General features: G+C 42.2%; 1 protein-coding gene and 1 long non-coding RNA gene across 2 annotated transcripts; both read right to left on the bottom strand.

Annotated features, from left to right (window-relative positions):
• Window positions 1-29,812: 29,812 nt before the first annotated feature.
• On the bottom strand, window positions 29,813-41,555 carry LOC115775593 (gastrula zinc finger protein XlCGF8.2DB-like). The gene is made up of 3 exons (XM_030723065.1): window positions 41,522-41,555; window positions 39,296-40,135; window positions 29,813-29,968 (listed from the first exon to the last, which is right to left on the bottom strand). Exons 1-3 carry the CDS (start codon window positions 41,537-41,539, stop codon window positions 29,813-29,815), a joined length of 1,014 nt encoding a protein of 337 aa, XP_030578925.1. The 5' UTR covers window positions 41,540-41,555.
• Window positions 41,551-50,883, bottom strand: LOC115775592 (uncharacterized). The gene is made up of 3 exons (XR_004019367.1): window positions 50,781-50,883; window positions 44,869-44,910; window positions 41,551-41,608 (listed from the first exon to the last, which is right to left on the bottom strand). It is a non-coding gene; the product is annotated as an uncharacterized LOC115775592 (long non-coding RNA).
• Window positions 50,884-72,089: the final 21,206 nt, after the last annotated feature.

The following is a 72,089-nucleotide window of genomic DNA, read 5'->3' as shown; positions in this document are numbered from 1 at the left end:
CTCTTTCACTCACAAACACGTTTTCACATTCATGGATTCAATCAGTTGATGTTTGAAACTGTTCTCAATGATTCCTTGTAAACTTCTTTGTCATGATCTGCTGCGGCTGGCAGGAGTGAGGACCTCAAAGCAGACACCAAAACACGGGAATAAACTCAAAAACAGCTTTAATGCTGGAGACAGGGTAGCAGACATACAAGGGAGCAAACGCAAACTAACTGACTGACTGACTGACTGACTGCAGGACAAGCACAGAAGACAAACACTGATGACAATGACGCGACAGGGACTGACTGGAACACAGACAATATAAACACACTAGGTAACGAGAGGATAAGGAACACCTGGGAGAGAGACACAGGAAGGAAAGCTAAACACACAACACTAGAACTCGGACAGTACCAAAATAAGACAGGAACTACATGAATGAACAAAGCCCAATACAAACTGGAAAACATAACAAGGACTCAATGAAAACAGAAGCCAAAATAACTAAACACAAAATACTGGGCACACGGCCCAGAATCATGACAGTCTTCCTCTTCAGTCCTTTAAAGATGGAAGCTGTGATTATTCCAGGATCCACATGTTGTTGTTCTGTCTTTTTCCACTTTTGCTCTTTTCCCTGCAGTTCGTTCCCACAATGACTCAATGATGGAAATCTCTAATAAACTCATCAAATGAACAGCATGTCTCCCAGTGTTTGTGTGTCCTTTGTGCTCTTCTCCTTGTATCCAGTCTCTGCTGCTGTGTGCTGTGGTGCACTCACTCACAGATCAGAGTACATGTACAGTTATCCCAGCGACACCAGGAGGAGACAAATGTTTGGCTTCATTTACAAACAACAATCTCAGCTATGGATTCAAACAGCAGCAAATATGCAAATGAATCCTATTCAGGCTCCACCTTTGACCTTTTCTTTTCCTTCCAAAGGTCAGAGCACTGGGAAGCGTCATGTTGGCTTTCTTCCAAATCAGAAGCTTGAAGCTGTCAGGGGGAGTCTCAGGGTCAGGGTGCTGTCTCACTGCAGAGTCTTCAGGCTCAATCCTCCTGAGCTCACACACACAATTATTTCTAGATTAGATTTAGCTGATATTTCACAAACAAAGCTCCATTGGAGTGAACAGAGATGAGGCCACTCTGACTGTTTGAGCTCTCTGCAGTTGTTCCAACTTCCAGCTTCAGGTACTTGTAAATGTGTGTCCAAATACAAATATTAAGGAATTACAAATACAGAATAAAAGTACACACAAATCTGATAATTAGGAATTCAAAAAGGTTCCTACGCATACAAACCATTAAATACATGAATCAGCTGATGTACACGGACAAAACGATGCACAAATCAGGTTACGAGTGCACAAAGTTTTTTGAGACACATTTCACGCTTCTGGAGAGCTCCCAGATTCGTGCGCTCGTGGTGCGTTTAAATGCTGGTGGAAAGCTGGGTCATCTGACTTTTGTTCAGAGTTCAGTGTTTTTTTCCGCTGAACTTATTTCACTCTATACTTGTGCCGAAGTGGCAAATGGGATACCTCAGCACCCCTTAGTTATAACACATACACCTACATCTACTTTTTAATATTCTAAGATTGTTTACATATATGCACTTGTGAGCTGTACGAATGCAATTACCTGGTTAACAGAAACGATCACTATGTGGTGCAATGCTTCTGGGAAAACAGGAAGTCAAACTGAGAGGCATGAAGGAAGCGTAGGATACAGTAGGATACATTTGTTCCCCCGCTGCACCACAGAGCCGCTCTTTACTGATAACAACAAAAACCGCTGCAACAACTAAGCACACATTTAGCTTGTGTGATGTTTGCAGAGTAAGAATGGAGAAATGGAAGAGATGGAGCTCAACATTGAACTATTTCATAGCTTTCAGACTGTTTGCTCAGGTGTCCCACAGCACTTGCAGGCTGCTAATATCTGAATATTTGTGCAGGACTTTGTGTAACATACAGGTGTGAGACTGGAGCTGCAGACACAGGATGAAAGACAGCAGCCAGAAGCAGCACCTGTCACTGTTGTCTAATCAGTGTGTGAGTCTTTAAGTCCTCCTCCAGCTTAAAGCTAACATCCAGGTGAGGTGGATCAGTGGATACACCTGTCAGCGCTTTCACAGGAGATCCTGTCAGAGAGACTGTGGCAGCTGTTTCAGCCTTAAGTTAGAGCACTTTGAAACACAAGAACATCTGGAACTAATCGCTGCTGTGTGTTTGCGAGCTTTTCCTCACATGGGCAGGATCTCAGCATCAGACTGTCCAAACAGGCAGCAGCTTCAAGCAAAGGCTGAGACAGGCCACAGGAGAGCACAGCAGCATGCAGCGCCCTCCACAGGTGAGCGTGTTCCTGCACCAATCAGCATCTGATCCCTGCTGCTCTGTGTGCTTCTGCTTTAATAAGTATAGTACTGATCAGTAAAGTGACCTCACCATAGTAACCACACAGCAGTCCCTCTGAACACCTGCATCCACTTTCTACCTGCCTGAGGCGTATTAGGTTACTGACACCAAACAACTTCTGACTTTGATCTAAAACAAAGCCACAGCAAACAGGAAACATGCTCACTGTATTTAAACACATCAAACTGGAGATTTGAACTCAGGGCTGTGTGGATTTTCATATATGACCTTTGACATGCATAGCAGAGCATTTCTACCTGCAGAGCTTCATGTGTGGAAACATTCACAATATTTAATAACAACATGAGCAGCTAAACAGGAAACTACGGAACCCTGCAAGGGACATGGGGGGGTGGGGTGGGGTGGGGGTGGGGGGGGGGTGGGGGGGTTAAGCAACGCACAGTTTTGTAAAGCTCTGATTGTGAGTCTCACACAGGCAAAAGTTACAAGAACCCTAACCCTAACCCTGGGAGTGATTTTTGTTACATTGTTATATGGATAGTCAACTGTTGTGGCTATCTGATGGGAAATGATGGTTTGGATGAAGCTCTCATAATTGTGAACATGTGTGATATTTGTCCAAAGCTCAAAGTTCTTTAATGATCACAGCTTTTTGTCCTTCAGCTGCTCCTGTAACTTTGATCTTTGATCCATGTTGATTGAATGTGGTTTTGTCTCCTTAGTATTGGTGCTTGTGGTGTTGGGTCTGCATGTTTCTCTGTCAGAGGCTCATTTCTGTCTGCATTGGTTCCTTTCAGCTTCTTTCTTTGTCTTGGAAGCTCCTTTTTTGCTTCCTGACATCTTTGAGCTGCTTCACTTTGTCACACAGCTTGTGTTTAAGGGCCTTCCTGATTGAGCAGCTCTGCAGTGATCAGGTCTGAGTGTGGCAGTGAGACTGAACTCAGCTCTCCAACAATCTGCGTCATCACAGTTCATTGATCACTGAACACGAGGGCAAATGAGTTTTTCCCACAGGGCAGGTAGGTTTGGATCACTTTTCAATTCAATTCAATTCAATTTTATTTCTATAGCGCCAAATCACAACAAACTGTTGCCTCAAGGCGCTTTGTATTGTGGGTAAAGACCCTACAATAATACAGAGAAAACCCAACAGTCAAAACGACCCCCTATGAGCAAGCACTTGGCGACAGTGGAAAGGAAAAACTCCCTTTTAACAGGAAGAAACCTCCAGCAGAACCAGGCTCAGGGAGGGGCAGTCATCTGCCGTGACCGGTTGGGCTGAGGGGAGAGAAAAGACATGCTGTGGAAGAGAGCCAGAGATTAATATCAATTAATGATTAAATGCAGAGTGGAGTATAAACAAAGTAAATAAGGTGAATGAGAAACAGTGCATTATGTGAACCCCCCAGCAGCCTAGGCCTATAGCAGCATAACTAAGGGATGGTTCAGGGTCACCTGATCCAGCCCTAACTATAAGCTTTATCATAAAGGAAAGTTTTAAGCCTAATCTTAAAAATAGAGAGGGTGTCTGTCTCCCGAATCCAAGCTGGAAGCTGGTTCCACAGAAGAGGCGCCTGAAAGCTGAAGGCTCTGCCTCCCATTCTACTCTTAAGTATCCTAGGAACCACAAGTAAGCCAGCAGTCTGAGAGCGAAGTGCTCTATTGGGGTGATATGGTACTATGAGGTCTTTGAGATAAGATGGTGCCTGATTATTCAAGACCTTGTAGGTGAGGAGAAGAATTTTAAATTCTATTCTAGATTTAACAGGGAGCCAATGAAGAGAAGCCAATATGGGAGAAATCTGCTCTCTCTTTCTAGTCCCTGTCAGTACTCTAGCTGCAGCATTTGGATCAGCTGAAGGCTTTTCAGAAAGCTTTTAGGACAGCCTGATAATAATGAATTACAATAATCCAGCCTAGAAGTAATAAATGCATGAATTAGCTTTTCAGCATCACTCTGAGAAAGGATGTTTCTAATTTTAGAAATATTGCGCAAATGCAAAAAAGCGGTCCTACATATTTGTTTAATATGTGCATTGAAGGACATATCCTGGTCAAAAATGACTCCAAGATTTCTCACAGTGTTACTGGAGGCCAAAGTAATGCCATCCAGAGTAAGTATCTGGTTAGACACCATGTTTCTAAGATTTGTGGTGCCGAGAACAAGAACTTCAGTTTGATCTGAATTTAGAAGCAGGAAATTAGAGGTCATCCAGGCCTTAATATCTTTAAGACATTCCTGCAGTTTAACTAATTGATGTGTGTCATCTGGCTTCATTGATAGATAAAGCTGAGTATCATCTGCATAACAATGAAAATTGATGCAGTGCTTTCTAATAATACTGCCTAAGGGAAGCATGTATAATGTAAATAAAATTGGTCCTAGCACAGAACCCTGTGGAACTCCATAATTAACCTTAGTGTGTGAAGAAGACTCCCCATTTACATGAACAAATTGGAGTCTATGAGATAGATATGATTCAAACCACTGCAGTGCAGTACCTTTAATACCTATAGCAAGCTCTAATCTCTGTAATAAAATGTTATGGTCAACAGTATCAAAAGCTGCACTGAGGTCCAACAGGACAAGTACAGAGATGAGTCCACTGTCAGAGGCTCTAAGAAGATCATTTGTAACCTTCACTAATGCTGTTTCTGTACTGTGATGAATTCTGAAACCTGACTGAAACTCTTCAAATAAACCGTTCCTCTGCAGATGATCAGTTAGCTGTTTTACAACTACTCTTTCAAGAACCTTTGAGAGAAAAGGAAGGTTGGAGATTGGCCTATAATTAGCTAAGACAGCTGGGTCAAGTGATGGCTTTTTAAGTAGAGGTTTCATTACAGCCACCTTGAAGGTCTGTGGTACATAGCCAACTAATAAAGACAGATTGATCATTTTTAAGATTGAAGCATCAATAATTGGAAAGACTTCTTTGAACAGTCTAGTAGGAATGGGATCTAATAAACATGTTGCTGGTTGGAGGAAGTAACTATTGAAGTTAACTCTGAAAGATCAACTGGAGCAAAAGAGTCTAGACAAATACCAGCAGTGCTGAAAGCAGCCGAACATGAAGAATAATCTTTGAGATGGTTATGAATAATTTTTTCTCTAATGTCTAAAATTTTATTTGTAAAGAAATCCATGAAGTCACTACTAGTTAACGTGAAAGGAATACTCGGCTCTACAGAGCTCTGACTCTTTGTCAGCCTGGCTACAGTGCTGAAAAGAAACCTGGGGTTGTTCTTATTTTCTTCAATTAATGATGAATAGTAAGATGTCCTAGCTTTACAGAGGGCTTTTTTATAGAGCAACAAACTCTTTTTCCAGGCTAAATGAGCATCTTCTATTTTAGTGAGACACCATTCCCTCTCCAGCTTTCGGGTTATTTGCTTTAAGCTGTGCGTTTGTGAATTATACCACGGAGTCAGACACTTCTGATTTGAAGCTTTCCTTTTCGGAGGAGCCACAGTATCCAAAGTCATACGCAGTGAGGATGTAAAACTATTGACGAGATAATCGACCTCACTGGGAGCAGAGTTTAGGTAGCTGCTCTGCACTGTGTTGGCACTGAAGAGCATAACAATGAAGGAATTAATTAGAAATGGGTGTGCTTGCCGGTGTGCGTGTGGTTGTATGTTTGGCTGGACCTGGGTCTGGGCCGGTGGCTTGCCTCCTGACCACTCCTTGCTGGTTGCCTCTCCCCCCCTGCCCCCCTGGGGTGTGGGTACCTCCTGGTTCCTGGGTGGGGCCGGATGTTCTGATGTGGGTGGTGCCCTGCTCCCCGGGGGGCGGCGGCGCGGGGCTGCGTTGGCTTCTTCGGCGTGGGGGGGGGCCCTGTGGGGGCTCGGGCGGCCCTTGGGTGCCGGGGGCCCTGGGGCCCTGCTGCCGGCCGTGCGGGGGCTGGCCGCTGGGGGGGGCTGGCTTCTCATTGCCTCGAATGCTCTGGTGCCCTTGCTCCTTGGCTGCTGGGACTCCATCTGAGACCTCCGTCCTCCGTCTGCTGGGAGGGGTGTACGGTTGTCTTTGGAATGAGTGGCCGCGGGTCTTCGTAGGTCTTGATGGGCTGCTGGTGGCCTGGGCTTCCTGGGATTCTCTTTGCCTGCCTCTGGGTTCTGATGGGTGGGGCTGCGGCTTTCTGCCTTCATTGGTAAGTACATTTCATGACACAAACACATATACCCACATAATGACACAAATTGGTTGGTTTGTATAACTATTCTTCTTTTATTTTTATTTATTTATTTATTTATTTATTTTTTCCCCACACAATCTTTAATTTTGCAGATATTGTCAATATCTTAAGTTTAACAAGTGGCTAACTATTTGGTTTACTTACTTGCACTCTTTCCTGTTTCTTTTTTCTATTTTCTCTCCCTTTTTTTCCCTTTCTTCTTCTTCCTCTTTTCCTTTCTATTTCTTAAGCCTGTCATTTCTGGCACAATTTGATAAATAGCATGTTAAAAATAATTCAAATAAAATAAAGGATTACACAGTAACAAGAGGAGCCTATAGAGAACCTATAGAGCTCATCTTGAAATAGCAAATATGTTTGGCACAACAATGCATTCAGATCACAGTTCTGTTTGCAAGATCTGCCAGACATGACAGGCAAAAAAAAAAAAAAAAAAAAAACAATGAAGGAATTAGATCCTTAAACTTAGTTACAGCACTTTCAGAAAGACTTCTACTGTAATAAAACTTATTCCCCACTGCTGTGTAATCCATTAAAGTAAATGTAAATGTTACTAAGAAATGATCAGACAGGAGGGGGCTTTCAGGGAATACTGTTAGGTCTTCAGTTTCTATGCCATATGTTAGGACAAGATCCAGAGTATGATTAAAGTGGTGGGTGGGCTCCTTTACATTTTGAGAGAAGCCAATTGAATCTAACAATAGATTAAATGCAGTGTTGAGGCTGTCATTCTCAGCATCTACATGGATGTTAAAATCACCCACTATAATTATTTTATCTGAACTGAGCACTAAATCAGATAAAAAGTCTGAGAAATCAGACAGAAACTCTGAGTAAGGACCAGGTGGACGATAGATATTAACAAATAAAACAGGTTTTTGATTTCCCAATTAGGATGGACAAGACTAAGAGTCAGGCTTTCAAAGAATGAAAACTTTGTCTGGGTCTTTGATTAATTAATAAGCTGGAATTGAAGATTGCAGCTAATCCTCCTCCTCGACCTGTGCTTCGAGCATTCTGACAGTTACTGTGACTCGGGGGTGTTGATTCATTTAAACTAACATATTCATCCTGCTGTAACCAGGTTTCTGTAAGGCAGAATAAATCAATACGTTGATCAATTATTAAATCATTTACTAATAGGGACTTGGAAGAGAGAGACCTAATGTTTAATAATCCACATTTAATTGTTTTATTTTTTGTTGTAGTTGATGAAGCTGTATTATTTATTGTTTTTGAATTTTTATGCTTAAATAGCTTTTTGCTGATTTTAGCTTTGTTTTTTGGTGGTCTGGGAGCAGGCACCGACTCTATGGGGATGGGGTTTTGGGGGGATGGCAGGAGGAGAGAAGCTGCAGAGAGGCGTGTAAGACTGCAACTCTGCTTCCTGGTCTCAACCCTGGGTAGTCAGGTTTGTTCCCTTAATGCATGAAATCATTGAAAAACTGCAGTTTGCATTCATTTAGGTTATTGATGATTAATATGAACTGATTTTGATTTCCCTCCTCTTTGTTTCTTTGTTGCCCTTTTTCATGTCTTCTTAAGTTGCTGCTGTTGCAGCCCACGTGGTTTCTGAGCGCAGCGGAGTCACGTGACCGCGCAGCAACAAACCACAGCAGAGCAGGAAGGAGGGGGCGGAGCAAACTGCGGTTGCGTGGTCGGAGAGCAGAGAGAGCTGCTTTTTCATGGAGGAAAAGAAGTGAACTTAGAGGAGAAACAAACTAAAGCATCGATCCAACATCACTACCAACTATTGATACTTGGATCGATCCGCGCACCCTGATCTCCTGGATCTGATCTGAGAACAGCGTTAATCTCTGTCTGTGGGCTCAGCTAAAGGTAAGCATCGAGCTAACTTTAGTAGCTTAGTAGAAAACTGCTGAGGATGAACACATGAGAGGAAGTGAACTCCTAAAAAGTCTCCTTTGAATGAGTCGCTGCTATAAACTAACGCAGAGGAAGATGTTAACAAACACTGATGAAAGTAAACAGAGTTCATATCTGAAATCACTGAGGATAAAAACATATTGTGGTGCTTCATGTGCAGCTCTTGGTGATTTGGGACAAGAAGAATGTTTTAATCACGTTGTGGATTAAATGTTGGATTTTATTTTGTCTACAGAAGCCAGAAGTTTGTCCACTTGTGATCAATCAGATTGATTTTTCTTGTGTATTGTTGGGTTCACTTGAACATTTGAAGGTTTAAAGCTGCATTTCCCCAAAAGAATAAACTATAATCATGAAGAGTGAAGAAGAATTTAAAAATGTCTTCCAGTGTCAAACACAGCTGCAGCAGTCAAAGCCAGGAAGGAAAGCTGGTAAAAAGTGTTGACTGTGTGAGTTCAAAGGCCCATCATTAAAGCTCAGGTAGATCTGACTATGATTACAATTGTTCCTTCTATCAAATGAATGTTAGCACAGAGTGAATTCAGATGTTCTCCTGTTTCTATATTTGCTTTCTACTGGGATCCACTGTGTGGTAGATGATGGAGACACTGAGTCTGGTCCAGCTGCTTTGTGGGGGTTCTGTCTCTGAAAGAGTATCTACATCTCTCTCAACTATGGAGAGAGGCGTCATGGGGGGTGGAGAGACTTGTGAGGTGGTGAGCAGGTCCCTGTTGTAGTATGAATGGTGGAGGTGGTGGGACTGGGGTGGGGGAGTAACAGGTCTGTCCCATTGTTGAAGCTACAGGAGAAGCTGTTCAGGCTGTTGGTGAGGTGTGAACTGCTGGTGCAGTGGGGGGCTTTAGGCTTGTGGTTGGGTCACTGAGAACTTTCCAGACAGAAGCAGAGTCGCTGACTGAAAACTGGTTTTGGAGTTTCTTTCAGTTCACCTGTTTAGCCTCTCACTGCTTTACTAAACCTGAACTTTGAAACTGCCTCTGTCTCCACTCTGAAACACTTCCTCCTTTTCCAGCCTCACTGTTGAAGTGTCTAAATCCAAATCAGCCTTAAAGGGCTCATCCCCCCAAACAGTGCAGTGTGGTAGCTTCTAATAAAGATCTGTTCTCCTGCAGCTGATCATCAGGAGGAGGAGAGTCTGACGGAGCAGCAGAGGAACATTTTCAGTCTCTACAGAGGAAACAATGAGTTCAACACAACAGGTGAGAAAAATCTCAGTGTTACACTATTATTGAAACTGTGTGACTTCATCAGCTGCTGTTGGTTTGGTTTATTATGGTCCCAGTTAGCACTGAAGTTACAACCAGACCAAATAAAAAGGTCACATTTTAACAGGACACTGAAACAAAGACATTAATAATCAAGATTCAGATCAAACCCACAGTTTATCACACAATACATCATTTTCATTGAGCAGTATTTGATCTATAATGTCATTTTCATTACAGTTATAATTACACATTTCATATTTTCCACTCTCTCCTCATTAGATCTCATTGTTTTCCAACCAGTTTGATTCCAGTCTTACTGGTTTGGAAATGCTGTCCCAGTAGCTGTTGATGTTGCTGTTGTGGTGATCCCCAGAGTCTCTCATCCCGTGGTTCAACCCACTCCAACTCCACTGGTTGGACTGCAGCTGGTGGCAGTAGTCCTTGTTCTGCTCTGAAGATCTGCTTCAAGCTTTAGGGTCACTCTGAGCAGAAGCTGCAGAAGGTGGAGAGCTGCTTCATGTGCTGCTACACCAAACTCACAGAGGCTGCAGAGCAGAACAACAACTACATCACAAACTGCAGCTCAACACTGTGGAGTTTGTCTGTCAGTGTGATCAGAAACTCAGTGAGAGAGAGCTCATATTTGCTTTGTTATTTGTTAGAAAATATATGCATACAGTACTTGAAAAAGTGTGTGTTTGCTGTCCTTTTATGGCCTTCATGTGGCCTGCAGTAGTCCTGTGAGGAATCTTGGATTCATCTTTGACCAGGATGTGTCTGTTAGCTCACAGATAAAAGAAGTTTCCAGGATGGCTTTCATCCATTTGCAGTGTTGTCCCATCCTTTGGCATTTTGACATGTTATGATTCTTTATAACCAGGATGTCCAATTAATGCTTTGAAATCATTTTACATAAATTTATGTTTCCTCTTCTTTTCCCTTGTACATGGCTGCATGTAATGTGCTACTTTCACCAGTAGGTGGAGGTAATAGACCTAGTAGATCTTTGGAGGCTCCAAAAAAACTCTAATATTAATGGAGTTTGAAGTTTGTTCCACGACTGCATTTCACTCACTGCCTCTGTTTGTATCTCTGTCACTGCAGGACCAACATGGAGCGAGAAGTCAGGAGGCTGACAAACCTCACAGAAGGAAGGGAGGAAAACAATACACCTGTGATCAGTGTGGGAAGGATTTTACCCAGAAGACTCACCTAAAAAGACATCAAGTGATCCACAGTGGAGAGAAGCCGTTCAGCTGTGACTTGTGTGGAAAGTCTTTTAGCCTGGCTGGACACTTAAAACACACCAACTCATCCACAGTGGAGAGAAACCGTACAGCTGTGATCAGTGTGGAAAGTCTTTAGCCAGGCTGGAAACTTAAAAACACACCAACTCATCCACACTGGAGAGAAGCCGTTCAGCTGTGACTTGTGTGGAAAGTCTTTTAGACTGGCTGGAAACTTAAAAAAACACCAACTCATCCACAGTGGAGAGAAACCGTACAGCTGTGATCAGTGTGGCAGAGCTTTCACTGACAGTAGCCACTTAAAGAAGCATCAAGTTACCCACTCTGAATTAAGGCATACAGCTGTGACTATTGTGGAAAAACTTTCAGTCATCTAGGGAGCAGAAACACACACCTACGCATTCACACTGGACATGATGTGTACTGCTGTGATCGGTGTGGCAAAAAGTTTGGAACAGATCAAGAGTTACAATCCCACATGTTTACCCACACCGAGGAGAGACCTCATAAATGTGACCTGTGTGATAAGACTTTTAAAGCTCCACATCACCTGAGAGCACACCAACAGATCCACAGCAGAGAGAAACTCTACAAGTGCAGTTACTGTGAGGTATGTGTTTTTATTTTGATCTTGTAACTTTAGCCTGACTGTTAGGAACAACTGTTCAGTTATGATTTTGCTTCTATGATCATAAGAAACTAAATTATTACTTTTGTAGTGACAAACATTTATATCACTGTATTATTTATGATACACCAGTTTCCTGGTATATCATGGTATTATTATTTCTGCATATATGGGTCTTTATGTTGGTTTACAGTGGCTCCTTCTTCAGTCAGGTGTATACAGAATAAAAATAATTTTATTATCATAAAAAATAAATTATAAAATCCAACCATAGAACAAATTATCAAAGCATTTCTGTTTAATTCTTTGCTTTGAAGCCCAAATTCTTCTGTCTGCAGGTACAAACACCTGTAAGCTTTGTTAGCACAGAGTAAACAGAGCCAAACTACAAACAGTTTAAATATTTGTCACAGGGAGTCGGTCCTTAACAGGCTGCCTGCTCTGCTGTTTGCTTGTGATGCCACTTTTTGTCGTATATTTGGCTCGTTTACGTTAATGTTTCCACAGCAGAGCTGGAAGTGGGCCTTTAAAACCATTTACATTGTTTGTCTTTGACTCACCTGGTTTCCTGTTGCTGTGTGTGGGCGGAGCTTCCTGGGTGGTGTAACCTCTTCCTACCATATATAGGTCCATGTTACATTTGCCATTATGGCTGCTGGAGTTCTGGCTGCAAGTGTCCCTAAAGAACACAATAAGCTTAAATTCAAACTGATGACTCCTTCTAGAAGTTTGTCCTGTTACTTTGCAGCCATATTGAAACACACTGGAGCACTTAGTTATTTTGAAGCATTATCTAAATTAACTTTCATTTCAAAGATCATCGGGACATAAAAACTTCATGCACAGAATATTCAGTCAGATCTGATAAAATCAGCTAAAAGTTTTCTGACTTTGTACACAAATCAGATTTTAACAACTTCTCTCCTGGTAGTTATACTTCCTCCATCTTTCTCTCTAATATTTAGTCAGAAATTTCAGTTCAGAGTTGAGCTCCATGTCTCTCTCTCATAATGTCTCTGCTGCTACCAGGACCTAACCTAGCAGTGACCAAGGATCCCACAGTCTGCCCTGCAGCAGTCCAACAGAGTTCATCACTGTAAACTGAACCACAACACTGCAAACTATCCAGTTTAGCTGCACTTACTGTCCACTATAAACTTTGAATAACATGAATTATCATTTCATTTGCTTTCAGAAAACTTTCTAGAAGATGAAACATCATGTACAGATCCAATATCTGACTAAAACTCTAAAATGAATGATAATGTTACCTGTAAGCTTTAAATTAGTAGTTTATCAAAGGACACTTGCTGAGCAGTCTTTACCTTAGAAAGAATCTCATCTACATTACAACACTCAGCTTACTGGGATACAATAACTACAATACTACCACCATAATACTACAATAATACTCATTTAATACTATAATAACCTTAGTGTCGTAGTGCTACAATAACAATGATAAACTACTAATACGAATGTTAGAATTGTGCACACATCTTTTTGACAGTTATTTTACTCCATAAATAAGCAACCTGAACTCTCACACTCACCCACTGTAACTGTGCAATATTATATTATTCATACTGACCAATATCTATCAGTGCTGTGTAATATCCAATATTCATTCACCAAGTGCGATACTCACCATCTTCATTATTTGTATATATTTTATTTTATTTTTCACAATGTATATATTTTTATACATTCTCTTATTTTTCTGTATTTTTAATGCATTTTATTTTCTGTAAATTTTTTATACATTTTATTTACTGTATATTTATACATACTGTTTTATTTCTGTATATGTTTTAGATTATATTAGATTATTATGTTTTTTTTTTAGAGAGTTTGGCTTTCTATTGCATGGCACTGAACAGGAGTGGCCCTCCAATCTCATTGTACATCCTCTATAATGACAATAAGGTAATATTCTATATTAATATAGTGTGACATTATTATTGTAGCAGTATGTTGGTAGCAGTTTAGTAGGACAGTGATATTGCAGTATTATGGTGGTATTATTGCAGTGTTACAGTGGTAGTATTTTAGTATGACATTTAAGTTATTCTAGTATTAAATGAGTATTATTGTAGTATTCTGGTGGTAGTATTGTAGTTATTGTATCCAGTAAGCTGAGTGTTGTAATGTAAACAGTAAAATGTAATTGGACGTTGGCAGAGATGCTCTTTATTCCAGGCGACGTCCAGGATAAAAATGTTGAAGGATTCCTGGACTTACACTGTCTTTGTGTCTTTGTGTAGAAGCAGAGCCACACAGATGGATCCAGTTCTCAGCCCTGTCATCGCTGTGGTGGTGGGAAAGCGTTTCTCTGTGACCTTTGTGGGAAAACTTTCAGTCAGCAACAGAGCCTAAAAACACATCAGCGTAGACACACTGGACACAAACTGAAGGACTGCAAAGAATGTGGGAGAAGCTTCCCCACAACAAGTGAATTAAAACTCCATGAACTCTTCCACAGTGGGATTAAAAAGCACCTCTGTGACCAGTGTGGGTCATCCTTCACCACTGTAGGTGAGCTTAAAGTGCATAAACGAGTCCACACAGGAGAGAAACCATACAAGTGCAGACACTGTGACAAAAGCTTCTCACAATCAGGTAATCGTAACCTTCATGAAAGTTCACACACTGAACACACTGAAGGGAACTACAGCTGTGACCAGTGTGACAAGAGCTTCAGGAATCTCACTTCATACTCCCGACACAAACGATCCCACGCTGCAAAGAAACTGTTTCACTGTTACCAATGTGCAAAAACATTCTCTTCATTATCTGCTCTGTGCAAACATCAGCGTGATCATGCAGGCCTGAAATCATTCCCATCATTGGATCACAATGAATCTGCAGACACACAAAGATCCTCTTCTGGTCAAACTTCAAAACCTTGAGATCCGGCTCCACAGAATTCCGATGGAATCTCCTGTAAAGATCTAATGAGGGAGCTGTGAAAGAAAATGTTAACATAGTTACATTTTTTCTAGCAATTAGTAGCATGCAGTTATTTGTATTTAGTTTTAGTATTTGAATTATAAAGTTGCAGAAATGTGTGTTTTGTTCAGGTGAGATTGCAGCAGTATTATAAGTTTATTAGTAGTAGTAATCATTATATTTCAGGAACAAAAGAGGTTTTGATATACCTGTATCTGTGTTTTTTTTCTATGAAGTATATGTGCATAACCCATTGTTTTAAACCATGTAGAGCTGTTCAGGAGCAGAACAGGGACAGAGAAGAGGGGGAGACATAAGTGTGCAGCTTCGGTGTGTGCGTCTGAACCACAAAATGCAGAAAGTTGCTGAGCAGACTCATACTGTGCTGATGGTATTGGTGGTATTTATTGTTTTTATTTTTCTCTTTTGCTATCATTGTAATCATTCTTTGATCTATATGTAATAAGGGAAAAAAAGAACTTCTTTTAATGACATTTTTATATACATATATCCAATGTAATCCCTTTACATATGTGCTGACGCAAAGGAGGAAGACACCTCCCTATAGAAGGGGTAGAAGTGGGTGTGTGAGTGAGTTGGAGAGTGTTGGTTGAGACAGCCAGAGAGGAGTGTATTAGTTAGAACAGAATTTCCTTTGGAGTTTTTCTTTTCCTTTTTTGGAATATTAGTGATTGTCAAGTCTTCTTCATAGTAAGTGCATTTTCATTGTAAGCTTATCTTTCTCTATTAATAAATAAGAGAGGAATTAGCTCTCTAAAAGGCCTCCTTTGGTGTGTTGAGTTTTTCCCGCTGGTTTCTTGTGGTTCTGTGATACTTGAGAGCTTGAAAGGGGTAACTTCAGTTCCAGCTCTGGAAGGAGAAGAGCTGCTCTCTCTGCTCCACTTTAGGAATGAAGGGGATAGAGGCTCTGCCCACAGCTTTAATAATCTATTTCAGTGAGCAGAGTCACAGTTTCTGGTGAGCAGGTCGCTACACTTTGCTGGCTCAGGGGGGGACATCAGGGGGCTTAATCGCCTGAGAACCCAATAGGGCGCAGGGTCTTGATCAGTGAGCAGGTTGGGGCGCCCTCTGATAGCATTTTGCTGTACCCTTCCATGTTTCAATCTGCTCCAATTTAAGATAAAAATTACCCTGCGCCCTACATAGAATGTGAGGCAGTTGTAGAAAGAAAGAACAACAGTCCCTAGCATATGCTTAGAAGGGTTGTAGCTTAAAGCTTTTGCTCAGAAGAATAAATCGTTGCTTTGGCCACTCAGTGGCCCGGGTATCCCACAACCCAACTTAGAAATAAAAATACTGAGATTTATGGAAAGTCTCTAAGGCTACGTTCACACTGCAGCCCGAAGTGACCTAATTCCGATTTTTTGTGAAATCCGATTTTTTTTTGCGTGGTCGTTCACATTTCCGAATGTATGCGACTTGGATGTGATCTGTGTGTGAACAGCAGACGAACCTGAAAGTGTCCCGCATGTGCAGTAGAGGACGCGATAACATCACATGTAGCGAGCGCGCTCAATGTTTGCCGAAGTCACACGTTTTCCTTCCCGCGTCCGCGTAACGGGACGCAGAATAGTGATGTTTGTCGAGTATCAATGACGTGCAGGTCGGATAAATGCGACCTGGCCGTACGCACTCAGGTTGCATTTGAAAAGATCGGATACGTATCGGATTTAGGACAACATATCCAAGTGGCCTGGGTCGCATTTGAAAAAATCCGATCTGTGTTGTTCAGACTGGCATGAAACGATCGGATACAGGTCGCATGAGGGCGAAAAAATCTGAATTGGGTCACTCCAGGCTGCAGTGTGAACGTAGCCTTAGATAGTTCAGAAGAACCGACCATATACACGTGAAGCCATTTCTCTGTTCCACGGATTTTGAGAAAGCTATCCATGCTTTCATTTCATCTCGACTCGATTACTGTAACAGTCTCTATTCAGGTGTCAGTCTGTCGCTACTTCGTCGTCTGCAACTGATTCAAAATGCAGCAGCACGATTACTAACCGGCACTCATAAACGAGACCATATATCCCCCATACTTGCATCCTTACACTGGTTACCAGTCAGTTTTAGAATTGATTTTAAGGTTTTATTATTTGTTTTTAAGGCGTTGCATGGGTTAGCACCTACCTACCTCTCTGATCTTATAAGCCTGCACACTCCCATCAGATCACTGAGGTCTGCTGAGCAAATGCTCTTAACTGTACCGAGGTCAAGATTAAAACATAGAGGTGATCGGGCTTTTGCAGTCGTTGCCTCCGAAATTATGGAACAAGCTGCCCCTTCACATCAGGACCTCCCCTACAGTTGACATCTTTAAATCTCGTTTGAAAACCCATTTTTATTCTTTGGCTTTAAATCAAAATGAGTACTGGATACATTACTGATGTTGTTTTCTTTATTTTTATTTTTGTTTTTATAATTTTATGCTTCCTGTTTTAACTATCTCTTTTACATTGTGTTTTAAGTTATTTTATTTATCTTAAATGTACAGCACTTTGGTCAACTGCTGTTGTTTTTAAACGTGCTTTATAAATAAACTTGACTTGACTTGACGTTACCAACCTTTCCTAGAGTCTAGTGGTAGAGGGTAGCTTCCACGTGAGAGTGATGAACACTGCAGCCTGACATGTCAAAAGAATGTCAGGCTGCCGTGTTCATCACGTGTTCACCGCAGAAAGAGTGTTGTCTTTTGGGGGTTGAAGCTCGCAGCGAAGTTACCGGCCAGACTCAACGAGATAGTCGTAGCACCAGATAAGAAGAAAAATGTTGGGAAAAGGGAAACTAGGTGTGAATATGTGTGAGGCAATGATGGAGTCTCATTCAGTCTATGATGGAGAGTTCAGGGCTGAGATCTTAGTGGGAGATTTACGCACTGTAGAATTGCCAGAGTCATGCTGCATCTTAGACCCCGCCAATCCCAGGCTGACTGCCGGTGATGAAGTGTCCAGAGCCTTAGTAGAGAGATACCCAGGAGAGGTACTCCAAAATCTAGCTTGGGACTTAAACCTGGGAGAAATCTCCCAAATAGGAGAATCAACTGTAGAAATAGTTCATTTAGCAGGCTGGCCCTTAAATCGCCCAGAAAACAGAGCTTTGGTGAATAATCCCCAACAAATGTATCTTAAAGATTTGCATCGCAACGGTGTGGTGGCTGCAACCTCTCCCACTATTGTGACCCCTCTCTTTGGATGTGAAATATTTGGATTTGCTGAACGAGCTAGTATCAGAGCCCTCAGGAAGATTATAATAGAAGATCCAAGCTTGGATTTCGTTGTGTGTACTTGATAATGCTACAGCTGATCGTGTTGTTGCTGAATTTAATCAAGGTCACCCCCCCATTCAATGCTTTCACGTGAGGGGAGAAGAGTCTTGGGCTCCTCAGGTTTACAGGATCCCTTCAACTTGTGAACCTCTTCATGCTTTCCAGGAGGGAAATGCAAGTGCCTCCTCCAGCCCTTATGGACCACTAAGGGAAAGAGTAGCACAGATAGTGAATGCCTTAGAGGAAATCAACATAAGCCCAGAGCCCCAATACCTAGATAACCCAGACTTTTATCCTCCTGGTCAGTATTACAACCCAGAGGAGGAAAATTCAGAAGGTGATGAATCTCAAAACGAGCTCAGGAGCTTACATGCAGGCCAAGGAGTCCCTTATAGGGCCCCCAGGTTAACTTTGCTTTAGGAACAAGTCAACAAGATCCAGAATCAGCAAATAGTGAAATAAGAAATAGGCCAGTAACACCCGGCCTGCGGAGCAATCCTCCAGAAGGGCCTCCTCCTGTCCCACCAAGGAGGGCAAGTCAAAGAAACAGTCAGAAAGAATGAATACGAATACGAATACCTTTATTAGTCCCACAATGGGGAAATTACAGTTAATTCAATTCAATTCAATTCAATTTTATTTATATAGCGCCAAATCACAACAAACTGTCGCCTCAAGGTGCTTTGTATTGTGGGTAAAGACCCGACAATAATACAGAGAAAACCCAACAGTCAAAACGACCCCCTATGAGCAAGCACTTGGCGACAGTGGGAAGGAAAAACTCCCTTTTAACAGGAAGAAACCTCCAGCAGAACCAGGCTCAGGGAGGGGCAGTCATCTGCCGCGACCGGTTGGGCTGAGGAGAGAGAAAAGACATGCTGTGGAAGAGAGCCAGAGATTAATATCAATTAACGATTAAATGCAGAGTGGAGTATAAACAAAGTAACTAAGGTGAATGAGAAGAAACAGTGCATTATGTGAACCCCCCAGCAGACTAGGCCTATAGCAGCATAACTAAGGGGTGGTTCAGGGTCACCTGATCCAGCCCTAACTATAAGCTTGATCATAAAGGAAAGTTTTAAGCCTAATCTTAAAAATAGAGAGGGTGTCTGTTCTCCCGAATCCAAGCTGGAAGCTGGTTCCACAGAAGAGGCGCCTGAAAGCTGAAGGCTCTGCCTCCCATTCTACTCTTAAGTATCCGAGGAACCACAAGTAAGCCAGCAGTCTGAGAGCGAAGTGCTCTGTTGGGGTGATATGGGACTATGAGGTCTTTGAGATAAGATGGGGCCTGATTATTCAGGACCTTGTATGTGAGGAGAAGAATTTTAAATTCTATTCTAGATTTAACAGGGAGCCAATGAAGAGAAACCAGTATGGGAGAAATATGCTCTCTTTCTAGTCCCTGTCAGTATTCTAGCTGCAGTATTTTGGATCAGCTGAAGGCTTTTCAGGGAGCTTTTAGGACAGCCTGATAATAATGAATTACAGTAGTCCACCCTAGAAGTAATAAATGCATGAATGAGCTTTTCAGCATCACTCTGAGAAAGGATGTTTCTAATTTTAGAAATATTGCGCAAATGCAAAAAAGCGGTCCTACATATTTGTTTAATATGTGCATTGAAGGACATATCCTGGTCAAAGATGACTCCAAGATTTCTCACAGTGTTACTGGAGGCCAAGTATGCCATCCAGAGTAAGTATCTGGTTAGAAACCATGTTTCTAAGATTTGTGGTGCCGAGAACAAGAATTTCAGTTTGATCTGAATTTAGAAGCAGGAAATTAGAGGTCATCCAGGCCTTAATGTCTTTAAGACATTCCTGCAGTTTAATTAATTGATGTGTGTCATCTGGCTTCATTGATAGGTAAAGCTGAGTATCATCTGCATAACAATGAAAATTGATGCAGTGTTTTCTAATAATACTGCCTAAGGGAAGCATGTATAATGTAAATAGAATTGGTCCTAGCACAGAACCCTGTGGAACTCCATAATTAACCTTACTGTCTGAAGAAGACTCCCCATTTACATGAACAAATTGGAGTCTATGAGATAGATATGATTCAAACCACTGCAGTGCAGTACCTTTAATACCTATAGTATGCTCTAATCTCTGTAATAAAATGTTATGGTCAACAGTATCAAAAGCTGCACTGAGGTCCAACAGGACAAGAACAGAGATGAGTCCACTGTCAGAGGCTGTAAGAAGATCATTTGTAACCTTCACTAATGCTGTTTCTGTACTGTGATGAATTCTGAAACCTGACTGAAACTCTTCAAATAAACCGTTCCTCTGCAGATGATCAGTTAGCTGTTTTACAACTACTCTTTCAAGAATCTTTGAGAGAAAAGGAAGGTTGGAGATTGGCCTATAATTAGCTAGGACAGCTGGGTCAAGTGATGGCTTTTTAAGTAGAGGTTTAATTACAGCCACCTTGAAGGTCTGTGGTACATAGCCAACTAATAAAGACAGATTGATCATTTTAAGATTGAAGCATCAATAATTGGAAAGACTTCTTTGAACAGTCTAGTAGGAATGGGATCTAATAAACATGTTGCTGGTTTGGAGGAAGTACTATTGAAGTTAACTCTGAAAGATCAACTGGAGCGAAAGAGTCTAAACAAATACCAGCAGTGCTGAAAGCAGCCGAACATGAAGAATAATCTTTGAGATGGTTATGAATATTTTTTCTCTAATGTCTAAAATTTTATTTGTAAAGAAATCCATGAAGTCACTACTAGTTAACGTGAAAGGAATACTCGGCTCTACAGAGCTCTGACTCTTGTCAGCCTGGCTACAGTGCTGAAAAGAAACCTGGGGTTGTTCTTATTTTCTTCAATTAATGATGAGTAGTAAGATGTCCTAGCTTTACGGAGGGCTTTTTTATAGAGCAACAAACTCTTTTTCCAGGCTAAATGAGCATCTTCTATTTAGTGAGACACCATTCCCTCTCCAGCTTTCGGGTTATCTGCTTTAAGCTGTGCGTTTGTGAATTATACCACGGAGTCAGGCACTTCTGATTTGAAGCTTTCCTTTTCAGAGGAGCCACAGTATCCAAAGTCATACGCAGTGAGGATGTAAAACTATTGACGAGATAATCGACCTCACTGGGAGCAGAGTTTAGGTAGCTGCACTGTACTGTGTTGGCACATGGCACTGAAGAGCATAACAATGGAGGAATTAGATCCTTAAACTTAGTTACAGCACTTTCAGAAAGATTTCTACTGTAATAAAACTTATTCCCCACTGCTGTGTAATCCATTAATGTAAATGTAAATGTTACTAAGAAATGATCAGACAGGAGGGGGCTTTCGGGGAATACTGTTAAGTCTTCAGTTTCTATGCCATATGTCAGGACAAGATCCAGAGTATGATTAAAGTGGTGGGTGGGCTCCTTTACATTTTGAGAGAAGCCAATTGAATCTAACAATAGATTAAATGCAGTGTTGAGGCTGTCATTCTCAGCATCTACATGGATGTTAAAATCACCCACTATAATTATTTTATCTGAAAAGCACTAAATCAGATAAAAAGTCTGAGAAATCAGACAGAAACTCAGAGTAAGGACCAGGTGGACGATAGATAATAACAAATAAAACAGGTTTTTGATTTTCCCAATTAGGATGGACAAGACTAAGAGTCAGGCTTTCAAAAGAATGAAAACTTTGTCTGGGTCTTTGATTAATTAATAGGCTGGAATTGAAGATTGCAGCTAATCCTCCTCCTCGACCTGTGCTTCGAGCATTCTGACAGTTACTGTGACTCGGGGGTGTTGATTCATTTAAACTAACTTATTCATCCTGCTGTAACCAGGTTTCTGTAAGACAGAATAAATCAATATGTTGATCTATTATTAAATCATATACTAATAGGGACTTGGAAGAGAGAGACCTAATGTTTAATAATCCACATTTAATTGTTTTATTTTTTGGTGCAGTTGATGAAGCTGTATTATTTATTGTTTTTGAATTTTTATGCTTAAATAGCTTTTTGCTGATTTTAGCTTTGTTTTTTGGTGGTCTGGGAGCAGACACCGACTCTATGGGGATGGGGTTTGGGGGGATGGCAGGAGGAGAGAAGCTGCAGAGAGGCGTGTAAGACTGCAACTCTGCTTCCTGGTCTCAACCCTGGGTAGTCAGGTTTTAGGGTTAATAAATTTGGCCATATTTCTAGAAATGAGAGCTGCTCCATCCAAAGTGGGATGGATGCCGTCTCTCCTAACAAGACCAGGTTTTCCCCAGAAACTTTGCCAATTATCTATGAAGCCCACGTCGTTTTTTGGACACCACTCAGACAGCCAGCAATTCAAGGAGAATATGCGGCTAAACATGTCACTCCTGGTCTGATTGGGGAGGGGCCCAGAGAAAACTACAGAGTCCGACATTGTTTTGCAAAGTTACACACCGAGTCAATATTAATTTTAGTGACCTCCGATTGGCGTAACCGGGGGTCATTACTGCCGACGTGAATAACGATCTTACCAAATCTACGATTAGCCTTAGCCAGCAGTTTCAAATTTCCATCAATGTCGCCTGCTCTGGCCCCTGGAAGACATTTGACTATGGTCGCCGGTGTCTCTAGCTTCACGTTTCTCAAAACAGAGTCGCCAATAACCAGAGTTTGTTCCTCGGCGGGTGTGTCGCCGAGTGGAGAAAACGGTTAGAGACGTGAACAGGTTGGTGGTGTACCCGGGGCTTCTGCTTAGGACTACGCTTCCTCCTCCTCACCATCACCCAGCCGGCCTGTTTTCCCTGCTGCTCGGATCTGCTGGGGGGGAGCTAACGGCGGCTAAGCTACCATGGTCCGCACCCGCTACAGGGGCCTGGCTAGATACAGGATTTTCTAGGGTGCAGAGCTGAGTCTCTAATTCAGAGAGCCTGGCCTCCAGAGCTACAAACAGACTACATTTATTACAAGTACCGTTACTGCTAAAGGAGGCCGAGGAGTAACTAAACATGTGACACCCAGAGCAGGAAAGTGCAGGAGAGACAGGAGAAGAAGCCATGCTGGTAGTGAGTCGGCTAAGGGCTAAGCTACTAGCTGCGCTAAGCTAGCGAATTTCTAAAACAAATAAAGTGAATACAGGTGATTCAGCAAAGAGTATGCTATTTAAAGTAGGTGAAGATTACACTAAAATATGTTATTATCCAGATAGAGCGAGTTATACAGATATAACAGCTAACAGACAGCAAAACACTGTGCTCCGAAACAGGAACAGGAAGTGATACAATACCGCAGTGAGAGCCAACACCAAGTGACAGTTAACAGAACACCCATCCAAGAAATACAACATAGACAAACACTAACAGGATGGAATGGAAGCTGCAGGCCCAAAATGATAGGAGCTCTGCACACAGAGCACAAACAGGTGTCAGCCCAGAAAGAGATCAGTAAAACCTTTTTGAGCTACGAATAACAAAAAGGAAAATAAATAACCTCCCCCAAGACAGCACAATAATAATGTTCAACAACCATAAGAAAAATACTCAAAAGTCTCATGCCTTAAAATCTGATTATGAAACAGGGGAAGATTTTGCAGACTGGAGTGCAACGTAAAATGTTAATGCAACAGAGGCCTCTTCTAAAAACAGAACAGATGGAATGATAGAGTTGGTTGCACAAAAAGCAACTACAGTTGAAGAAATGCATGCCACCCTAAAAAGGGTAAGTCAGACAGATCATGGAGCTTTAATTATATTACCCTTTTAAAGGAGGGAGAGAGAAAACTTATAAGAAATATCTCTGCAATTTACAGGGTTCGTATGGGTGCTGGAAATCCTTGGAAATCCTTGAATTTTAATATTGTCCTTTCAAGGTTTGAAAAGTACTTGAATTTTGGATATAGTGCTTGAAAGTGCTTGAAATTGTAACCACTTTTTTTGTAAATAAAAATATAAGTATCTGGTTGAACAGGTCGGTTATGAAACGGAGAAATAAAATGAGTCTTAAAGTCTAAAATGAAAATTTCTCCGCATGGGTCTGGCCTGCCCGTCTGCATGTGACCTGTCAGTCTGTTTGTGACCACGCCCCTCCCCGAAGACAGAGTGGCCGTTTTAATGAGTGTTCGCTGGAGCACTGCAAACTCCAATTATGGATCAGACGAATATGGAATACTTTTAAGTCAGAAGATATGCGCCAGGAAAAACAAACAAACAAATAATGTCATTCTGCGAGCGCAGGTGTTCATTCCTTGCCAGTAAATTCAACAGCGTAGAACTCAGCTGCGCGCATCCACGTAGGCGCTCTCGTTCACTTGTACACCATTGCGCTGTTGCGTGGTCTGCAGCGATATGGCCTCCGATCTGGTACAAAGCACCTTACAAAGCGCCTTGAGGCGACTGTTTGTTGTGATTTGGCGCTATATAAATAAAATTGAATTGAATTGAATTGAATCAATTCAAAGGCTTCATTGGATTTTCTAAAATAGGCCATCATCGATTCACAGAAAGACTCAATGACGATATTAGACAGGAATAAGCTGTGAGTGCGCCGCAGCAGGTGTGGAAAGCAGCCAAAACCCGCCGAAGATAAATTCAACAAGGAAGGGGAAATATTGTTTCAAAAAGCTGAATCAAAAATGTAAGCCGTACGCAGTAAACCGCAGAAAACGATGATGGATTTATTCAGAAGGAATGTACATTAATTCTGTGTTCCTGGCGTGTTGTCATCTATGCTTATATTTGTGCGCAATCTGGGGATTGCCGGCTGGCGCTGTTGCCAAGTTCGCTAAAGGACGAATCGAGGTCCGGGGGTGGGGTTGGGTGTCCCCCTCGGTGCCGAAGAGAGGTCCGGGCGATGCCACAGCGTAGGAAGGGCCGCAGTATTGCTGTATGTACAAAACATGGCGACAACGGAGTTTTCATGTTTAAGGTGTTGTGTCAAAAAGTGATTTCTGATTTTTTTATTTTACTGTATTATCTTTGCTTATATCGGTGAATAGACTGTGGTGCACAGGATTTATGAAGGGCTTATATATAAAATGAAGAAATGACTTGTTTTGCAAATATATTTATGACTCCATTATTGTATCTGCATTATAATCAATCCAGTGGTTTTTGGCTACCCTTTATAGAACTGTAATGTTACATGTGTTGCAATTTCTGCAGCCCTCTTGGCAGATCACTCAGGAAAAAAGACATTTTTAATGTCAATGATAATTTTTACCTTCATTAATAAAGAATATATGAAAGGCACTTTGCCAAGAAGTGATTGCAGCTTCTACCTGTGACAGGAGTGTTGTTTCTCGCTCAGAATGACGTAATATCATTCACGAGAGATGTGTTTGACACATTTCACAGATTTTAGGCCAAAAATTAATCTACAGCAATTTAAATACAACCAATATTTTTTTTTTGGCACAACACGGCATATCTCTAAAACTCTTCAAAAGTCCCCGATGACACCGGGAAAAGTCATTAAATTTGATGCCAGTCACTTTTTGGACAAAAAAAAAAAGTCACTAGGGGGGTCTGAAAAGTCCAAGTGACAAAGTCACTAAGTTGGCAACACTATCCGCTGGTGTTGCCAAAACTTGCAGCTTCTACCATGTGACAGGAATGCTGCTTCATCAGACTGTTAAAGTGATGCCATCATGTCATTCAAACACAGGTCTCTTTAATGCATGTATTTATTTACAGCTTCACTCCAGCTCTCTCACAATGACCCTCATGATGTGTGCAGTGGGCAGCATTGGACAGTGAGGTCAGAGTTTTCTTTACATGATCTGTGGATGTTTGATGGAGACGCCACATTGTGTCTGTATGAAAACCAGTACATGCACATTTGATTAAACTTAAGTAAACTGAGCTCACAATTATGAAGCTGTTGATTACAAGGTGAGGAAAAATGGATAGTCACCTGAACGTGAAGTTAACTTGGTCAGATGTTGTCATATTAAAGAAAACAATACATTTCTGGAATGAGCTAAATATAGGCCAAATAAAATAGTGTCCATAGAGGTGATCCAAATGCCATGACAAAGCCATGTTTCAATAATTGTTCTTTAAAGACTGAGAGACCTGCTGACTTCTGTCATGCTCCTGCATCAGTGGAAGTGCACACAACAGCCTCCATATCTGCATGGACTACAGGACAGTTCATTTATGAAGAGAATTCAGGGGCTGCAGCCACAGATCGCTTTAATTCTTTGCTGGCTGCAGAAACTGTAACCACACGTTGCTGCCAGCAGAGCAGAAAGGTTCATCCTGTGGTCCGCTGCCTTCATTGTCTTCCTCCTGGAAATCAGTTTTTCTGTTCAGCATGTGATGCAACATCCACACCACAAATGTATCCCATGGCAGAGAGCCCATGATTGATGGTTTTTCCAGACTGTTTCCACCTACATCGTTAATGGTGGGTGATGAAAGCGGACAAAACAAACACAGTGAACACGTTTAAGGAATTTAGAGATGTTTATTGGTATGTCTGCTATACATGTCTAAATGTTGGCTGCTTAGGAAGTTTAATCAGGTCTAAGGTTGCTGATATTACTTTCCAAATTACCTTTACTGCAGCGTGCCTACTTCCAGTCCCTCCACCACAACAATCTGCTCCTGTGGTCCAAACTGAGACGTTCCCGTGATCCCAGGAAAGCAGAACTGTCAACACTATGATTTCACTTCTTTCCACTTTTTTATGCCCTACTTCAAGGCTTTGTGATTTTGTCATGGTATGGGAGGTTGTGGGTTTCTCTTGGGGCTTTCTGCAGGTGGGCTCCTCCCAGCTGGGCGGAGTGGTGTTTTCATCCGCCGGCTGCACGCACCTGTCCTTGATTTGGGCCAGTATTTAAGGACTAGCGGAGCCGGTTACTCTCCGCCAGATCGTCTTGTACCTCAGTGGATACTTAAGACCTCCGCTGGTGTACTGATGTCTGTTTCTTCTCGGTGGTCGTTGCAAGCTTTCTACAGTGGAGTCCAACCTGTTTTCATCCTAGTGGCTGCCGCAAACTTAAACTCCACTTTCTTGGGACAAGATCTGCTTGCTGACTTTTTTGCCTGCTTGCCTGCCTGCCCTCCTTCGTTGGAGACCTGGGGAATTCCTGTAGCACCTTCATCATCCCCTACCCTTTTTGTGAATCACCAAGTGGATTCCAAAGTAAGCGACCTACCATTCAGCCTTAGTCACAATCTTGTGAAAGATATTAACCCATCTCTATTTCTGTTCCCAGTGGCCCCGTGTTCAGGATTTCTCTTTTCACTCATTTCCCCTACCAGTGTTGTGAAATAAAGATTATTTTATTGCAGAGCTGTTTTCTCGAGGTTGTGCATTGTTGGGTTCTTTTAATAAGTTGGCTCACAAGCCGTGACAGATTTAAAGCATAGCATTGAATTATTTTGCTATTGTACTGTGTTTTGCAGAGTTTAGTCAAATCAAAATGATCTTTTGTTTTACAGGTCCAAACAACCTGCTCCTCCCTGTAGTTTGTTGCCCACTTTGTTCATGTAAATGGACCCCAGATATAGAAGAATTGATTGAATGCAGATACTGGCCAGCAACCACCAAGTCTTATGTTAGGCACTGATTTATGAAGAATTTAACTTTTTATATACATAAAACTTTAGTCATGTTGTGTCATGTGTGCCAACTCTAATAGCTGAACCAAAATGGATGGACGTCTGTTACTAAGAACTATTCAGATTTAACAGATGAACCATCTCATTTTGATGGTTTATTCTCACACAAGATACCAAAGACTCTGCTTTGTAGACCAAACCAGAAGCCAGATGATAAGTGTATGTATGTATTGCACCCTTTCACTCATCATCAGGTTTCATTTGTCTCTGAGCCACGTGTGACAGATTGTATCTATGTATGGAGAACAGGTCCTGATGGTCATTTACAGCAGGCAGAGAAACTTCACAGAAGTCCAGAGCCAAGGTTGATGAGGAGGGCCTTGAAATAATGGTGTGCAGACTCTTGCTGCAGGGCTGGAATCACTACAGTGGTGAAATACATGCATACCCAACGTTCCTGCAGAAGGAGCTGGCACAAGCTTCAAATATAACATGCTTTTGCATGGACACAGTGTGCAGGTAGTAAAAATCAATGCAAGATAATATCATTTTCCCCTGATGTTTCTGTCTGTATAATTGTATTTATGAGCCATGTTGGGAAACACCAGTATGAGTAAATAGTGCACGTCAGATATTACACGTATCAAAATGTTATATGGCTATGGATGTGGTTTACTACTGCACATCTGGATTAGGCAACAGTAGTGCTACATGTTTGTTTTTGTTACCAAGATTTTATTAGAAACTTCCTGCAGTCATTTTCACACATGCACTAAAACTGTGCGTCTACACATTCTTCTAGTCTGCTTCTTCAGATTAACCACACAGTATTCCCAGTACTTTGTACTACATTATCTGACACTATACTAAAGTGTTTGTGTCCACATTCCCATCAGAGGTGTTGGCCATATTTGGAGAAGCTTGCAGAAAAGTTGCTGAGCTCCAGCCAATTACAGCAATGAAGCCTCTGCTATCTGTGATGCATGCAGAGGCTCACACTGGCAAACGTGAGGTACAGTACACAAGTGAAATATCCTGGAAGAGGTATTTGGGGAGCACAGTGTCTTGTACTGGATACATTGATCTTATAATTTATGTCCTTTAAATGCTTTTGAATAACCTGTTTTTTTTTTTAAAGAAAAACTGCATAATATGCAAAAACACATTATTTGAGTCAGGATTATATCTAATAAAGATGTAATATAACATGGACATAGTGACTGAACAGTTTCAGGCTTTAGCCGTGATGACCTCCCATTAACAGTAGTAATGGTAATTAACAGTACCTGTGATTAATTTAGACTTGCTCAGGACACCACAGTCATGAGGATTCACAACATAAATATAATCCTGATGCTGAACAGGTGGGGGTGGGGGTGGCAGAAGCCAGGATGGTGCAGGAAGGTTAACGGGTCAGCAGCTTCCTGGCTACAAAGAACATGACCAATCAGAATGGGTTAAATGGTTTAATAGGGTGAAACATTTATTTCAATGAGCATCTTTTTATTTATTGTTTTATTGTTTATTTAGCAGGCAGAGCAGATATGATCACTCTGCCTGCCACAGCGTGGACCTACAGAAAAATGGAAACTCTCCATAAGAGATGTGCAAAAGTGAGAAGCTTACTTTATTTATTCCTGAGTTAATGTGGTCACCTCTCTGTATTTCTCTCTCCGTGGAAGATTTGACCGGGTGTTTTTGTGCATTTTTATTTTTTCTCATGCACTAAACAGACCACAAAGAGAGCTGAAATGGAAGAAGACAGTCTTGAAAGTCCGAAACAAGAGCAAACATCTCTACGGAGCATACAGCGCTCTGGCTGTGACGTCCAGTAATGGGCAGCCAGTGGTTTGTAATATGGTTGCTGATGTATAAACCAGCATTTTTGTCCATAACAGCAGCTGCAGGGCTCACATACAACTTTGATTTTTCCCCCATTGTCAACTTTCTTACATTTGATTTTTGACCGTGCTCACAGTCACCGTGAAGAGCTCAGAGAGAAACTCACTCAGAAAACAGAAGCATGATCTCTACTGACAAGATGATATATGCTCCTGTCAATGCAAACATTAATATTGTTATTTGTTATTGATCCTATAGATAGCAAACAGATACGGCTTTGGAAACGCAGAAGAACGCATGATCAGAAAAATATGAGATAAAGCAGTGCAACAATGCTGCTGCATTAAGAACAAGTCGACCTTGAATGAGCTCGTGGTCTTGCTGAGGAAGTGATTCTGCAACATTGAACATTACAAAATATTATAATGCACATGCAGTTTGACTTATGAATATTTGGATCAATCTTTCATGATATTTATAGATTTTGTTTGCACATTGAATTATATGTTCTGGCTTTTCTGCAATAATTAAAAGTGGTAGAGTTTATTGATTATTATTATATTTATGAGTTCCTCTTGTTAACTGTGATCAGTGCCAAAGTTATCTTGTGGTGGAACACCGCTCTAGCAGCTGTATGTTTTATTTTTATGTAATCATAACTCAAACAGCGTTATGATTCCAGTTGAAGCAGCTCGTGTTTGAGCAGCTCCCGTTTGAGCAGCTCCGTTGAGCAGCTCCTGTTGAGCAGCTCCCGTTTGAGCAGCTCCCGTTTGAGCAGCTCCCGTTTGAGCAGCTCCTGTTTGAGCAGCTCGTGTCTGTCAGGCGTCTGGAAGAAGAGAAGCTCATCATTGTGAAGGAGCTGACTCAGCATGAGACAGAGGCTGGATCCACTCTACAAGCTCCTTCAGCAAATACAAGCAGACTTCAACAACCATAGTATGTTTGATACGATATGTTCTGATAAATAATAATAATGCCACTGATATTATTGTATAAACCATGTTTTATAAAAACATGTATTACAATTTAAAGATGATGTTTAGATATTTATTGACTGAAGGCTGCCTAATGTTGTGATCTTTGGCTCCACCCACAGACCTTACAGAAGGTTCCAGGGCGCGGCTCTGCTCTCTGTCACAAAGTTAATGTCAGTCTGCAGCACCTTTGCCCAGGTACATACTGACTCCTCAGTTTTCATGCTGGAAGAAGAAGGATGCTGAAGATGAAACTGATCAGGACAGCAGCAGAGACAGTCCTTCCTGTCTCAGGAAGAGATGTAGTCCCAGGTTTGGAAAGTTGCTTTTCATCCTAAGGCTCAGCTACAGCACTCCTGACTCTTTTTCCTTTTTTAACATTTGATGATTGAGTGCAGGGTTGGACTGGCAATCGGGCGTACCGGGCATTTGCCTGGTGGGCCGACAGTCCTCAGGGGCCGATGCCGTTGGATTTTTTTTTCTTCCCTTTTTTTTCCAAAGAGACCGGCCCACAATTTAGCGGGGCGGCCCATTGGCCCATCTTCAATATAGACAGTGGACAGAACCAATCAGGATATAGGATGAAAGCGGCCCCACCCTTTCTCTGCGTGGTGCAGAACACTGAAACTACTCCCGCTAGTAGTTTCAGTGTTGAGCGCGTGTGTTAAAGGAGAGGCAATATGGAGAAACCGAAGCGGCAGAAAGGAGGTTCAGAGAAGTTACGTGTGAAGAAATTGAAGAGTGTCACTGTAGATGCTACAAAATGTGTAAAGATCACAGACATGTTCACTGCTGTAGCCTCCACGTCCTCTGTAACAGTAATGATTAAGCAACAGCAGCTGTAGGCAGAGCCGGCCAGAGGAATAGGCGACATATGCGGCTGCATAGGGCCCCCTGACCACCAGGGGGCCCCCAAGCTCGCCCACATTTGTCATGAAACTTTTTTGGTTTGTTTTAATTTTTTACAAATGCCAATTTCCTAAAAGAAAGAAGTGAGAAAATGCTGCAGCTAGAGTACTGACAGGGACTAGAAAGAGAGAGCAGAGTTCTCCCATATTGGCTTCTTTTCATTGGCTCATAGCACCGTATCACTCCAATAGAGCACTTCGCTCTCAGACTGCTGGCTTACTTGTGGTTCCTAGGATACTTAAGAGTAGAATGGGAGGCAGAGCCTTCAGCTTTCAGGCCCCTCTTCTGTGGAACCAGCTCCCAGCTTGGATTCAGGAGACAGACACCCTCTCTATTTTTAAGATTAGGATGAACGATGGGTTTTCTCTGTAATTATTGTGGGGTCTTTACCTTACACTATAAAGTGCCTTGAGATGTCTGTTTGTTGTGAGTTGGCACTGTATAAATAAAATGTAATTGAACTGAAAAATTGAATTGAAAACGCTGAAACTGTAATATATCCTTAATAACCCTTTGACACCGAATGTGTCCACTGTGACACGACATACTTCAAAAGTGCCGCAGTTCGCGGACTTCCGGCAACAAATACCGTAATGCCCCTATATGGCTGTGATGCGCAATTTCTGGGCTTTCAGGAACCGTTTGCATTTTTTTGATAGGACAAACGGTTGCGGAGTTACGGTAATACACCAGCTGATCAACGGTCCTTTGATCAACCGACTCCGAGCTGATACGCCATGTCTCAATCAGCTGTTCGCCGCTATTGAGGGCAAGAAACGGGCACTTCAGCAGCGATCGCCCGGCGTTAAAGGGCTACAAAAAAAAAAGAAAAAAAATCAACTTCAACCCTCCAGCATTAATAACAATTAAGTTCAGGGGACAATGAAGTGATATGAAGGGGGCCCCAAATCAAATATTGCTTCGGTCCCCTTCAAGGCTTGGGCAGACTCTGCTGTAGGTGAAGACAGCAGCAGTGTGATGAGCAATGGCGATTGATTAATATCAATATTTATTTACATTTGCATACTTCCCAAATCTGGCAGCCACGGCACCTTAATCTGATAAAATAGCAAACGGTCAAGGCTGAGAAGTGTTGGATGAGCAGCGAGTGTCCATTTTAGGCTGCATCACAGCATTTTAGATATTTAGGTTAAAGGTGTGCTGAAAGGCTGCACAGTAGTTTGAATTTGTAGCCTCTGTGCTGGTTAAACATGTTTTAAAAAGCCCTCAAGCAGGTGAAATAACAGATTTTAAAAAACTAAATGATACGTCAAAACTTTGCAATTTAAGCATTACTAAAGTAAGTTAAAAAAGAAAAAGTATTATTAGCAAAAGGTGTGCCCACACTGAATAAGAGTCAAATGCTTCTAAGACATAGTTGCGGGCCGGTCTAAGCCAAAAATGACAGGGCTGATTTTTTGTCCCAGTCCAGCCCTGCTCCCACCTGGTGTGCAAGCGGTATGTGCAGCAGCAATGTCAGTGGAATCTTCTAGTGAATTAGTTTTGTTTCATCCACTGACATTAAAAGTACCACACGCGGTCTCAGTTCTGTTATTACAAAGTAAGATGACTTTCCTTTCACCAGCAAGACATTTAAGTTGTATTGCTCTGCTATTATCTCAGCCACATATTACAATTGAGCGCTGTACCTCTTTGAACCCTGCTACTTTGCTCCCTACTCCAGAAGATGGAGAACCACATGATTGTAAAGCTATAACAGAGCAAAATAGTAAACCAAGGGAGGATTTGTCAGATACGCCATTAACAGAAGGTGATGTGGCGTATGTAGATGGGTCGAGCAGGAAAAATGACAGAGGTATTACAGAAACGGGGTATGCAGTAGTAACTGACAAACAAATCATTAAGGCAGAACAACTACCATCTCATTTTTCTGCCCAAGCAGCAGAGCTTATAGCTCTCATAGAAGCCTGCTTACTTTATAAGGACAAGGCTGTGACAATTTATACAGACAGCCAATATGCATTTTCAACAGTACATCTTTTTGCAGCCCGGTGGGCAAGAAGGGGAATGCAGACGTCTACAGGTCAGCCAGTGAAACATGCTAAATTGCTAAAACAGTTACTTTTGGCCATTATGAAACCCAAAAATATAGCTATTTGTAAATGTGCAGTGTAATGGAAAATTTGTTTTTCAACTCAAATAACCTCTGTGTACTTCTTTGGAATGTAACTGTAATTTTCTGGCACAAAGACCAGTGTGTGAAGACGAGAAAACAACTTGACTGTAAGCTGCGTCCAAGGCCATGACGCACTCTTTTATCATGCAGGTGCTACATGGTAGTGGAAAACTGAACTCCCCACAGATAACAGAAGAGGATGGTATTCAACACAATGACTATAAAGGAACTGTGTTTTCTTTTACTCTTTGGTCAATGCTGGTGCGAAGACTGCTCGTGCTGTATTGATCCCTTTGCAAAGGTTAAATTCTTTACTTTCAATAAATCATCATAAAATCAGTTTGGTTTCAGAGCTCAGCTTATTTTTTCCAACACATGCAGCCCACACTGCGGGCAAAGATCCTGTCACCTTAGGAAATGCCTTTGCAGATAAGATAGCTAAGGAAGCGGCACAGGGCCTCTATGGCCACAGCGACACATACTTCCATATGCAAGAGCCAATATGATAGGAGGTTTTACAGGACATGCAAACACAGGCCCCGAAAGCAGAAATAGAGCAGTGGCTTAGGGACGGGGCGACATTGAAGGATAACATTTATCATATTAATGATAAACCAGTACTCCCTAAAGCCCTTTTTAAAACTGCAGAATTATTGAGTCATGGGCCTTGCCATTTCTCAACAGGGGGATGACGGAGGTAATACGTAAATACTTCTATGCAAAAGGCTTTAATAACTATTCAAAGAATTTTTGTAGAGCATGTTTAACTTGCTGTAAAAATAATCCACAAGGTAATCTGAGACCAAGAAGGGGTAGATTTCCAACACCTTGTTATCCTTTCCAAATCCTCCACATGGATTTCATAGAACTGAATAAATGTAGGACTTATAAGTACTGTTTAGTACTTGTAGACTCTTTTACAAAATGGGTTGAAATTATTCCATCTGCAAAGGCGGATGCACTGACAGTTGCAAAAGCCTTATGTAAGACCATAATTCCTAATTATGGAATTCCAGAGAAGCTGTGGAGTGATACTGGACCACACTTTGTAAATGAGATAGTGTCTAAGGTGTCTCAGAATCTAGGCATTGAACTGAAGAACCATTGTGCAGACCACCCACAGAGTGCAGGGCTAGTGGAAAGAACAAATGGGACAATAAAAAACAGGTTGAAGAAAAGAATGGCAGAAACGGGGGAGACCTTGGGTGGACTGTATAGATCTAGTGAAAATGTACATGCACATAACACCAGCTGGTCAAGGTCATCAAACAGAAGTGCTGGTCGAACCCGAGGTGGGACGGCCCATACCAAGCTCTACTGACCACACCAACAGCAGTGAAAATCACTGAGAGATCTACGTGGATTCATCTGAGTCACTGCAAGAAGGTGGAGCCAATTACTTCGGAGTAAAGGTGGAAGTCTGGTTACAAAGGGGGAAATTCCTTATAGTGGTTTTTTTCGTCTCAACCCAGTGAAGAAACAACTGATCCCTACTCCTTTAGAATGGCGCCCTTCTGCAGCTTCATAATTATTCTCAGCGTGAGCACACTGCTAGTTTTAGGAGGAACATCTTCATTAAATTACACCCAGTACCCACATGAATATGCAACCAGTGAATGGTGGCAGTTAATGAATGTCACAGCTCATGTTAATAATTGGAAAATTGTTATGTGTGTGCACATATGCCAGTGGCAGGACACAATACTGGACTGAGGCCTTACAATGTTAGCTGGGAGCACTCATGGTGCCTCTATGGGTTGGCTACACATCCAGGGAGAAGAGCTAAATGGAGTGAAGCAAATTTTACCACAATTCTTAATGTAAAGGGGATAAGTTCTCCCATTAATAGAAACTGTTCCATGTTAACAGATTTGCTCACTTGGCCCCAGTTAGCTAACCCCCTTCCTGAGGTACTGATGTTGATTCATTTGCCAGAGAAAGCTTTTCCAGCATGTGTTATAGCAAATGGAACCACCAAGGTGGGTAGGTTACCAGCCACTCTCTGTAATGCTACTTATTCCTACTGTCCACCAACAGATGAGAGACAATGCCTGACCTGCCTCCAAAATATTGCTTGTCATAACAATCTAACTGTACAGAGGAAGGAATGTCAGTCTGACCTGGCCTACAGAATACAGATGGACACTGGGGAGCTGAGTCAGTGCTCACGAGTAGCACCAGGACCCAAGGGAACAAGAGTGTTAGCGGACTGGTATTTCATCTGTGGTCACAAAGCATACGTGTCCCTTCCCCCAGGTTGGGGAGGCCTGTGTAGTGTTGCATATGTGTCAGATCATGTCTTTTTCATGCAGTACCAGGCCAGTCATCCACATCACAAGACGAAGCGACAGGTTGGAGAGTGGCTCACGAGCCATTCAGAAGTCCCAGAGGAGCTCCGGATCTGGGGAGTCGGAGCAAAGATTGACCAGTCTATCTTCCAGGAATTGGACTGGGATTTGTCCGTGACCAAGTGGAAATAAATCACTATGCACTATTACAGTCTGGTAAATACAACCATAGCTCTAGGACAAGGAACTTTAAAAGAGTTAAGTTCACTCAGAGCAATGGTGATGAAAAACAGGATAGTATTAGACCTTTTGACAGCTTCCCAGGGTGGAGTGTGTAAGATCATTGGTAAGACATGTTGTACTTACATCCCAGATGAAGATAATGCTGGCGGAGCCATAAGGGAGGCACTCGACAGACTGACTGAATTACAGAAATATGTACAACAGCACACTCAGGAAAGCCAGAGTGATTGGTTTTCCCTGGCTAAATGCAGGAACTTGGTGGCAGGTATTGTTGAAATGCCTGACCACCTGTTTTGTGTGTGTTGGTGTTGATTTGTGTGTTCACAATGTGCATTCTGCCCTGCATCAGGTCATGATAACAAAGGTTTTCACAGGTTATGTCGTGTCATATTTGCAGCTTCAGATGGTCGACCAAGACGCTGAAATGACTGCAGATATTTTATAAATATGTAAATATTTGGCAATGAATGAAACCCACACTGAAAATGTGTAAGTTATGATAAACAGGAGGGAAATGTTGGAATTATGGTATAAATTCCATTCTGTTTATTATGAATTATCATATCTTCTGTTTGTATGCTTTAATAAGTTGTTTTATGTACATATGAGACTGTTGTTTTTATGTTTGAAATGGAAACACGTGGTGACATTTCTTACAAAGGAAGTTGTAGTTACCTGCAGGCTGTTTCAAGCCTACAGAACACACATAGGATACGTGTCTCATGTACGCCATGTTACATATGCACATTCCACGGTACACTTACACCATATATGGTAAGGAAGAAGCCGAGATGTTATTAATTAAAATATTAAACTGTTTCTTTAAACATTTTTAAATATTTAATATTTGTAAGATTTACAACACAAACAATAAACAGCAACAACATGAAGATAAAACAGATTCAGTACAAACTAACATGTAAGATAAGAACTGATTTTTAATCTGACTGCTGGAGAAAAGCTCATCACTAACACGAACTCTAACAGCTAAAACACTTAAATCCAGGAAGAAGGTTTCCTCAAGCATTTCAATCTTATGGATCTTTTGTCTAGATGTGTTAAATTCAGGGTTGTCAAACATAAGGCCTGAGGCCCAACAAAATATTCAATTAGTCCAATCCAGCCCACTGGATGGCAAACTTATAATACTGCTGCAATCTCACCTGAACACAACTGCAACTTTATAATACAAATACTAAAACTAAATACAAATAACTGCATGCTACTAATTTCTAGAAAAATGTAACTATGGTAACATTTTCTTTCACAGCTCCCTCATCAGATCTTTACAGGAGATTCCATCGGAATTCTGTGGGAGCCGGATCTCAAGGTTTTTTAAGTTTGACCAGAAGAGGATCTTGTGTGTCTGCAGATTCATTGTGATCCAATGATGGGAATGATTTCAGGCCTGCATGATCACGCTGATGTTTGCACAGAGCAGATAATGAAGAGAATGTTTTGCACATTGGTAACATGAAACAGTTTCTTGGCAGCGTGGGATCGTTTGTGTCGGGAGTATGAAGTCAGATTCCTGAAGCTCTTGTCACACTGGTCACAGCTGTAGTTCCCTTCAGTGTGTGTACTTTCATGAAGGTTACGAGTATCTGATCCGTGAGAAGCTTTGTCACAGTGTCTGCACTTGTATGGTTTTCTCTCCTGTGTGGGACTCGTTTATGCACTTTAAGCTCACCGGCATGATGAAGGATGACCCACACTGGTCACAGAGGTGCTTTTAATCCCACTGTGGAAGAGTTCATGGAGTTTTAATTCACTTGTTGTGGGGAAGCTTCTCCCACATTCTTTGCAGTACTTCAGTTTTGTGTCCAGTGTGTCTACGCTGATGTGTTTTTAGGCTCTGTTGCTGACTGAATGTTTTCCCACAAAGGTCACATAGAAACACTTTCCCACCACCACAGCGATGACAGGACTGAGAAATGGATCCATCTGTGTGGCTCTGCTTCTAAACAAAGACACAAAGACAGTGTAAGTCCAGGAATCCTTCAACATTTTTATCCTGGACGTCGCCTGGAATAAAGAGCATCTCTGCCAACGTCCAATTAAATTTTATACTGTTTACATTACAACACTCAGCTTACTGGATACAAGAACTACAATACTACCACCATAATACTGCAATAATACTCATTAATACTGTAATAACTTTAATGTCATACTAAAATACTACCACTGTAACACTGCAATAATACCACCATAATACTGTAATAATACTCATTTAATACTATGATAACTTTATGTCATACTGAAGCACTACTACCACAGTGACACTGCAATAATACCACCGTAATACTGCAATATCACTGTCCTACTAAACTGCTACCAACATACTGCTACAATAATAATGTCTTACTATAAAAATACTAGTGAAATACAACAATTATAGTACTGTATTACCACAATTGTAAAGGTGCAATAACATCAGTGGAACACTATAATGCTTATATAGGACCAGACTACCACAGTAATACTACAATACTGCTAAGAAATACTATATAGCACCATCATACTATACAGAGTACATTCATAGAGCCAACAAACTGTGGGACTCACTATAAGTGAGCAGTGATTGATTTTGGTTTTCTGAAAGCAAATGAATGATAATTCATGTTATTCAAAGTTTTATAGTGGACAGTAAGTGCAGCTAAACTGGGTAGTTTGCAGTGTTTGTGGTTCAGTTTACAGTGATGAACTCTGTTGGACTGCTGCAGGGCAGACTGTGGGATCCTTGGTCACTGCTAGGTTAGGTCCTGGTAGCAGCAGAGACATCATGAGAGAGAGACATGGAGCTCAACTCTGAGCTGAAATTCTCTGACTAAATATTAGATAGAAAGATGGAGGAAGTATAACTACCAGGAGAGAAGCTGTTAAAATCTGATTGTGTACAAAGTCAACCATGAAAAATATAGAGTACTTTTTCTTCCCTGTAAAACAAAGTTGGCACATTAGCACCAGTAGCCAACATGACTGAACATGCCCACCAGTGATAAACGGACAAGAAACGTCTCACTCTGTTTAAAAAAAAAAAAAAAAAAAAAAAAAAAAAAAAAAGTGAGTGGCTGTGAAACCTTGGATTGTCTAGCACGCCGTGTTCTTTCACCATTGGCTGCCATGAATAAACATGTCGCTGAATGCTATTGCACATGTGAAGCTCGCCAGAGATAGACGGTCAGGAAGATATCTCAAAAGAAAAATGAAACCAGTAATAAAAAATGACTACAATTAAATTCATCATTAACTATTTTTGTTGCAGCCCTATTTTATATACTTCTGACTGAAGAAGGAGCCACTGTAAACCAACATAAAGACCCATATATGCAGAAATAATAATACCACGATATACCGGAAAACTGGTGTACCATAAATAATACAGTGATATAAATGTTTGTCACTAAAAAAAAGTAACAATTTAGTTTCTTATGATCATAGAAGCAAAAATCATAACTGAACAGTTGTTCCCAACAGTCAGGCTAAAGTTACAAGATCAAAATAAAAACACATACCTCACAGTAACTGCACTTGTAGAGTCTCTCTCTGCTGTGGATCTGTTGGTGTTTTTTCAGGTGCTGTGGAGCTTTAAAAGTCTTATCACACAGGTCACATTTATGAGGTCTCTCCTCAGTGTGGGTAAACATGTGTTGTTGTAATTGTTGGTCTGTTCCAAACTTTTTGCCACACTGATCACAGCTGTACACATCATGTCCAGTGTGAATGAGTAGGTGTGTATTTCTGCTCTCTATGCGGCTGAAACTTTTTCCACAATAGTCACAGCTGTATGCCTTAATTCCAGAGTGGGTAACTTGATGACGCTTTAAGCTATTACTGTCAGTGAAAGCTCTGCCACACTGATCACAGCTGTACGGTTTCTCTCCACTGTGGATGAGTTGGTGTTTTTTTAAGCTTCCAGCCCGGTTAAAAGACTTTCCACACAAGTCACAGCTGTACGGCTTCTCTCCACTGTGGATGAGTTGGTGTGTTTTTAAGTGTCCAGCCAGGCTAAAAGACTTTCCACACAAGTCACAGCTGAACGGCTTCTCTCCAGTGTGGATGAGTTGATGTCTTTTTAGATGACACCTCTGGGTAAAATCCTCCCCACACTGATCACAGCTGTACGGCTTCTCTCCACTGTGGATGAGTTGGTGTGTTTTTAAGTGTCGAGCCAGGCTAAAAGACTTTCCACACAAGTCACAGCTGAACGGCTTCTCTCGAGTGTGGATGAGTTGATGTCTTTTAAGATTACCCTTCTGGGTAAAATCCTCGCCACACTGATCACAGGTGTACGGCTTTTCTCCAGTGTGGATGAGTTGATGTCTTTTAAGATTACCCTTCCAGGTAAAATCCTTCCCACACTGATCACAGGTGTATTGTTTTCCTCCCTTCCTTCTGTGAGGTTTGTCAGCCTCCTGACTTCTCGCTCCATGTTGGTCCTGCAGTGACAGAGATACAAACAGAGGCAGTGAGTGAAATGCAGTCGTGGAACAAACTTCAAACTCCATTAATATTAGAGTTTTTTTTGGAGCCTCCAAAGATCTACTAGGTCTATTACCTCCACCTACTGGTGAAAGTAGCACATTACATGCAACCATGTACAAGGGAAAAGAAGAGGAAACATAAATTTATGTACAATGATTTCAAAGCATTAATTGGACATCCTGGTTATAAAGAATCATAACATGTCAAAATGCCAAAGGATGGGACAACACTGCAAATGGATGAAAGCCATCCTGGAAACTTGTTTTATCTGTGAGCTAACAGACACATCCTGGTCAAAGATGAATCCAAGATTCCTCACAGGACTACTGCAGGCCACATGAAGGCCATAAAAGGACAGCAAACACACACTTTTTCAAGTACTGTATGCATATATTTTCTAACAAATAACAAAGCAAATATGAGCTCTCTCTCACTGAGTTTCTGATCACACTGACAGACAAACTCCACAGTGTTGAGCTGCAGTTTGTGATGTAGTTGTTGTTCTGCTCTGCAGCCTCTGTGAGTTTGGTGTAGCAGCACATGAAGCAGCTCTCCACCTTCTGCAGCTTCTGCTCAGAGTGACCCTAAAGCTTGAAGCAGATCTTCAGAGCAGAACAAGGACTACTGCCACCAGCTGCAGTCCAACACAGTGGAGTTGGAGTGGGTTGAACCACGGGATGAGAGACTCTGGGGATCACCACAACAGCAACATCAACAGCTACTGGGACAGCATTTCCAAACCAGTAAGAACTGGAATCAAACTGGTTGGAAAACAATGAGATCTAATGAGGAGAGAGTGGAAAAGTGCTATGAAAATATGAAATGTGTAATTACAACAGTGATGAAAATGACATTATAGATCAAATACTGCTCAATGAAAATGATGTATTGTGTGATAAACTGTGGGTTTGATCTGAATCTTGATTATTAATGTCTTTGTTTCAGTGTCCTGTTAAAATGTGAGCACAGTGACGTAGTGGTTAGCACAGCTGCCTCACAGCAACAAGATCCTAGATTCAATTCTACCTTGGCCAAGGATTTTCTGTGTGGAGTTTGTGTTCTCCTTTTTATGTTTATGTGGGTTTTCTTCGCATACTCTGGTTTCCTCCCACAGTCCAAAGATATGCATTTACTGCCATTTCCACCAGTTAGGTTAAATGGTGATTATCCATAAATGTGAATACTTGTCTGACAGCTGTGATAGGCCCCAACCCCCCCAAGCTGAAGAGTACGGAACAGTGGATGCTAATTGGGACCATAATAAATTAATAAAACAAACCAGCAGCAGCTGATGAAGTCACACAGTTTCAATAATAGTGTAACACTGAGATTTTTCTCACCTGTTGTGTTGAACTCATTGTTTCCTCTGTAGAGGCTGAAAATGTTCCTCTGCTGCTCCGTCAGACTCTCCTCCTCCTGATGATCAGCTGCAGGAGAACAGATCTTTATTAGAAGCTACCACACTGCACTGTTTGGGGGGATGAGCCCTTTAAGGCTGGATTTTGATTTACACACTGTTGTGGGATACGGCCGGTTCTAGCCGGCTATGTTAGGGTGGGCATCTAGAAACAGTAGGTGGGAAACCTGTTTGAAACAAAGACAGAAGGTCTGAAGAGCCGACTAGTAACCCAGAGGTTTGTGGTTGGAGTCCCTGTTCATGTGCTGACATCTCTGATGCTACTTTCCCACCGCCGAGGAACCGGTTCACGTGCCAGTGTTCGTGATGTTCCCATGAACCGGCGAAACGCTTAAGAACGGGCCCGCGTTCCCACCGCGTTTCTGTGAACTGCTCCTTTATGTAGGAGTGTGGGCGGGTCCTCGTCTGGACACGAAGCCGAAGCGCACAAACGTGGGAGAACACGCTCCCCTTTCTGTGCTGCAAATACGTTTTAGGGTCCAAACCAAACTACTGCAGCATCTGTGTGCAGCACAGAGGGAAACACAGACAGAGATTAGAGCAAGACGACAAGTACGCACTTTGTGTCCTTTTATCTGTGATATGAACTGATACAAAGCAGCAAGTTCAGCCTTAGAGCCCAACCTAATTCACAGCCGTGAAAATCGCTTCCCTTTTCTCCTGTAATACACGTGTAATATGGTAGAAAACTTGATGTTGAGACGGCAGAGTCACGCCCTTCTGCCGCTTTCATCACGCGTTCTTGGTTCGAGACCAGCTAGTTTGCGGGGCCGGAGTTGAACCCGTGTTTTGGCCGAGCACCGAGTGCTTCCACGGTGGAAAACCCGCCTAACGGTTCAAATAAAGGCACCGGCACCGGAACCCTGTTGGGAAAGAGGCCTTAGAGGAACAAAGTGAATTCAGACACACACACAGAGACACCCTCAGAACAAAAGCTGTCCAGCTTTGTGTGTCTGTCAAAATGTTTTGTACACATCCTCCTGGAATCAGTGTTGCTACAGCTGCAGTCAAAGCAAGATGGAAACCATCAAGAAGGAAAGTTCAGATCCACTCAGACTAAATGTCTTCAGTCAGTCTGTCAGTCTCCAGTTGCTGAGAAACTGCACTGCTGCACCTCCACTGCTGAGAAACTGCAGTTTGCTGCTCCATTTGAACCTCATGAAACTTTATGCACAAAGTGAAAAACAACAGAAAATCAGCATCATCGTTCCTGGAAGGAGAGCTGAGAGTGAGCTTTGGATTCTACTCTGCTGGGAACAAAGACAACTGGAGACACCACAGCCGAGTAGCTCCTCCTGTTCTGCTTCATTCTTTGCCACAACAATCTACACCGCACAATTCAGTTTGACTTGGTATTGTTCACTGTCGATTACATTTGAGTACCACCTCAGCAAAGCAGCCTGAAAGTCCTGTGATTCATTTGTGTGTGACACCAACACAAAGGTGACTTCATTTAGCTAGCTCTAGATTCTGTTGTCAGTCACAGAGCACAAAAAAGTCTGTGTTGGTTAGTGTGGAGCCAATTCCCTCGTTGCTCCCTTGGTTTTGATTCTTGTGAAAGAGTCGCTCTCATGACTCATCTAGTGACATCACTGCCTGGCATGCAGTCAACTGACATCACATCTTTAGATGAAGTAAACCAAGTGGAACCCTGGCTGAGTAGGTGCTGAAAAACTAACTGATACCAGGTACTACCTGTAGCTACTCTGGTCTGCTCAAAAGGACTTCACGCTTCGTACTGATGTCCACAGACATTTATTTCTTTTACAGATCATAAAAGATGCACGGATCATCAATGGAACACCTGGAACACCGTGAAAACTAAAATAAAGAACAAAATGGCTTCGTTCAAACTCTCGCATTCATATTAAACATAAATCACACATTTCAGTTGTAACAAATATTAACAGCATTGCAAATAATCATTACCATGTGTGCCTGTTGACCAGTAGTAGAATATCATTAGCAGATTTGAGTCTTTTATCGACGATTTCGTTTCTCTCTGACTTCTCTTGTGTCCGTTCTCTCCCGCTACTGACAACACACACTTCCGGGTCATGCATTTCCATGACTTAATACAAATATAGTTTTCTTTTAAGCACAGGTAATTCTACAAACAAACATTAACTGAAATGCCATGTAACTTATTGTTATAAAATAATTGTGCCATTATTAAACCAAAATTAGCAAATAAATCTCGTAGCATATTCCTACTTCCTGTCACTACGGCAACCCACACAGACCACCATAGCGTCAGCTACACTACCATCTGATGGAAAACCCTAAAAACTGAGCAGAGTAGGCACTAATGGAAAAGGGCCAATAGGTACACAAACTATACACATGCTTAACAATGGATACACACTGCTGTGTTAAATTTGTACTGTAGGTATATGGTAACTACAAACCGTACTGAAACTCTACACCATAACCTGACTTGTGCCTTTCTAGAAATGTAACTATAATTAGACTATAAATGAATATAAAACATATACTTCTACAACCTATTTTACTGTTACAATGTTTGTACTGAAACATTTAAAAGGATGCATCAAAAGGAATGATAAAGTGACTACAGGTGTGTTTCTGTGAACAAGGTAAACTTAAAAAGAATTTTAAACAAACTTCATGACTTTTATCGCAGAGATTGTTCAGTTTCCGAGGTGCACCTAAAGGCACCATGAAGTCCCCACTTTCCTGCACACACTGAACCGTACATAACGATGTAGATGCGCACAGTATTTTGGAGCCAGGTGTAGCTGCAGTGGTGCAGAAAGAAGAAAACATGAGCCCAGTAAGTTATCCACCATTAACTCAGCTAACAAACCAGCTAACTCTATACGAGGGCAGCTAGCTGGAGAAAAAAACTTGATCACTACCAGCATGCATGATTATCTTGGCCCAGAAACTGAGGAGGTAATGGAAGCGAAGTTTCCACCTCTGCCCGTGACACCCTCCAAACCTCCACCAGAGAAACAAAGGAAAATGCATGACACTGAACCGATGATCCTCGCAGAGTTGGCATCGCTTACCTCACTTATAAACAGCAGGTCAGATGCGCTGGAAAAGATGGTCAGTACCAACTCTGTTGTAATTAATGAGGCTAAGGAGGCAATCAAGGACAATTCTAAACAGATAGAAGGTATTAAGGAGTCATTGGAGTTCATCTGCGCAGATTTAAAAGACATGAAAACCAAGGTGGAATGCTGTGAAAAGCATATTACCGACTGCCAGAAAGTCTGCAATGTGCATGAGAGTCGCATTACCCACCTGGAAGCCTACTCACGTCGCTGGAACCTTAGACTCTTCGGCCTGGAGGAAAAGGAAAATCAGGATGTGAGGAAGGATGTCATTAAAATCTGCCAGACCCTGCTTCCAGATATGAAGGAGCAACTTTCAAGCTCTATTGACGTCGTACATCGTCTTGGACCAAAGAAAGCTAACAACACCCGTTCCAGAGGTATCATCATTCGCTTTGCCCTTCGGTTTTACCGTGATGCTGTTTGGCGTTCTGCCAAGCAGTCTTCCTTCCTGTGAGACAACAAACTGAAATTTGCAGAAGATCTGTCTGCTGAGGATCGAGAAAGAAGGAGAAAGCTTTGGCCCACAGTGGAAAAAGCAAGAAAGGAAAACAAGAAGACATTTTTTGTTGGGGGTCGTGCCTTTGTTGATGGAGCTGAAATTTTCCCTTAGTTGAAGGATAAAGCTGTGACTTTTTTTTGCCAAATGGGGGTACTACATCCAATAGTTCCTGTTCACACTTGAAGCCGATCCTGGCAAACTTTTTTCATGTTTATACATTATTACAGGCTGCATTTAGTGCTTATGTTTGATAATACTCCTATTAAGCACAAAAGGCTAGTCGCAGTGTTCACACTCAATGTGGTTTAAAACTGATAGTTACTCAGGTTTCTCCCTAAAGTTAATTACTTTTTTCTTGCCGGTTGGTTATGAGTCTCCACTTGTTTTGTTAGTGTAAGTAGATTTGAATATTTCTTATTTCCTGTTCTAACTCTTGTCTTCCTTATTTTCGTTTTATATTTTTAGGTCTTTATCTATTATTTCTTTAAATGCGAGAGGTCTTAGAAATCATTTAAAACGCAAAGCCATATTTCTTTACTGTAAACAACAAAACACAGACTTTTGCTTTCTTCAAGAAACCCATTCCACTTCTCAAGATACTAATTTCTGGAGGTCTCAGTGGGGATCGGATGTCTGGATGTCCCATGGGACTGAGCGCTCAGCTGGTGTGTGTATTCTCAAAAACCGTTTTAATGGTAATGTAATAATCTCAGAATGTGATAAAGAAGGCCACTATGCAATACTTGTGGTGGAAACAGCAAATCGTATGTTAATTTTGGTAAATATTTATGGTTTCAATAATTGCCAGGAGAACTCTGTTCTTATAGACAAAATTGAGGACCGCTTATTACAGTACTTACCTAAATATCCAAATTCTTATGTTATGATTGGAGGACATTTTAATATGGTTCTGAGCAATCTTAATGATAGGTGGCCTCCAAGAAAAGACAACAGCTCTCATGATAATTATCTAATCCTTTTCATTGAAAGACATGGTTTAATTGACATCTGGAGGGAAACCCATCCATTTCAAAAGAATATACTTGGTCCAATAAATCTTTTTCAAGCCAATCAAGGATTGATTATGGGCTCATTTCTAAAGAGTTATGTAATGTGGTCGCAAATATTCTCCCTTCACCTCTATCTGACCATAAAGCCATTCGTATCTGTATCCCTTTAACACATGGCTCTAATCATTTTAAGTCTTCTTACTGGAAGCTTAATAGCAGCATTCTTAAATACAAAGAGGTTTGCTTAAAATTAGAAGCCTTATTTCTTATTTCTGGAACAAAGCCTCAAAGGAAAATGCTTTCATTCTTAACTGGGAACTGTTAAAATATGATATTTCAAAATTTCTCAGGAAATACTCCAGTGATTTAGCCAAAAAGAGAACTTCAGAGGAGAACGAAGTAGTTCAAAAAATCACTTTTCTGTCTTCAAAAGCTGTTGATTCCCTGGATACCAATGAAAAAGCTGAACTTGATGAGTTGCAGCTTAGGCTAGATGAGATATATAAAAGGAAAGCTGAGGGAGCGTATGTTAGATCACGTAGGCAATGGCTTGAGGAAGGTGAGCAGAACTCTGCATATTTTTTCAGACTCGAGAGACAGCAGTCAAAAAATAACTCTATAAGACAGTTAAGAATTAATGGTTCAGTTGTAGAAGACCCGAAAGAAATAGCTAAATTCTGCACAGAATTTTATAGCAATCTATACGCATCCAGATCCTGTGAGCAGTCAATAACCAATTTCTTTGATTCTCTTTTTGGTAACAAAAAATTGGTAGAAGATGATGCTGAATTCTGTGACAGACCAATAACTTTAAATGAAGTCATCAAAGCTTTAGGTCAGTTAAAGTTAAACAAATCACCAGGCTCAGATGGGCTTACATCAGAATTCTATAGGAAATTCTCTGTTAGTTTAGCTCCATTCTTATTAGAAGTTTTCAGTGAGAGCATCCGTAAAGGCCTATTACCCCCTACATTGCGTCAAGGTGTAATTACTTTAGTCCCTAAACCACGGAAAGACCCCCTCCTCCTAGACAATTGGCACCCAATCTCTTTATTAAACAACGATTACAAAGTTTTAGCAATAATCTTAGCCAATAGAATTAAATTAGTTATAGATTCTGTCATTGATGAATGCCAGTCTGGTTTCATGAAAAACCGTCACATCTCTAATAATCTTAGACTAATTTTAGATATTCTGGATTATTCTGAACTTATACAGAACAATAGTTTAATTCTATTTTTGGACTTTCACAAAGCATTTGACACCATAGAACACGAATTCATGCTCATTACACTTAAAAGATTTGGTTTTGGTGAGTTTTTCGCCAGATGTGTACAGACTTTGTATGCAGAAGGTAATAGCAGCATTAAACTTCCTTATGGTACTTCTCCTAGGTTTAGCCTCCAAAGAGGGGTTCGACAGGGATGCCCATTATCTGTATATCTGTTTCTGTTAGCAGCTGAATTTCTAAATGTTCATGTCAGAAACAGTCCTATACAGGGGATCAGTATCGCAGGTCGAACTATTTTCATTAGCCAGCTGGCTGATGATACAGCTTTATTTTTAAAGGATGTGTCACAGGTGTCTCTGGCAATTAGTACAGTTGAAAGCTTCACTGAGGCCTCTGGCCTGTCCCTTAATATTAATAAGTGTGAACTGTTGTCAGTGAAAAACTGCTTACACTCCTCTATTTGTGGCATCCCTGTTAAAGATAATGTAACATACCTGGGTATCAGTATCACTAAGAATAGTAAAAACAGAAGTATTACCAATTTCCTTCCCATTCTTGAAAAGTCAAAAAAGATTTTTAATTGTTGGCTACAAAGGGACCTGTCCTTGAGAGGCAGAGTCCTGCTCACTAAAGCAGAAGGATTATCCCGGCTAGCCTATGCTGCCCAACCTCTTTATGTTGAGAAATCAGTTTGTAAATCTTCTGACAGAATACTTTCCAGCTTTTTATGGAAAAACAAAACGCATTATTTACGCAGATCTGTTGTCCTTAACAACGATAAGTATGGCGGCCTAAATGTTATTGATTTTGACTCCTTTAATAACACCTTTAAAATAAAATGGATCAAAAATTATCTTAAAAACCCAAACTCCATCTGGAAATTCATTTCACAACATGTCTTTTCACATTTAGGGGGCCTAGAGTTTGTTCTCGTCTGTAATTATAGTATTCCAAAAATACCCACTAAGCTATCCAGTTTTCACTAGGGTTTAATCCCGAGATCCGGGATTCCCGGGAAATGCGATCAGAACCATTTCCCGTTTCCCGGGAAACGTTAGACGGGAAACCGGGAAAAAAGTCGCGCGCGTCGATTTGACTTTCAGAAAGAAAAGAAAGCTTCAGAATGTTAAATTTAAGGAAATGTTGAGAGAAGGGTTCGTTTAATGCGAAAAGCATTACTCTTCATTTCAGGCATGTTCAGCCTCCGTTTAAGGCTTCAGCTTCATCTCAAGCGTTTTAATAGAGGTATTACACAGTTGTGCTTTTTTCCTCTTTAATTTGTTGAAATCGTAGGCAATGTGTTTACCCTAAGGTATTTTGTATTATATAATTTTATATTATTATATATTGTTATATTGCATTATATAGCCTATAAAATATGCCTGCCCTGAACAATAAAGAAATATCTGTTTAACTTCGAGTGTTTCTTTTCCTCGTTTGCAGCCGCTTACTAACAATCATGAATTAGGATACGGGCCTAATGTGTGAAGAAATTATCATGAAATAGATTGCTTTAACATATTTCGCTTTTAAAATGGAGTTGAGTAAAATGTATATTTTTTTAGGCTATAAGGATTGGCCAGTTTTTCAATAGACGATTCACAGCGAACCTACTTTAACCCTCAGACACGGTGTTATAAATTTGCTGTTGCCAGAATGGCAATGACCAAGTCGTAGTGCATTACTCAAGGCCCTGTGTTATGCCATATTATAGTGTAGTACGGTAGTTAACTTTTCAATGACTATTACAGCGTTCCACTGGTGGAGATATAGCCCAACAGATGTCGCCACGACAGCGCAAGTGGCTGAGCCTTTATCAATGCTGTGGAGATGAACCGTATTGTTTTGCACCAGCAGTTGTAAAATATCTTGGTATAATTCCATGTACAATGCAGGAATATTCGAATTATATTTGTTAAGGGAGTGTTGAGGAACGATACAACACCGCATAGCTCGAGCACTCGAATGTCGAGATGTAGGTTTTATTGCGTTAATCAAGCCGACGTTACCCCCTACTGGGCATAACAGGACATAGCTGGAAAGCTACCTCTACAATATCACAATAGGTTAAGGCCGACACAGGCTACAGAAGGCCTAATTAAAATAAAAAAATAAATAAACTTTTTCCCGGGATTCCCGGGAAATGGCTCTTCATTTCCCGGGATTTGATCCATGTCATTTTCGGGAAAAATATTAAACCCTAGTTTTCACCAACAGGTACTTTTAGCCTGGTCCCTTATTTATAAACATAATTTTTCTCCACAGAGATGTTACATCTGGAACAACTCTAACATACTATACAAAAACAGGTCATTTTTTCAGAGGTGGTTTAATTATGGCATTATTCAAGTTAATCAGCTATTTAATAATAAAGGCCTTCTTTATCGCTATGAGGAATTTCTTACTCAGTATAAGATTCCTGTCACTCCAAGAGAATATAGTATTGTTTTTGATGCTATCCCATCTGGCTTGCTTATGTTGTTCAGGGATGTTGACTTTTCTTCCATCCAGCCTATGAGCCCTCTTGACCCTAAACAGACCGCTGTTGGTAAACTCTGTTTCTCAACTCAATTAAAAGCTGTTAATTCCAAAATCCGTTCTTTATTCCAAGAAAATCTGGTTTCATCCCCATCTTGTGTATCTTATTGGAACTCCTTTGTGCAGAATGTTAATTGGTAAAAAGTTTGGTCTCTCCCACACAAATTTTTTCTCACTAATAAAATCAAAGAAGTTTCTTTTAAATTAATTCATAAATTTTATCCAACTAAGCACTTTCTCCAGAAATACAAAGCTGATATTGATATTTCCTGCTCTTTTTGTAAGCTCTACCCAGAAACTTCTGTTCATCTGTTTTGGAACTGTACATGCTCGAAGAAGTTTTGGAAGTTTACAGTGAGCGCGGCCGCTGCTGCGTGTCTTTAGCTTTTTGTCTCCTGCTCTTTGTGTTTTGTCCTGTGTGTTGCTGCTGGGATCTCTATGCTCCTCTTTCCTCTCCCCTCACCGCCCAGCTGCTCTCTGAACATCATTTTAGGAGCTCACTTCCTCTCACGTGTTCATCCACAGCAGCTGAACAATATAGTTTATTGTGACCCTGATCCTGCAGCAGATCGCTCTCATTTATTTCAATAGAAATGAGGCTGCAGAGGTTTGGAGCAGGCAGAAAAACAGAGTTTGTGCTCCACCTTCTGCCAGCATGCTGAGCTAATGATTAGCTGCTGTTGGTCTCCAAACACTCTCTCACTCTCCTCTCAGCGTGTTCACAATAAAGTGAACAGACACCGAGGAGAGCAGCAGAAGAGCTCATTCAGGAGCTCAGCTCCAGATGAACTGAGCTCACATTAAAGTTAGCTCCTGCTTACCTTTAGATGAAGCTGCGGGACGAAGCTGCAACTCTTTCCAAACACACAAAAAGGTCAGCGAGCACAGATCCACGCGCTTCACGGCAGACTTGTCCCACTTCCGGTTAATCCCACTGAACAGGAAGTGGCTGCGATTGAGCCGGGAGCGCAGCAGGGGGCGCTCCAGAGTCGAGTCTGAGCTCCCAAAGAAGTGAGTCCAAATCCGTCCTTCCTCCTTTTCCTCATCACTTTACCTTCATGTGGATGGAAAACGTCATGAGGTGAAGGAAAGGAGTGAAGGAGAGTGAAGGAAACTCCAAAGTCCTGCAGATGGACTCTTAGATGTTTGTCCAGCGTGTTGTTGCAGTGTTGTTTCATGCAGCTCATATCAAAGCAGAGCAGCAGCAGGAACATCTGCCTTCATCACTGAGGCCGTCATTGGAGAGAAGAAGGAGCAGGAAGCCCAGAAAGTCACATTCAGTGTTGGTCACATTGGGAGTCGCTGCTCATTCTGTGCGCTCATATTTCCTCTTCCCGTTGCAGAGATGATCCATGTAACTCCTCCTTTATGAAGACTCACTGGCCACTTTATTAGGTACGCCTGTTGTAACAGGAGGCTGGTGTTGCCCTCTTAAAAAGACAGGATTCCATCTTCAGTTCAGCAACTTTTTTTATTCCCGATTCTCTGAATGATTCCACAAAGCAGCACAAACATGAGCACAGATGCACGATAGAAACTAACAAAAAAAAAAACCATTCACCAGAGGTCGCGCTGCTCACAAACCTCGCGATAGTTGATGACATCACATCCTGAACTCTGACCCCATAGTAGCAACATTAATCACAGTAATATTTGCCATGACATCAAAATAAAATAGAAACATAAAACATTTACTTATTGTTTAAATCTGTTACTGCCAACCACATTATTGAAAATACAAATAAGATTAAAAGGAATATTTCAAGGTCGCAACACCCTCCCCCACTAAAAAAAATGTTGCCGAACATTTTCTTAATTTCTTAACAACTGAACATTTGATGAAAAGGTACATAAACAGGTAAGTATCATACACATCACATTTTTTCTCTTTTACAGGATGATGAGGCTGTACTATCTTAATAGTCCATTCTTCATTTTTTTTCCCTTTCTAATGGTCTCTCATGGCCACAATACAGGATCAAATGTCTACAGTCCGTAAGTACTGTAAGGTGCATAGTCCATAGAAGCATTGGTGGGCCCCCCAAATCTTCACAAATGGGACAAGGAAATTACCATTTACACCCAGAACTGTGTATTCACACATTTCATAGCCATGTGTTCTGCATGCCTAACAGTAAGCGTACACATTACTAATTCTCACTTTACAGTATGTACCACACTACTGTCTTAATTCCAACATGTTAGCTTAGTATCCCATTTTCTGTACTTTTTATTGAAATAAATGTTCAGAAAACCTGTTTTTATATTCTGTGATGCGTTTGAATTACCACATCCCCGTGAACTATAACTGTATAACAAATCAGAAATAAACTAACTTGTAGTTGTCTTGTATATATGTGTGTGTGAACCTCTATTCAATGTAAAAAGGATACATGGATTATGGTCTGGTTAGCAGGCCATGGCTGGTTCTGGAGGACTCACTCATACTAACTGGGCAGGTTTCCAGCAGCTGAAAGGTCGGCTGCCCCAGCCGATCATAGGTGTAGACATGCCTCGGCTGTCGGACTCTTTTAGGCCTTTCTCTCCCTGTTTCAGCATCACTCTGTTCATCCTCAAGTTCCATAGATGGCACTTCATGTTGTTCCTCCTCATGTTCCTCTTCAGAGTGCTCCTCAGGTATGAACACCTCCTCAGGTTCACCTCTGGGCATTTCATTCTGGGGGCAAAACTCTTTTGCTTCTATATTGAGGGGTGGATTTGCCTGCCTCACTGTTGCCCACATGTGATTTTCCTCATCACTGGAACTGCTTGCATCAGTGGGGTAAGTGTGCTTGGCTTTATGCCGTCTCCTTGTTCTCTGCTTTGTTTTGTCTCCACTGCTTTTCTCTTTCAGGCTGGACTCCTCTTGCGCCTCAACCAGGTAAGGACACGGCAGGAGTAGGTTTCGGTGTAACACCCGTTGTCTCCCTGTTCCCTGCAATGGCTCAACTACATACACAGGGCTATCAGGTCCTTTCCTTCCCTTGACAACATAAATCAGGTCTTCCCAGTAGCTGCGTAGTTTTCCAGTGCCACCTCTAGGAGTCAGGTTTCTCACCAGGACATGGTCACCTGACCCCAGGGTAGAACTCCATGCGTTCTGATTGTAGGTTTTCTGTCCTTTTCGTGCATTTTTTTCATATTCTGCATCGCAATCACATAGGCCTCCTGCATGGCTTCTCTCCACTTCTCTGTATAGCCAGTCTGTGACTGGTTTCTTTCCCTTCCCTTCCTGGGGAACATCAGGTCCACTGGTAGTGTTGGTTCACGACCAAAGAGAAGAAAGAATGGGGAAAACCCTGTTGCCTCATGCACAGTTGAGTTATAAGCATGAACCACTTTGTTCAGGTGCTCCTTCCACCTTGCCTTCTGAGACTCCTCCAGTGTGCGCAGCATTCCTAGCAGCGTCCTATTGAAGCGCTCTGCAGGATTAGCCTGGGGGTGATATGGAGAAGTGCGGGAGTGGCGGATACCACAGTAGCTTTGGAGTTTGTGAAAGAGAGTGTTTTCAAACTCTTTTCCCTGGTCGTGGTGGATCTTGGATGGGAAACCAAAACGCATGATAAAGTCATCAAAAAGCTTTTTGGCTGCAGTCTTCCCAGACTTGTCTCTTGTTGCATATGTCTGTGCATATTTTGTACAATGATCAACAACAACCAGTATGTATTCCTCATCTCCCTTACACTTGTCCAGATGTAAGTAGTCAATGCAGATCATCTCAAACGGTGCGGAGGTCTCTATACTCTGTATAGCTGTTCTGGTTATTCTGTGAGGCTTCTTTCTCTTTATGCAGCAACACACATTTGTGACATAGTGCTCCATCTCCTGTCTCATCTTAGGCCAGAAGAAGCGTTCTCTTGCCAGTGCTACCATTTTATCTGCACCTAAGTGTCCCATCTCCTCATGCAGGAGTTTGTACACAACTGGCTTTAGACAATCAGGAACAACTAGCTGTTTTCGTGTCACCGTCTCCCTTCTGAGGATACCATCACCATCCATGTGTAGGCGGGGCCACTCTCTGAGAAGCTGTCTGACACCTTCATTCTCTGCCAGTTTGTCTTTATGTTTCATGTGGGCGTGTGTCCTTTTTAAGGCCACCGCTCTGTTTATGATGAGGTCTGTGTTTTGAGCTGTTCTCATGTCCTCTGCTGCAAGAGGCTGAAGTGGCTCAGTGATGCTGCACCCTTCTGACAGCACATCTTCGTTACAGGTAACAGCTGATATCAAATTCACCTCACCTATTTTGTCCAGGTGCGGAGCTTTCGTGATGCATTCAGCAGCTTCCTGTGGGCATTCCTCCGTACATTCTTGGATGAGCTCCTCGATGGGCTTTGGTCTGCGTGACAAGAAGTCTGCATCTCTATTTGCGGTTCCAGGCCTATATTTCAATGTGAACCTATAGTCTGCCAACTCTGCAACCCAGCGATGTCCTGCTGCATTGAGTTTTGCTGACTTGGTGACATAGGTCAGGGGGTTATTGTCACTGTAGACTGTAAAGTGAGGTGCGTGGAAGAGGTAGTCACGGAACCGTTCTGTGATAGCCCATTTCAGCGCGAGGAATTCCAGTTTACCAGAATGTAGCTTGTAATTGCTTTCTGCTGCTGTTAAGGTTCTTGATCCATATGCTATCACTCTGAGTACCCCCTCTTGCCGTTGGTACAAAACCGCACCTAAGCCATCTTCAGAAGCATCTACGTGAAGCACAAAGGGCTTCTCCAAATCTGGGTATGCCATAACAGGTGGGTTAGTCAGCTGATCCACAATTTGGTTCAGTATCTCTTTGTGGGAGGAGGTCCACTCAACTGGATGGGAAGGTGGTAACTGGGCTGATTTGCGGCTACACCCCTTTTTCTTTTGGTTTTGCTTCACCTCAGATTTTGGCTTGGCTAACAGTTCATAAAGGGGCTTGGCTGTCCTGGAGAAATCTGGGATGTAGGATCTATAATAGCTAAGGAAACCCATTAGTTTTCTCACCTCTCGCACAGTGGTTGGTGTCTCGTGCTTCAGTCCTTGAACTGCTTCTGTTTCCTTAGGATTCATCCTGTATCCCTCTGCAGAAATCACACGACCCACATAACAGACCTCACTTTTGAAAAAGTCACATTTTTTTGGTCTCAGCTTTATGCCACACTCTCGCTGCCTTCTGAGCACCTGTCTTACATTTTGGATGTGTTGATCGAAGTCAGGACTAAAGAACAATACATCATCCAAATACGGGACACACACTTCATCTCTGAGGTCTCCCAAGCATCCTTCCATGTAGCGTTGGAAACAGGCACGGGCATTCGTAAGCCCAAATGGGATCCTCACCCCCTCGTAGAGTCCCCATGGCGTTATGAATGCAGTGCAGGGTCTGCTTTTCTGACTCATGAAGCCCTGATGGTATGCTTTTCCCTGGTCCAGCACCGTGAACCAGGAGTTGCCTCCCAGGTTTTCCAGAATCTCTTGTATCCTCGGGATGGGATGACGGTCAGGCAGTGTTTTCCCATTCAGTAGCCTGTAGTCTATACACAGCCGCAGACTCCCATCCTTCTTCCTGACACATACCACAGGTGAAGAGTATGGAGAACAGGATTTCTGGATCCAGCCTCGGTGGAGTAGGTCCTGTATGTGCGCTTTAACTTCCTGATAGAGATGTCTGGGGATCGCATTATATGTTCTTTGGATGGGCACATTGTCTTTTAGCTGTATCTCCATCTCCAAATCTTTAATGCACCCTGTATACCAGTCATCCTTAGCAAAAACATCACACTCTTCCCTGAGCATCTGCTGTACCTGCTGTCGTTGGTCCTCAGATAGATGGCTCAGGTCCACAGGTGGGTCCCATGGCTCACCTCGTAGCTCTCCACTTGACTGCTGTATTGGTGGAGCAGCACAGCTGTGTGGTGTCTGTTCGTCAGCCAGTTTTGTCTGCAATGGGTAGATGGCATCCACACTGTACAACAGGCCAAGTATGGTGCGACTGTGTAGCACAATGTCATTATCAGTCAGATTCTCAACAGTCACTTCAATGTTTTCATGATCTCCTGGAGGGAGCTTAATCAGCTGTGCTCTAATGGCAAGACCAGATGGCCAGGGTGCTTCAAGGTTTGGCTCTAACACTACATGTGATGCACCCACCATACTCTTGTTTAGTCGGCCACACTACACCCCCATCACTTTGTTACGGGGGATGGTCACTGGTTGTCTGCCCACTCTGGCTACATGGGGCTGATTTTCAGGCTTTGGCTTTTTCAAAACAGATAAAACGGCCTTTGCAGTTCTGTGACCTACCTCCAGTGCTGAGCAAAGTCTCTTAACCATATGACCAGATCGCATACAGTCTTCATGTGTGTCATTGGTCAGGGCTAATTCCTCAATCACCTTAAAGCCGATTATCGGGCGTTCAATATCATGGCTTGCCACCAGGATGGGGACCAGGACAGGTTTGTCGCTCATTCCAGCTACAGCATCTTTAGCTAAAGTCACTTCAATCCCCATCCATCCCTGATATGGGATGTCAGTTCCATTTGCCGCTGAAAGTTCTAGCGATCCATCTTCAAGCAGCTCAGTCACTGGTCTGACTTCCACATCTGGCAGATGTTTTCTTTTCCAGCCCATTCCCACTACTGATACCTGTGAGCCCGTGTCCCACAGTATTGTAGTGTCCACTCCTCCTAGGGAGGCTCGAACTAGACACCTCCTCCCCACCAGTTTTGCAGTTTGCAATTGTTTACCAGTGAGGGGTGCTCCTAGACTGAGAAGATCTGCTTTCTCTGCGCTTTAAGTGGGACAGTGCAGGATTTCAATTTTGCTTGTGCTGGCTCTTACATTTTTCATTCGGCAACCTGCTGCCAGTGCTCAGTACTGCCGCACTTGTAGCAATAAGCACACCTTCCATCAGGATTGGACTGTTGACATTTTTGACATTTTCGGCTGTTCCCAGTCTTGGGCTGGGTTCTGTATTTTCGGTTTGGCTCTCCATTCGCTCTTTGTTGAGACTGCGGGCTCTGCTGAAGGGTTGCAATGTGTGTTGTGAGGTTCTGAATAGCTTCACATATGGCTCTGTTACCTTGATCAACTTTGCCCATGAGTGTATCACGTTTATTTGCCGCCCCACCTTTGTTCTTGTTGGGTTTAGACACATGTTCACCTTCAGCTCCTTCATTTTCCTCATTAATTGCTGCCACGCTGATCATTTTGGTTTTTTGTGTGGTTAATAGCTTGTTTCTCCTTTCCATTTCCAGACTGTATGCAACAGTCATTTCTCCAGAAGAACTTCATCAGTCACTTTGGGGGTTTGCAAGTGTGGTTTCATGTCTGTTCGAATGGTGTCATCACGAAGACCAGTCATCACTGTTTGAAGGAACTGGTTTTGAATTAGTTCTGCACTGTACTTCAGACCAGACTTGACTCTTTCTGAGGCAAGGAGAGTTTGTTGTCTCATGTCCATGGCTCGCATCAGAAACTGTATGGGCGTCTCTTTAGGTTCCTGAACTGCACGTGTGAGGGAATGATACAGTTCAGTGGAATCTTTTTCAATGTAGTGGGTCCCCAGGATTTGTCTGAGGGCTTGCAGCGTCAGGTCTATCCTACTCACTAAATAACTTTTTAGTTTTGTTCCAGGAGCTATTCCTTGAATAACAGCTTCGACAACTTCTCCCTCATCATATCCTTTTTTTAGTGCCTTTTGAATCTGTCTTTCCAGTTATTTTTAACTCTCTTCTATACAGCGGGTGGACAAAAGAGACATTTTGGCTAGCTATAGCAGCTGTTGCATTCATGGTCACGTCACTCTCTCTTTGTCCCTCTGAATCACTGGGTGCAATTTCACTTTCGGCCGCAGGGTGGCGCTTCTGGACGACATTTTGAGGCAATTGTACTTCACTGTACTCACATTTCTCTTTTAATTCGTCGATTTGGTCATTGAGTTTCAGCAAAACAGACATTCCTTCATCTTCTCTTGAGGTAATATCTTCTCCCTCTATATACTGAAGAATACACCTTCTCAACTTGCGTGATACGTCGCTGTCACGTTCATCTACAGCAGTGCTTCTCAATTATTTTCTGTTACGCCCCCCCTAGCAAGAAGAAAACTATTCGCGCCCCCCACTCCCCACCGTGACTATCCATCTCTGCATAACATTTTATCCTTATTAACATTAAAGAAAAGAAAAAAAGAAAGACATATGGTCAAACTTACAAAGAATAACTTTATTAAATCGTGTTTTAAGTCTGCAACAGAAAAGATTTTAAGTGCATCATTGCCTGAAATTAAAAATAAATAAATCCTTGTTTAAACTGTAAACATGTTTGACCAACTAATTGCACCATTGCAAAATTAAATCAAATCAATAAATAATATTTAATAATTATAATAACTAATAAACTACAAAAACAAAAAAAATAACTAATTTATATTCAGTTCAGCAACATTAACTCAGGAGCACAATATATAAAACACTTGAACCTACAAAACAAAAATGAATTAAACAATTTGTGCTCATTTTTTCTTTCTTTTTTGATCAAAATGAGGAGGAAGTCAGGTTTTAATGGCTACAATGAGCACGTTTTGCAGTGCACAGCTTTTTGAAGCGAGGTTCGAAGCATGATAGTGCAACTCTCAGCTCCTGCTCAATGTTTAGCTGGGACCTGTACTTGGTCTTCAGTGCAGCAACAGCAGAGAAGCCAATCTCACAAAGGTAAGATGTTGAAAAAGGAAGCAGAATGCTTATAGCTTTCTCCCCTAAGAGTGGATACTGCCTCTCTACACTCAGCCAGAATGCACTGAGTGTCTGTGATGTGAACCTCAGTCTCAATGTGGAGTCAGACGTCATGTCAATGAACTGCTCCTCTTCTGCAGAGCTGAAACCAGTTGGAGCTGGTGCACTGAAAGGGTCTCTCACCCAGTCATACTGGGAACTGTTTTCAGGGAAGTACTTTTTAAAGAATCCAATCAGTGAAGAAATATGCTGCTTAATGTGTGGAATCACTGAGATAGCATCATAGTCATTAGTGTCCACAAATTCATGCAGGTTCTCAAATGAATCGGTGTTTCCTTCATCAAGTTGCCTGCCCCACATTGCAAGCTTTCGGGTTGAAAGAGCTAATCTTGTCTGTGACCTGAGGGAGGTGTTTATCTTTCCCTTGAAGCTGTAGATTCAGTTCATTTAGCTTTCCAAATATGTCACTCAGGTAGGCCAGTTTTCCCAGGAAGTTCTCATCACAAAATTTTTCTGCCACTTCATACTTGTGCTCCTGCTCAAAAAACACTCTTATTTGCTCTCTGAGCTCAAAAACTCGGGACAAGACTTTTCCTCGTGACAACCACCTTGCTTCACTGTGATAGAGCACAGCTTGATGTTCGGCTCCCATCTCCTCACAGATGGCAGAGAAGACTCTTGTTTTAGTGGTCTAGTCTTTATAAAATTGACTACACCTATGATGTCAGTCATAACCTCACTTAATTCAGGGGAAAGTTGCCTGGATGCAAGTGCTTCTCTGTGTATAATACAGTGTGTCCACTCAGCATGAGGTGAGGCTGTCTTGATGAGTGCCCTAAGTCCTTTTCTCTTCCCTGCCATGGTTTGTGCACCATCACTGCAAACACCAATGCAGTTCTCCCACTTTAGCCCATTCTCAGTCAAAAAGGAGTCCAGAATTTTGAATAGCTCTTCAGCTGTGGCTCTGTCTCTGACATACTGTATTTACAAAAAAGTAGATCCTCACACAGGGAGTTTGACAAGTCAAAACGTACATAAGCAATAAACAGACAGTCTTTGTTGCTGTCAGTTGCTTCATCAAATTGTAAGGCAAAACGTTTGTCTTTGAGTTTATCTACCAGCTGTTCATGAAGATCGTTAGCAATGTCATCTATACGTCTGGCGACAGTGTCATTGGACAGAGGGATAGTTTTAGTTTTGCTGCACTGGCGTCGTCCAGCATGACAGAGACCATGTCTAATGCTGCAGGCAGTATCAGCTCCTCTGCTATGGTGTGGGGCTTTTTGCACTGCGCAATTTGGTACGCCACCTTATATGATGCTAACAGCGCTCGATGGTTTACTGAAGTAGCCTTCACAAAGCGGGGTGACTGTTGGCAATATTCAGCACGTTTTCGCTGAAAAAACTCTAGCGGCTTACCGGCGTGATTGGAGTGTAACGTATTTAAGTGACGCGCTAATTTATTTGGCTTCATGCTGTCCGCTGCGAGCATTTTTAGACACAGCAAACACACCGGTCTTTCCTCTTCTCCAACTGTAGTGACAGTGAAGCCAAGCGCTAAATACGCTTCGTCGTATTTCCTCGTCTTAGCTTTCGGGTGACTTTCTTTTGTCTCATTATCTTTGTCTCTCTCCGCTTTTCTTTTCATCCCTGTTAAAAACTTTTTCATGTTGGGGGTTGTTATGTTGAATAACGGAGGCTATAGACAGAACGCAGTCGGAGCTTTCTGTTGACTCAACACTGCTAACCAAGGCAAACCTGTTGTAACAATGACAGCGCCACTGCCGCCTACTGTAGTGGATGCGCAATTACACTTTATACTAGTACGGCCCAAAAAAAAAAAAAAAGCCTGTTCCCCAGGGTCACACGCGCCCCCCCAGGTATCGCACCCGCGCCCCCCAAAGGGGGCGGGCCCCACTATTTGAGAACCACTGATCTACAGTAAGGCTGAGGGCTGTACACACATCCTTCAGGTCCCGTGCTTTCAGACTCAACAACTTTTCTTCTATCTCAGCCACCAGGCTTTCCCAGTCAGATGACATCTGTTGCACTTCGGGCATGATCAAAACGTTTTACCTTCTTCCTCGTGGCTCTTGGAGTCTGTAGCCTTGGTTAGCAGCTAGTGCTAGCTCGCACCAAGTCCGCATCTGTCGCTCTCTCTCGTCTTGCTTCGCGGTGAAGAAAACACTTCAAGTGGGCGGAAACACCAAGTTTATGTTGCCCTCTTAAAAAGACAGGATTCCATCTTCAGTTCAGCAACTTTTTTTATTCCCGATTCTCTGAATGATTCCACAAAGCAGCACAAACATGAGCACAGATGCATGAGAGAAACTAACAAAAAAAAAAAACATTCACCAGAGGTCGCGCTGCTCACCAACCCCGCGATAGTTGATGACATCACATCCTGAACTCTGACCCCATAGTAGCAACATTAATCACAGTAATATTTGCCATGACATCAAAATAAAATAGAAACATAAAACATTTACTTATTGTTTAAACCTGTTACTGCCAACTAAATTATTGAAAATACAAATAAGATTAAAAGGAATATTTCAAGGTCGCAACACTGGTGTGGGTGGAGAGACTAGCGAAGTTAGCTAGGGCTAGCACTAGCCATGCCCGGGTAACTCATAAACATAGCCAACAAGATTCCGAATACAGTGCCTTTATTTGGCAGAACTTAGGACCATCAAATGCCAGGTCTCCACGGCTTGGCATAGCCAGGTCATACATGACAATAGGCACAGAGAGCGTCCCGCGATCAGCTGGTCACAACGTAGAGCTCGTGCTCCAAGATGTCGACTTGGAAGGCTTTAGGCCAGATGCTGCAGAGCAAAACTCTCAGGATCCCAAATTGTGATGGACTTAGTTTAAGATTGGAGCTCAGAGCTGCAGATCTAACCTGCTCTGGAGCACGCTGAGTGACATGGAGAGTCACTGCCTGCTGATCAGGGTCAGTCCAGGATTTTGGCTTCAAACCTTTAGAAAAATAAACCTTCTCTTTCTAAAGTTTCTGTTACATATTTATCAGTAATATGTAATGAACTATGAGAGCTTGATTGGCTCAGCTCAGGCATCAAAGGAATAATTTATATTATAGGTTTTATTTGTCAGTTGCTAAATTAGGTGAAAACCTGTTTCCAACATTCAGGCACAAAGAGCACAAAGAGCGAGGACCAAAAGAAGTCCCAGCACCGCATATAAAACACCAGCACATGACCGTAAGGTAACGAACACACAATCCAGCTACACAAGCAGAAATGCGACATGAGGTCGGCCACATATGGAGCATCTAACCAAGCTAGCTCCAAAACAAAAGCTGTTGTTAATCTGCTGCACTGACGCTGAACTTTATTGTTTATTGAGTTTGGAGTTCATGTTTTTCTTTATGTTTCTCCCTGTTGATGTTCATGTGTGTCCTTAATATTACACACATTTAGCACGTAGTGCTGCTGTCTGTGAACAGCTGGTTGTTAAATATATTTCTTTAAACAGGATCTTTTTTGAGTTTTTTTTTTTTTTTTTTTAGCCTGTCATGTCTGGCAGATCTTGCAAACAGAACTGTGATCTGAATGCATTGTTGTGCCAAACATATTTGCTATTTCAAGATTGAGCTCTATAGGTTCTCTATAGGCTCCTCTTGTTATTGTGTGACCCTTTATTTTATTTGAATTATTTTTAACATGCTATTAACAAATTGTGCCAGAAATGACAGGCTTAAAAATAGAAAAGAGAAAAGAAAAGAAAAGAGAAAGGAAAAGAGGGAAAAGAGAAAAAAAAAAAAAAGGGGGAGAAAAATAGAAAAAACAAACAGGAAAGAGTTGCAAGTAGGTAAACCAAATAGTTCGTCACTTGTTAAACATAAGATATTGACAATATTTGCAAATTAAAGATTGTGTGGTGAAAACAAAATAAAAGAATAAGCATAGTTACACAAACCAACCATTTGTGTTATCATGTGGGTGTATGTATTGTGTCATGAAATGTGCTTACCAATGAAGGCAGAAAGCCTCAGCCCCGCCCACCAGAGGCTAGAGGCAGGCAAAGAGAACCCCAGGTAGCCCAGGCCACCAGCAGCCCATCAAGACCTACGAAGACCCGCGGCAACTCATTCTAAAGACAACCGTACACCCCCTCCCAGCAGACGGGGGAGGGAGGCCTCAGACGGAGTCCCCCGCAGCCAAGGAGCAAGGACACCAGAGAACCTGAGGCAACGAGAAGCCAGCCCCCCCCCCCAGTGGCCAGCCCCCCTGCACGGCCGGCCAGCAGGGCCCCCGGGCCCCCGGCACCCGAGGGCTGCCCGAGCCCCCCACAGAGCCCCCCCCTACGCCGAAGAAGCCAATGCAGCCCCGCGCCCCCAGGGAAGCAGGTCACCACCCACATTCAGAACATCCAGCCCCACCCAGGAACCCGGAGGTACCCACACCCCAGGGGGGCAGGGGGGGAGAGGCAACCAGCAAGGAGCGGCCAGGAGGTAAGGCACAGGCCCAGACCCAGGTCCAGCCAAGCATACCAACACATGCACACCCGCAAGCACACCTGTGTACACATTTATGCCACAAACATACTCACCCACACACATATAAACATAGATACACCATACGTACACATCCACTCGCCACCCATGCTCACGAAGACTGTGACATAATACAAAGACACACATTCATCCATAGCTACCACCCTCTGAGGATGGGGCGAGTGGAAACCCCCCAGGGCCAACAGTGACCCCCAAGATGCGCCGGCCCGGCCCCAAGGAACCACCCGACCCCCACCCCGGGCAAGGTGTAAGAAATCGGGGTGTGAGATGACCCACCCCCCTCTCCCCGCCCAACTTATAAGTGTATGTGTTTATGTTGTGAATGAATGAGGTGTATAGGGGGCAGTACAATTGAGGGGGCAGTTGTGCCACAAGCACTAACTGTTGGATGTCAGTGCTCGCCCACACTGCCCCCCCCAAAACCCTCCATGTCTAAAGTGCAAATAAATTTGGGGACAGACAGTATAAAGAGGATCTGAATCATCTCATAACCTTCATGTAACATGCCTGCCCCAAAGGTCCTATGTATATCGTGTAGTATGTGTGTATGTGTTGTGAATTATAATGACTATAGTGCAATTAAAAAAAGAGAGGCAAGTGGCTGCGTGGCTCTGCACGTAGCCTCTCCACCCTACGTGTGGTGTGTGTGTGAGAAACTGTGTGTGGAGGGGGGGAGGGGGGGAGGGAGATATGACCAGGAAGGGGGGGAAGGAAAAAACCCAAAAAAAAACCCCACCCAACCTGGAAGAGGAGAGCCAGCTGTCCACTGGCTCAATAGGCACCCCGACCTCCCACACCCCAACACAAGGCAGGGAGGGGTGAGCCCGGGGCCGTGGTGACAGCATCCCAGAGCACTGCAGCACCTGAGACTGGCGCCATCGCCCCACCGCAGAGGGTAGCCCACTCAAACTAGACGTCCATTCACTCAACAATAGACACAAACAAGTGACAGGACATGCTGGCCTGAGTTAGAAATACAGTGCCCCGTCCCCACCAACCACTCCACCGCGGCCCCCACCCCCCACCCCACCCCCCCGCAGCGCAGGCACCCCAGGGCCCCAAAAGCGCAGACCGGACATCCCGACGTAGTCAGGTCAACCCACCCACCCGGTGGCACGCCCGGGACAGCAGAGACCCCCCCAGCGCCAGGGGGGACCCACCGGGAGCCAGGCACAGCCCCGGTGCCCAGGGCCCCAGGCCCCAGCCCCCAAGCCACACAGGGAAGACCAGCCAACCGACGAGGGCCGGCACCACCACCCCAAGCACCCCAGCCCACACCCCAGGACGTAAGGCAGCACCATCCAAGCGCCCCACCACCATCAACTAGAACAGGTACACAGGACATCACCAGAAGGTCACCCAAGGGACTCCAGTCTCAGGAGGCCACCAGCTACACAGGCCCCCGAGGTCTCCCCCCGACCCACCCCTACTAAGCACATCCAGGAGCAGAGCCCACAGCCCACCACCCCCCACTAAGTAATGGAGCTGAGCAGTGGGAACCAAGAGAGTCAAATTCCTCCAATTGGTCTTTAGAATGAGGCAGACCTTCTCTCTAAACTAACATGATCTACTAATAAATTTCTGTATTGAGTAATACATAGTTTATTTTTTGTACTTCCATTCATGAGGATCAGTCTTCTTAGCGATGCACAAGGCGAGTAAGAACTAGTGTGTGATATATTTGACTCCATACTAATTCACTGACTGTCACCTAAGATGCATAGTCTGGGGGAAGTTGGCACACGACAGCTAAACCATGTGGATAGGTCTTCACATATCCTCTGCCAAATCTCTGAACAGGTACACAGGACCACAGAGCGTGTAGATATTCTCCTCTGAATTGCTTGTACAGTGGGTGCATATGTTTGAGTGTGTAAGGCCCATTTGGAACATCCTTTGTCCAGTAGTAGTATGTTCTATGGAGAATCTTATATTGTACAAGTTGTACTTGGGTCTTTTAGTCATTTTGAAGATATTTTAAACATATTTCTGTCCATAAATTTTGATCCAGGTTAACAGAAAGATCACGCTCCCATTTTGCAATTGGGAGGGAAAGTGAATCATCAGTTTTTAGTAATAATTTATATAATTTTGATAACAATTTTGGGGGTACAGAGGTTAAGAAATTCTGTTACCACGTGTAGGCATTTCTAGATTCAACTGATTATGGTTAAATCTTCCCTGTAGGACTGGACTTAACTTGTTGATATTCCAGAAATCTACCGTTGCCAATTCTATATTTTGACTATAAGTTCTTGGAACGTGATAAATGTTTCCATCTTGGATAATATGTTCTAAGTTATTACACCCTTATCACGCCATAACTGGAAAATTCAGCATTTTCTTTTTCTGACAAATATCTGGATTGTTCCAAATGGGTGTTAGTTTACAGGGGATGAAGTGAAGACTTAGTTATTTTTAAAAATTCCCACCAGGCTGTCAGAGAGGTATTTATACTAAGGCTTTTATAGCAGTTATGATGTTTAATACTAGGAACTAATGAAAGGTAAATCCTGAGATTTTTATTTTTCCACAAAACGCTGTTCTAGATCCAGCCATGGGTTGTCTAATGAATTGGATTTGATCCACTTTGAAATATACTGCAATCTACTGCCTAAGAAATAGTAATAAAAGTTTGGTAATTCTAGACCTCCACTGTGTTTTGGCTTTTGTAAAGTTTTTAAGCTTATTCTTGATCGGTTTGTTTTTCCATAAAAATTTTGAGATGTTTGAATCTAGTGACTTGAACCAAGGAATAGAAGGTTTATTAGGGATCAATGAAAATAGATAATTAATTTTTGGTAAAAACCATCATTTTAATGGCAGCAACTCTCCCCATGAGTGATATAGGTAAACTGTTCCAACGTGTGAGATCATCCTCTATTGTTTTTAGTAAGGGGATATGATTTAATCGTACCAAGTCTGAGAGCCTGGCGGAAAAATTTATGCCTAAATATCTAATATTTCCTGACTTTAGTGGGTCCTAGAGGTTCTCTGGAAATTACAATTTCAGAGGCAAAACTTGTTGATTTACTCCAATTGATAGAGTAATCAGATATAGATGAGAACTTATCTATCAGTGTGATAGTCTTCAAAGAGAGCCTTGTGAATTCCCAAGAAAAGTAATACATCATCAGCATAAGGCTAAGTTTATGGTCCATATTTTCAGTTTGAATCCCTTTAATATTTGCATTTGACGGATTGCTGCTGCTAGCGGCTCAATGAAAATTACAAAAGAGAGGGAGAGAGTGGGCAGCCCTGCCTAGTGCCCCTCTGCAGACTGAAACTTTGTGAAATGAGATCATTTGTCCTAACACGCGCATTCGGAGAGCTGTGTAGTGTTCTGATCCAGTTTATAAAGGATGAACCGAATCCAAATTTTTTGCAGAACTGCTAGTAAGAATTTCCAATTTACCCGATCAAATGCCTTCTCTGCATCTAAAGACACGATTGTCGTCTCTAATTGTTAATAGAACAATAGTCTATTATATTTATCAGTCGACGTGTATTATTGGCTGAGTGCCGACCCTTGATAAAGCCTGTTTGATCTGGATGTACAATAAATGGAGTAATACTTTCTAATCTTTTGGCAAGGGCTTTGCAAATTATTTTAAGATCTACATTAATGAGAGAGATTGGCCTGTAGCTGGATGGGAGTGTGGGGTCTTTGCCTGGTTTAAGAAGCAGGCTAATGTTAGCAGAGTTTAAGGTTGGAGATAAGATGTGGTCATTCTGAATCTGAGTTACCATCTGAAAAAAATGGGAGCTAGCTCAGACCAAAATTCTTTATAAAACTCGGCTGGAAAACCATCTGGCCTGGGCTTTATTATTTGGGAGATGCTGTAGGGCTTCACTAAGTTCAGACAATTAAATAGGTAAATCCAGAGCTGCAGCCTGGCTGTCATTTAGTTTTGGTAGATTTATATTATTAAGAAATTCTTCAATTTCAGTATCAGATGGGTTAATCTGTGGTGAATATAAGGCTTCATAGAAGTCTCTGAAAGAGTTATTATTGTTGTGGGTCATGAGTATAATACCAGTCGAGTCTTTAATAGAAAAAATAGCTGTTTTTTCTTTATTCAGTTTTAATTGCTTGGCCAGGAATTTTCCAGATTATTTCCAATGCTCAAAGTTTTCCAAACGCAGCCTCTGCAACATAAATTGTGTCCTTTATCAATTATTCATTTAGCTCCAGTTTCAGTTTCCTCAGGCTGATAATTGTATGTTCTTGTGGTGAAGCGGCATAAGCAGTTTCTAAGATTTAATTTTGTGTTCTAATTCAAACACTAGTGCTTTTTCTTTATTTTTCCTATGCGAGCAGTAAGATATTATTTTGCCCCGCATTACTGCCTTCCTGCTTCCCAAAGAACACATGGTGATATTCCTGGAATATCATTATATTCTAAGTATGCTGACCATTCCTTTGTTGAAATAATTAATAAAATCTTCTTCTTTAAGTAATGATGTATTAAATCTCCAGTTCCTGATTGGTGGTGTGACTCTTTTCTGTGTCAGAGACATAGACACCGGTGCATGATCGCTAATAGTGATAGGGTGAATCTGAGTGTCTGTGATATCCATCATCATGGAGCTGCTAACTAAAAAGTACTCTAAGCGGGAATGAGATTTGTGTACTGGTGAGAAATAACTATAATCTCTCAAAGTAGGGTGATGTGAACGCCAAGCATCGCAAAGTCCAAAATCCTTCATGTACTGTTTAAGAATGTCTGCAGACTGCCAGTTCCTCTGACTCACTGCTGTACTGAGCCTGTCAATATCTGCATTAAGTACCAGGTTGAAGTCTCCTCCTATTACAAGTGTGGTGTCAGAGTTATCTGAGAGTGAAGTGAACAAAGCATGAAAGAAGGAGGGGTCATCAACATTTGGTCCATATATACTAGCAATACATAAATCTGTATTCTGTATAGATAAATTAAGTATTATAAATCTACCTTCAGGGTCTATTGTACTGTTGCTAATGTTAAAGTTTATCTTCTTGTTAATCAATATAGCTACACCTCTTTGTTTGGAGTTATAGCAGGCTGAGTACGTGTGAGGGAACTGTGGAGAGGAAAGAGTGAGCACAGATGTTTTGGACACATGTGTCTCCTGTAGAAAAACAACATCTGCTTTTAAGTCTTTTAACCGATTAAAATTTTTAGTCTCTTTCCCTCGAACCAGCCCCGTGCACATCCATGATACAAATCTGAGTGTGCTCATATTTAAACTAACTGATGGACTGTTGTGTGCTCACTAAGGATGTGTGTGTGTGTGTACATATGTTCTGTATGTTGGCGTGTGCCCTTATATTGATTTGTGCGTGTGTATGTGCGCTGTATGTTGGTGTGTGTGCATCTGCGCTGTATGTTAGTGTAGTAAACTGTAGCATTGTAGTGACGTAAACATATTGCTGAGTGCAGAAAGAAAAAAAGACGTGTAAAAAGTGACCTACGGGACATAAGAATGAAATTCGATGAGGGGAAAACAAAACAGAACAACAAACAAACAAACGATCACGGTACTATGCTGACTCGGCGGCGTTAATGGTACTACTTAGACAGATTTAGACTATTAATGGTACTGTTTAGATGGTTGAAAAAAAAACTCAGAAAAGAACGTTAATATGGACACAGATCACCTGATCGATCAGCTGAGCCATGGCGTGGTGTTTTGTCTCGGTAAAGCTGTCCGTTTACATACAGTTTGTCCACGGCCGATGACAGCCCGGGAGCCTCCCTGCATGAACTTCTTCCGGATAGGGAATAGGGTCTTGCGTCGCTCCAGAATCTCCTTTGGAAACTGGTCGTTGACGCTGAAGTCCGTCCCTCTCAGCTCCCGGCCGCGGCTCTTCACCAGCTCTTTTTCTTTGAAGTGTTCGAATTTGGCCACGATCGGTCTGGGTCTGCGTGCTCCGGGTCGCTTCCCTCCCAGGCGGTGGACTCTATGGAAGGCGATGGTCTTCACGGCGTCCTCCGGGAGCTTCAGGTGAGTTTGGATAAATTCCTTCACTGTAGCCTCCGGGTCCTCCTCTGCCTTCTCCGGGATACCTGAAAACACAAGATTTTCTCTCAGCTGCGGGCCTGAAGCTCGATAATCGATTCTTTAATTTTCTTATTTCTTCTGAGAGCCGGGTCGTTTCCTCGGTGAGGGAATTCACCGACTCTCTGAGGACAGCGTTTTCAGCACCGTGTTTCCACCTGATGCTGGCTGAACTCGACTGACTCCCGCAGGGCCTGAAACTCCTTGTGAAGGATTTCAACCAGGGCCAAGCGGGCGTCAAAGCTGACAATTTGTTATTAATGGACTCCAGAATGTCCACAATATTGGTGGTGGGTGGCGAAGTTGCCTCTGGGGGAATCTTCTTGGGCGGCTTCTTTTGTGGACGGCGTTGCTTTGCTGGTGGAGGGAGTCGGCGTCTTGTCTGTTTTTCCCCATGACGCTCGCTCAAAACACCCGTCGATGTACCGCAGCAAACTATCCCGGTCCTCTTCACCGTCCTCCAGATTGTTGAAAATAATTTAAGTTAGGCTAAGAAACTACCTATATTTTTTTAGTTTAAGCCTGTCTAGTTATAAATTGGCGAAAAAAAAAAGGCTAATCACGCAAATGTTTGCTGATAGAGTCACGCCGCCATTAACGATACTGCCCGAGATTCACAAAGTCTCGCGTGACTACAGCATAGCGCCCCTAGTACCTCATCGCGCTCTTTTTTGAGTTTTTATTACACAAAAGTTACTCTTGTATCTTGAATCTTGCACCTGACAAAGTATGAAAAACTAAAACTAATACTGAAACTAACGAAACTAAACTAAAACTAAGCAATAAACCAAAAATAAAAACTAATAAAAACGAGTAAAACTGCTCTGAAACCTAATTAAAACTAACTGAATTAGAGAAAAAAAAGTAAAAACTAACTAGAACTAAACCATAATGTAAAACCCAAAACTATTATAACCCTGCTTCAACACATAGGCGACAATCATACTGGAGGATCCTCCATCATTTGTAGGCTTATCGCATACAAAGAGATTAAAGAGGCAAAACCATATAATTTATGTATCAATTATAGCGCTATAATCAGAGGTTACAGTGGGCCGAGTGCCGATATCATCAATACAGAAAGTCAAATGCCTCTGAAACCTCACAGGTTAAGAACAGTATTCCCTGTCTTATGTCCGGCCTAATAATCAGCTAAAAACATAGTATGCTGCTATCGCCATGGCAGCTGTAAACTCACACAAAGTTTGCTTCATGTCTTCAAATCTGCTCTCCAAATGGTAGATTCTATATTTGTCATTAGGATGGTCTTTTTCAGCAGGATGAATAAAGCATTGATCTTTGTTTGTATCGATCAAATAAACTCAAAGTTCAAAGGTCAGATCAGTAGTTTCTAATGCCTTACTGTAAGCATGGCAGAGCCCCACAGACGGGCAGAGGGAACTACCAACATGATCACTGCTATCTTCTTAAACACTAAGGATGGCTAGAAAGCCTTTAATCATTACAGATATGTAGGTGTGCAGCTATTGTCCCACCTTCCATCCAACACTCCTGGGTTTGATTTAATCCCAGGTCCTGATGGTTCATCCTCGCTTGGTTTTGGACAAATAAACTTCAACCATCTTTGTACTAAATGACAAGACTAAATGCTTTATTTTTCCTCCTGAAAGGATCCATATCAGCTTTCATCACCATAGCTTAGATCTTTTTACTGATGCCAAAAGAAAGCCTCTAAAGTCAGAACAGAAAGATCCACTGGGAACATCACAGCTTTAAAAGTGTTTTTATGCTCCACACTAAAACTGAGCCTCTTCTTCTTCTCAGCATTGTTGTGTTTACCTTCATAAGGAGCTGAGCAGGGAGAGGGGATCCATTGGAGCTGCTAGGCAGTAGAAACAAGAGGAATACCTCAGAGTAGGTCCATGGATTTGGTGAAGAAGAAGAATACGAGCCACAGGCTGATACAGATGTGATAGAGATACAGATCTGCTGCAGACAAGAAGGCGGAGCCAGCCCTGAGCTCCGCCCCTGAGCTCCACAGAGGAAGTTGTTCTTCTTGGTGTGATTATTCTGCGTGATGTAGTCTCAGATTTCAGAGCCAGTTTTCCATTTTGAGCTCATTTCCAGCTTCAAGTCTTTTAACAACCTTGTGCAGTTTGCAGATCTTCTAAGTTCTCAGCTGGAAGACAAAAGCTGCAAATTCCCTTCAATGAGTCATTTTGAATTGATGTTCAAATGAAGATTCAAATGTTGTTCCAGTGTGAAAACAATGTGTAACTGGAAGATCCTGTGAAGCACTGCTGAAAGACAAAGAGCCCAACACGTGGACATCCTCTGTTCTAACATCATTTCAGCTGTTGGGTTAAATCCTCTTGACTTTTGTGCCTTTCTGACTGTATAAAGGACACTTTGAGACAAAAACAGGAAAACAATCTGATGGTGCTGCAGACTAATCCACAGGATCTGATCTCCTTGATCCGTGGATCATTTTCCTATACTTGTCATATTCAAAGGTCAGACATCTTCAAGTGTGTGTGTGCCTCTGAAGCACAGCTGTGACTCTGTCACTTCTTTTCCTCTACTTAATGATGGAGAAGAAGTTTGATGAGACCAGTGCTGCATTTGAATGCTTTCTTTCTCATCAACAACATCCAGACTGAAAGCTTCAAAGAATGAACTCCAAAGTGTTCAAACAGGCTCCCACTGGCCATCACTGCCTCTGCCTGTAGCCGGGTCAGACCTGCAGCTGCAGGGTTTTGATGCTGATCTGAGAACAGTTCAATGATGCGGTCATCCCTCGTGGTGCTCGCAGCTTCACTTTCATCGGCCCTAAAGGGAAATTAGCCGTGCGGCCGAGCCAGAACAAAAACATGTAGAAAACAGAGACG

Source organism: Archocentrus centrarchus, unplaced genomic scaffold, assembly GCF_007364275.1.
Source record: "Archocentrus centrarchus isolate MPI-CPG fArcCen1 unplaced genomic scaffold, fArcCen1 scaffold_19_ctg1, whole genome shotgun sequence".
Lineage (NCBI taxonomy): Eukaryota > Metazoa > Chordata > Actinopteri > Cichliformes > Cichlidae > Archocentrus > Archocentrus centrarchus.
The sequence above is the reverse complement of the archived record's forward strand: the minus strand, read 5'-3'. Positions and strand labels throughout refer to the sequence as shown.

Coding starts and splice junctions, on each gene's coding strand:
- LOC115775593 (XM_030723065.1), bottom strand. Junction 29,969..39,295: donor ATAAATGTGACCTGTGTGAT/AAGACTTTTAAA, acceptor CTCTTCTTCCAG/ACGCCTGACAGACACGAGCT.